Genomic DNA, 72,089 nt, shown 5'->3' with positions numbered 1-72,089 from the left:
CGTCTCCCAGAGCCTGCTCAAACTCATGTTCATTGAGTCAGTGATGCCATCTAACCATTTCGTCCTCTGTCGTCCCCTTCTCCTCCTGCCCTCAATCTTTCCCAGCATCAGGGTCTTTTCCAATGAGTTGGTTCTTCGCATCAGGTGGCCAAAGTATTGGAGCTTCAGCTTTATCATCAGTCATTCTGATGAATATTCAGGATTGATTTCCTTTAGGATTACCTGGTTTGATCTCCTTGGACTGCAAGGGACTCTCAAAGGTCTTCTCCAACACCACAGTTTGAAAGCATCAATTCTTCAGCACTCAACATCCTTTATGGTCTAACTCTCACATCCATACATAACTACTGAAAGAACCATCACTTTGACTATATGGATCTTTGTCGACAAAGTAAGGTCTCTGCTTTTTAATACGCTGTCTGGGTTTGTCATAGCTTTTCCTCCAAGGAGCAAGCGTCTTTTAATTTCATGGCTGCAGTCACCATCTGTAGTGATTTTGGAGCCCCCCAAAATTAAGTCTGTTACTGTTTCCTCTTTTTCCCATCTATTTGCCATGAAGTGATGAGAACAGATGTCATGATCTTAGGTTTTTGAATGCTGAGTTTTAAACCTTCATAAATCTGCTTAATGATAATTTAATTGTCAAATCAGATGACCCCATAAATCCTGACCATGCTGCAACATTCTGCTCTTTTTAATATCTCCTCTCTTATAATTTTGTGACCCTGTATTCTTTTCATATTTTTTCTCATGCCTTTCTGAGGGACTCTGTTCTACACTCTTTACTGGTCATTTTTCTTTAGTTATCTCTTTAAAGCATATTTCCCCAAATTCAGGAGATAAGAATCTTAGTTGATATACCAAATTTAATATTAACCACAGTCATAGTTTTATAAACTCACCATGAAGTATACTTCCAAGTGTCAGTTTTGATCTCCTTACTTGATCTCCTTACCAAGTCTATATTTCTAACTGTGTGCAAGGCTAGCCCCACAGTGATACTCCGTTAGAACCTCAAACACATTAAATCAAAGCCCAGACTCACACGCTCCATTCAAAACTCTTCCTTCTTTCCTTGATTTAGTGTTCAAGAAATACTTAACGTTTCCTTTAGCTACTACAGTTAGTTAACACATCCAGCCAATTTTAACATAAAACATTCTGAGATTTGTTCCCTTCATTTCTCTCACTATTATTCATTCTCCCAGATACTTTTTCTATATTTATTGTCCAAAACCAAGTTTTTTCTAAGGTGAATTATAACCCCAGTTTCATTTATTCTCACTCCTTAATTATCATCATCTAAAACAAGATCTGATTGACATCACTAGTGCCCTTTAAAAAAAGTTTCATGTTACTGAAGACAGTGCAATTTTTTTCACAGATCTATTTTGTGTGAGTGACCTAATCAGAGCCTAACTGCAAAAGTTACCATCTCCTATGCTTCTTACCCTGCACTATAATCTCGAGCCATGCTGAACTTCATTTATGTGCTATTGTCTCTGTACATACATTCATGATCCTTTAATAATCACATCCTCCTGTCAACTCGAAGCCAACTTCTAATACCCAAATTACACACCTTCCAGATTTACATTTCAACCAAAGTTTTCCTTTGTCAAAGGAGGGCTTTGTAAGTGCACGATACAGTTACCTCAGCTGACCTTTATTGGAATTTTGCATGGGCTGATGATCCCATATAAGATTGCTACTTTCTAAGGACATATGTTTTAATACAATTGCTCAGACTGTGATCTTCAGACTGAGTCATCAAATTGGTTGATTGTTACTCTAGGGCCCCCTTTGACTGTCTACATCTCTATCTCTATGGATAGGATGGAAGAATCTGCTTCTTAATGGTATCCTATACACTAGCTGTTAACTTGAAATAGCTGTTAACTTGAAATAGCATTGACTTTGGAATCAGATACATTTGTGTGAAATTATGGCTCAGTGTCTTTCAGCTGTAAGACTCCTCTCAGGGCATGAATTTTCTTTAGAATAAAAATAATAGCATCTACTATATGAGTTTGGTGGAAAAAATACATATAGTGAACTATGTCTAAAATACTACAGACATTCAGTTATTCTTTCCCTAATTTTATATCCAACACCCTACATTCTCAGAAATGCCATACTGATTTTATATCATATATTATCTACCATAATACTTCACACATCAGAGGATCTAGAAAATGTTTACTTTCAGAGAAGGCAAAAAGGAAAGAAAATCTGTTTATAGAAATATTGTACTAGGTATTTTTAGAAGGTTAATTAGAGAAATTTAGAAGATCATTTAAAATCTTCGTGAGTACTTATGAAACCTATTGGTGGTAACTACAAACAAACACGTGGAGATATGGAAGACAGGTTTTCCAAACCCCAGGAGCAGAATGATTCTATACATCCCAGAGTAGTGATGAAACTCAGAGAGATCCAGTTTCCTAAAGTGCAATGGAATTTAGAAAGGTTTGGGAAGTAGCTGGAAAACTGGACAAAGGATGACCTCACAGCTAGCTATGGAAACCGGTGACTAAAGACCAGATGGCAATGAGCATGCCCAGCAGCTGCCGTCAGGTTCAGGGTAGCAGATGTCCTTCCCCTCCTGCGATCTGCCACTCTGTGAGTCCTCTGGAATTTAATTGGAAGCCAGGCCAGGGAGTGTGTGAACCTTGAACTAAGATTAAATTCCTATCAGCTGGTAAAATTGGAAATGAAAATTAAAACTTATTTAAGTAATACAAATAAAGAAAACATTACACAGCCTAAAATTCACACCGGCAACAAAATGTAGCTTGAAATTAAAGTCAGGTTAACTTTAGGGTAGACTATATATTTATATAATTACTGTATTCATCAGATTTAGAAGGAAAAAATGACAACTTAGAGGAAATATCATAGTTGGCTGACTTAATTTAGCATTAACACTTGCTATTTTGGAATATATAGTCATTTATAAAAAATGCTCTTATCAGTGTTACTTCTTGCACTTTCTCTCTTGCCCTTACAAGAGATTGTCCTGTTTTTTATGCACCTATAGAAAAAATTTTAACATCATTCATGCAATAACACAAGTGTTTTACATCAGTGGTTTTATTGCATATGAACAAAAAATTAGGTGAAATGTAGATGCTGTATAAAGTCTAAAGAAACTCAGACTTGCAATTATAAACTTAACTTTCAAAATCATACTTTCTACTGTTACCAAGATTCCAATACTAAATCTTCAGCTTTTAGTTAAGAATACCATCCCTCTTAGGGCCTGATGTATGCCATTGATTAAATCCTAAATTATCCAAAGAAAGATGCAGAGCTCAAAGCCTGGTCAAGTCTTTCTGTAGCCTGCAGTGTTATATCTGGCCTCTGTACCTAGCCCAGGAACTGGAAGGAGTATTTATAGTCCCTGCTTAAATGGCAGACACCAAAAATTAATGTCTGCTCACTGCTTCTGTGCTAGAATTATATAATTTGGCTTCCTCCCTGCACATGAGACAAATTTTTTTGATTTTTTATTCCTTCCAAAATTGTAATTATTTTAATTTGAATCAAATAAAAATAACACTGTAGAACATGAAAATTTAAACGATGTGCTTAGTAGCACCAGAAACTATATGAATGAAAATAATCAAGGCACTCTGTCATAGAAAGGCAAAAATGAGAGTTTTATAAATGTAAATAATTTATCATGTAAAGAAGTTTTAGATCTTTTATAAAAATGACAAGTGCTTTTTGGTTGATTACAAAAACATTTGAAAATCAGGAAAATGTAACAAATTAAGAAAATTAAAATGATTTGTAATTCACCTATGAGAGACACAACCCAATATTTTGATGAGCTTCATTCCATTCCCTTTTAGGGGAGAAAAAGTATACAAGAACAAATTTATATAGTTTTTGAAATTTTTTCTTAACAATGTATCCTTAACATCTTTGAATGCAATTAAATCATCCACAGCATCATTTTTAAAGGCTGCACAAAATTCTATTGTAAAAACTTTAACACAAATTGATTAGCCCATTTCTAATAGGCTTAGTTGTTAAAAAGATTTTAATTCTGATAAATCAAGCTCTTATAAATAACCAATATATGGAATATTTATGAACATTCATAATTAATTCTTAAGGATAAACTCCTAGACCTTAATATCAGGCTATGTAGCATTCTCTTTAATCAACTTTTTGTTGTCATGGCCAGTTCAAGACCGTTCTCTATCAGTATTCATACCTTCTGCAATACTTCAGAAGGATCATGTCTCCAAACCTTCACCAACATGGAGCATTTTCCTCAGTTTATTTCTACCAATTTAAGGTACATGTCATAGCGATCTTACTTTGCATTTACTTACCAATGAATTTTAACCTTTTCAACATATTTATTAGTTGCTTGCATATATTCATTTGTGATTTTTTTTTCAATTCTTGCTCTTTTTATATTTTAAATAGGTACTTCTCTTTCATTTTGAGCAGCTCCCTTTAAGATAGCAAAGAATTAACATTTTGTGTAAAATACATTGCCAATATTATTTTTTACCAATTTATCAATATCCTTTTAAACTTTCCATTGAAGTGTAGTATAGGTGAAGAAAAGTGCAGGCAGCTTGATGACTTTTTACAAACTGTAAGCATTTGTGTAAGGAGCAGCCACATATGGAAAGAGAGCACTGGGGCACTGAGACGTTTCTGCTGATCCTAGTCCTCTTCTCCTCCTGTGGACTTAAAAAAAGGAAAACGTGAGAGCTGAGAGTTAAGTGTTATCTGGGGGAAAATGAAGACTGCAGCCTTGGGAACAACACCTCAGATAGCTCTGAGAAACTGCTCCAAAGACGCAGGTGCAGAAGGTCAGTGCATGTGAGATTTTGGTGGAGGGGGAATACATGCAATCAAGCACGTATTTTTCCAAAAGGATCTACTAGTCTCATGAAGCTTTTGCTAGTCACAAGGAACAGTCGTCGCCATTAAGGATATTAGTGCATTTCTAGATACGGGGAGGTACAAGAATTGGAGAAGGGCATGACAACCCACTCCAGTATTCTTGCCTAGAGAATCCCATGGACAGAGGAGCCTGGTGGGCTATAGTCCATGGGGTCACAGAGTCGGACACGACTGAAGCTACTTAGCACAGCACACACAGCACAAGAATATGGCCCATAAAATCAACTCCTGAAAATACTAATATCTAATATTCTGAAGACTTGTCTTGCCAGTTTTTCCCAGAGCACAGTGCCTCACCTCTGCCCTCTGCCCTGAACTCTTTTCAGGCAATGTTGAAAACCAGCATCTGCAGCACATAACTTCATCCTTAGAGAGGCAGATGGCAAGTTATGTTAGTGGCTACGTCATGTCCGACTCTTTGTGCCCCCATTGACTGTAGCACAGAAGGCTTCCCTGTCCATCACCAACTCCTGGAGTTTGCTCAAACTCAAGTCCATCAAGTCGGTAATGCCATCCAACAATCTTGTCCTTTGTCCCCCCTTTCTCCTCCTGCCCTCAATCTTTCCCAGCATCAGGGTCTTTTCCAATGAGTCAGTTCTTCACATCAGGTGGCCAAAGTATTGGAGTTTCAGCTTCAGCATCAGTCCTTCAATGAATATTCAGGACTGATTTCCTTTAGGATGGACTGGTTGGATCTCCTTGCAGTCCAAGGGACTCTCAAGAGTGTCCTCCAACACCACAGCTCTAAAGCATCAATTCTTTGGCGCTCAGCTTTCTTTATAGTCCAACTCTCACATTCATACATGACTACGGGAAAACTGTAGCTTTGACGAGATGGACCTTTGTCAGCAAAGTAATGTCTCTGCTTTTTAATATGCTGTCTAGGTTGGTCATAGCTTTTCTTCCAAGGAGCAAAAATCTTTTAATTTCATGCTGCAATCACCATCTGCAGTGATTTTGGAGCCCAAGAAAATAAAGTTAGCCACTGTTTCCACTGTTTCCCCATCTATTTGCCATAAAGTGATGGGACTGTATGCCATGATCTTCATTTTCTAAGTGTTGAGTTTTAAACCAGCTTTCTCACGTTCCTCCTTCACATTCATCAAGAGGCTCTTTAGTTCTTCTCTCTGCCATAAGAGTGGTGTCATCTGCATATCTGAGGTTATTGATATTTCTTGCGGCAATTTTGAATTCCACTATATTGCACTGTATGGCACTAATCCCATTGGTGCTAGCATGTGAGTAGTTTTCAGTTTGAGAATACTTCTAGCATTATATATTAAATAAATCATGGTCAATGAAAAATAAATAGTTGAAATATAAAGTTTAGGAAAGCTTCAGGAAAGTGAAAACAAAATCAAGTGAAGAAAAATGTGACAAAAATAAGAGATCTGGAAGATAAATCTAAGAAATACAACAAACAGAAAACAGAAAATTAAGATAGATGTAGCTATTTTTAAAGTAAAATAAGCAAAACTTTCCCAGTTCAAGAAGAAATAAGCTTTCAGATAGAATGGGATTAGTTCTCAAAAGAAAGACAAATGAAAGAAGACCAATAGCTAAACAGAGAAACATGAAACTTAAGTATGTCAAGAATAATATTATCCCTGGGAGTAGGTGGATAGAAGAAATGGGTGAGGGGGTCAGAATGCACAAACTTGCAATTATAAAATAAATAAGTTATGGGGATATAACACATTGTATGTGCTGTGTGTATGCTAGGTTTAATCACTCAGTCATGTCTGACTCTTTGCAACCCCATGGACTGTAGCCCTCCAGGCTCCTCTGTCCATGGGGATTCTCCAGGCAAGAATACTGGAGTGGGTTGCCATGCCCTCCTCAAAACATATAGCATAGTGACTATAATTAATAATATTGTATTGTATATTTGAAAATTTCTGAGAATAGATCTTGAAAGTCTCACAAGAAAAAAATTTTGACTATGTGTAGTGATAGATGTTAACTAAATTTATCATGGTGATCATTTTACAGTAAACACAACATCAAATCATGTTATAACGAGAAACTAATATAATGCTGTATGTCAATTACATCTCAACCTTTAAAAAGAATAAAATCATCCAGAAAGAGAGGGAAAAAAGTTTTAAGTTCAAAGTAATGAGAATCCTATTGATATCTGTTTCCAACTGACATACTATAGGTAGAACATAATGCACCAATGCCCTCAAAAATGTAGAAAAAATTACATTAGTTCACAATTTTATCTATCTACATCATTATTAAATCTGTTGGTAAGATAGAGATATTGTTAGACATGCAAAGCATTAGAATATTTATCTCCAACATATATTCTCTCCATAATTCACTGAAGGATTTATTCTAGGGAACAAAATGGAAGTATAAACATAAAATAGGAAACAAATTATCTAATCGAAGAACTCAATAAAGGGAAGTCTCAGCATTCAAGTGTTCAGTAGGTCTAAAGAGCAACTAGGTAAGACTTCAGGAAAGTAAAAAGCAATACAAGATAATCAGAGTCCAAAGATAAAGCAACTACTCAAACCAAAAAAGAAATATAATGACCTTCAATTAAGGGCATGCAACACAAACTCCAGGAGATGGTGAAGGACAGGGACACCACGCATGTTGCAGTCCATGGGGTTGCAAAGAGTCAGACATGACGTGGTGTCTGAACAACAGCAATAACAACATAGTCCAAGCAGTACAAACGCCAAAGCAGGAAGGTGGCTCCCACAGTTTCTACCTTTGGAATTCATGTTTAGGAAAAGCTAAAAAGACTCAAATATGGTTACAGAATATACTGCGATGTTTACCTAATTGGCAATATGCATGTAAAGAAACAGGGACACCTGCTGGGAGATGGAAAGAGGAGGAAAGGGAAAGACAAAAGAGAAATTATGGTCAAAATTGAGAAAATAAAAGACACTGGATAATGAATAGAAGTTTGAATACATAATTTGTGTAGAAATATAGACTCACTACTGCTCAGCAGTACAAAATCATGTAGTTTTTTATAAAATTTATCTAATAGTTCTAACAAAGCTCCTGTTAAACTCAGTGCTAGTTTTAAAATGTTTCTTTTAAATAATTCAGTTTATTGAAGGTAAATGCCCTGTCTGTAAGATTTCTTCCCTCTCATTTACTTTCCCTCCCTCTAAGCCTAGCTTGATGTGGAATCTCGGAGGAGAAGGTGGCGTCAGCTCCTGGGTCACCGGGCCTCCCCAGGGCTGCTCCCTACTCGTCTGGGCACTCACGGACTTCCCCTGTTAGCTTCTGCAGTGAAGAACTGCGCTTTGTTCTCTTGGCTCTGTCAGGCCTGATGAGCTTTCCTTTCTGACTTGACTGCGCCCTGGCTCTCTCTGGCTGCCCGCTCCTTCCTGTCTCAGCAAAGACCCCCTCCAGCACCTTCCTTAGTTCACATGCACACCTCCCTGCTGTGGCCCCAGAAGCAGGCAGCTGGTTTTCATCTCAGCTACTTCCCGGTCCCCGGGAGATCAGAGGGACTTACGAATCGATTCTATATCACAAAGCCATAAATCACGTTCTTTCTGTCTGTAACCACACGAAGCCTCCACATGTATCCTTCAGGTCTGTGCACGAATACATTTCTGCAGACCTCACTCCCTGGCTTTCCCTCAACCACACAGGTCTCCACCCACCCCAGGGCCAGGAGCTGGGGGAACGCATGTAAACAGGTGTTTCTACTGCCTCTCTCCGCTTCGCTTTCCCACAGTCCACTGACTACAAACAGCTTTCATCTACTCCCCTTCTTGTCTGGCATGCATTCGTCTACAACATATTCTCCATATTCCATTTGACTTCCACCCCTTGGCTGATGATGATGGAACTCTTATAGGAGGGGGAAAGGGAATAAAAAGATATTATTTTAATGGTTTCAAAATAGCTGACTACCTACATAAATTTAACCAATAGAGATAATAAAAAGATTGTTAAGTGTACCTATATTTGAGAAGAAAAAGAGCATGTGCCAAAAGAACTGAAACAAAATGCTTAAAAGCATTGTTCTGGGTAAGAGAATTATAGGTGAGAAGGGAAGGGCATAGACTATTGTTTTTTATTGTGAATCCTTGTGTACTGCATAACACACCATTTCACAATCCAAGTTTTTATGTCTTTACCCCAATTATGCCATGAATTCATCAGGAATAGTTTCCAGCAGTTCAGCCTTCTTGCCATTGATTCTTAAAGTCAGCTTCTTTGGGCGGAGCAGGCTGGCACTTCAATTGAACGCAGAGACACATTTCTTTCTTTTATGATGACTTTCCTTCATATATTTTGGGAATCTACCTCTAATGTTAGAGGAATTAATATGCTCAGAATCTTCAAGAATCTTGCCTATAATTTTTTTAACATTATAAATCCTTCCAGCTTTACCAAGGTAATATTTGCGGAGCAGATGTTGCAGGACTTTAAGAAAATAATCTTTCTAATCGTGGTGTCTCCATCTATAAATGGGAATAATGGGGCAGGTTCAATAAGAGGAACTGGAGATACAAAGATACATCAAAGCTAAATTCTTCCATCTAAATTTTTTTTGTGCATGACTAATTATTTAATATTTTTGAAAAAAAAAATTTAACCAATATGTCTAAGGCATTTTTTCATTAAGTTCTCCTGGTAAATAAGGAAAATTTTTAAATCACATTCAGGTATTCCTTATTTCAGAATGTATTCCTCTTATCATATTGTGCATTTTTATTTTGTGCACTTGTTTTGTTTTCTCATTCAGAAATACAATACTAAATTCAGTCTTTTCTATCCAGAATAATCTCCCTATCATTATCCTTCTTTTATCACATCCTATTTCAGGACATTTATTAAGTTTATCAATAATTTATTTAATCTTGCATAATATTTATTCTGTTTTTTAGTGTTTAACACAGATTTTAATTCTATTTTTAATTTCCCACTAAAAACTGCAAAGTTTTCTCATCTCCCCAGCTTCCTTTTTAACTTCTATCTTTTGTGTTAAATGGATACTTCCTCACTCTTTTCATAAAGTCTGATTCTTTAAAAAGTTTTTACTAACTCAATGTAGAAAGTTTTAAAAATGTATTTCAATTTTTCCTATAATAAATCTTTTCCAAGTATATATTTTTTCCACATCTTCTAAATTATATTCCTTTTTAATGTTGAAAAGTATTTCCATACCCTCAGTTTGTTGAGGTGTTTCTTTCCTCTGTTGACTCATCCTAGAATATAGAGTGATTTATCCAGACCAGATGTCAGCCATAAACAGGACAGAGGGCTCTTAGAACCGTACAGTGACCACCTGGCTGCTACTAGAACCCTATTTCCAGGTATAAAGTTTCAGCTGGAGGCTGGTTGATAACGTTTCACTTCCCCAGGTCAGCAAGACTGGGAGCTTCAGAAAGAAGTCAGAGCCTTTGAAGGGCGGCTTGGTCTCTGCAAGCCTGTCTCTCCTCAGTGGAACTGCAGCACTCATTTCTAACTTTGGTTTCCAACTTCTCTGCTGTCCAGCATTTTCTGTCAGTTCTGAGGTGTGACTCTACAGGTTCCCCTTTCTGGTTTTGACACTAGTCATGTTAAAATGGAGGTGCATCACCCTGCTGGACTCTGTGGCGGACCTCTGACCTCTTCTTTTTCATGCGGTGCCAAAAACATAGTTCTATCCTCAGTCTTTGACCTCCCCTGGGCTCTTATTTTAGGAGACTTTTCTCTCTTTCAAACAAGAAAAAAATAAATCACATTTCCATTAAAAAGTTCATAGAGTATTATAAAATTTTACAGAAGATACAATTTATTTTTTCTCTACATATTTTGTGAAATTTACATTTTCCTGCTTCCAAAATTAGATAGTCTGTAGGAAAAAAAAATAGAGAGCCTAGAAATTTTATTACAGTATTCTAAATATTCAAGTACCAATGAAGTGCGTATGTCCATCACCCGGTCGTGTCTGACTCTTTGTCACCCCATGGACTATAGCTCACCAGGCTTCTATGTCCATGGGATTCTCCAGGCAAGAATGCTGGAGTAGGTTGCCATTTCCTTCTCCAGGGGATCTTCCCAACGCAGAGATCAAACCTGGCTCTCCCGCATTGCAGACAGATTTTTCATTGTCTGAGACAACAAGGAGGCCCCGGGTACCAATAAAGAGTTAATATATAAGGGATGCATGAAACATTTGCCTTTGGCTCATAAGTTCTACAATTTACTTACTAATCTTGGTCCTTCCTGGTTTTGTTTGCACTGAGACCTTTTCCTGCTGCTTTCCTTGCCTGCCTCTGTATCACGGGGTGAGGCGGGTAAAGGAGTATGGGGAGCTGAGTCCTGCCAGCTTCATTTCCAGACTTCCATGTCTCTTGGCTTCTGGCTCTTTGTGATTCAGGAAAGCACAAGCAGGTCACTTGAAAGAGGAAAGAAACAGAGAGGCAGCCCACCATACTCCTTCCTCTGGGCCACAGGCGGCATTCCCAATTAATTTTTCTCTCTCTCTTCAACTCTGATAGATCTATTGTGATTGCATTTTATCACAGGTAACCCTGTGCCCTGAGCTTTGATAAAACTACCTCTGTTCTGTGTCCCTCCAGCCTAGGAATGATGGCTTCTTGTAGCTGTTAAATCTGAGTTGCCTTGCCAACCCGATGGCGTCTTAATTCTTTTGTCACATATGTAACCAATTACCTTCATTAAATCCTTTCTGCTTCACTTAGTGTTTTCCAATTAATATCCTGAAAACCATGCCATTACATTAATATATATAACTACTAATATCTCAAATTTTTACCCATTATAAGTTGATTAGCTTTAGTGCTATGTTCTCAGTGGTTCATTAATGCTATTGACCGTGTTGATTATAATATGAAAATAAATACATATTTTAACTCCCTTTCTTAGATTCTTCCTCAAAGCCAAAAAAAAAAGTTGTTTTACCTACACAGGAGTTAAATTTCAAAGATCAATACAATACCAATACAAAGTCAAAAAATACTTCTTGACTTTTGCTTAGGGCTTCCCTGGTGGCTCAGTGGTAAAGAATCCACCAGCCAATAGGAAATATGGGTTCAATCCCTGGGTAAGGAAGATCCTCCGGAAAAAGGAATGGCAACCCATTCCAGTATTCTTGCCTGGTAAAGTCCATGGATGGAGGAACCTGGGAGGCCATAGTCTGTGGCGTCACAAAGAGTCGGACATGACTGAGCACGCACACACATAGTTTTCTTTCTATTTCCTTTTATTTATCTGCGTGTCAAAACCTAAGAAACTAAGCATCCAGACCCGAGTGAGTTATTTATAGACTCTTACGTGACAATTACATGCCAATTAACTAACTGTTGGATTCTTACATTTGAAATAATTTTAAAATATTAAGTGATATGGTGCTACTTTCTGAGCAATAAAATATTTTCATATAATCTGCAAAAATTCCATTTTTTCATAAAACTGAAACATTCTCAATTTTCTGAAAAAGAGATTTTATTGCCATGTTAAGCAAGGGTATCAATTTCCACTTCACAGTTGGATAATGATTAGTTATATACTTTAAGCATTGTATATTACCAAAATCATGTGCTCTGGTTAAACAGAAATAGCAATTCATAGCAATTAAGCCCAGTAAGAAATTTCCCTTAGAGTCACTTAAAAACTGAATCAAAGCCAATAGGTCTTGCCTTCTAACTACAGAATGGCCCATTTACAACTTCTGCTAATGCAGTAAGACTTTGAATGGGCCAAAGTCTTCTGGAGTTTTTGCCAAAGGACTTGGAAATTTCCTGTAATTATTACATCTGGATATTTTGCTATAATGATGTATGTGGAATGTATTAGAGAAATATATGGGTAAATTGATATGATAATTGCTACAGCTTTGTTACAGTTTATCATTTTATTGCTGTTTATGAGTTCAGCTACTAATGGCTTTGATGATTTTCTTTGAACAGGGCTTAAAGTTTTTCCACTCTGCTTACCTACACATCATGCTTATCCAGGGGTATCAACCTTTTCATACCCTTGTGTCTTTGTCTCTAGCTAGAACTCCGTAGACACAATGAATCAACACCCTTACACAGTAAAAAAAATAATGTATTTACCTTGCCTGATCCACTTTTCACTTGTGCAGAAGCATAAACTTTGTCTAGATAATAAACACCAGGAGATTCCCAGCAATGATTTTGCTCACTGCCCTACTGGATTACTCAATATGCTATTCTGTATGAATTTTATCCCCCCGGTAATCCACTAAAGAACTCTTGAGAAAGCAGCCAACCTAGGTTACCTCATTTCATTCCCATGCTGGGGTAAAATTTGCTTTCCTATACAGTAAAACAGCTGATTAGGAAATATTTTAACACAAAAATCACCAAGAAGTAACTAGAAATAACGAGCAAACCTCTGTAAGGATGGTTTACGCAAAGCAGGGAATTGAAGTTATATGGATGGAAATGTGACAGGTCAGTGTTAAGAGCTCTAAAAGTTGGAAAGAATGAATGAAGAAGACACCGTGCAAGGCAGAGGTGAGACCCCCTGTGCTAATTACTAATTACCTTTCAGCTCCAAACCACCTTTTTCATCTCTGTGTTCTGACATTGAATCTGAGAGGGTTACCCACATTTCTGCTTTGCTACTTTGGCTTCCCTGGTGGCTCAGAACGTAAAGGATCTGCCTGCAAAGCAGGAGACCAGGTTTGATCCCCGGGTCAGGAAGATCCCCTGGAGAAGGAAATGACAACCCACTCCAGTATTCTTGCCTGGGAAATTCCATGGACAGCAGAGCCTGGTGGGCTACCTATAGTCCATGGGATCTCGAAGAGTCAGACTGTGACTGACAGGCCGGGTGCCTGACATACATATTCACAGTTTGAATCCATGTTACACTTCACTAATGGGGGGCGCTGAAGGAAACTGGGAGCCTGCCGGAGGGAGAAAGTACTTGCATCTTCCTGATTGCTTTCTGTGGGCATTCTGCCTTCCTCTTGCTTTGTAACTATCGTCCTAGCAATTCTTTTTTTTTTTTTACCTCAGCAAGGGCAGTTCTGACCCATAGAAAATACTGAATCCAGGTTTCAGTTTTTCCAAAACTTGCAGAACAAGCTTCATCACGTTCTGCTCCTCAGAGACACTAACACCAGCTAGCTTCCAAGGTCTGGTTCCCAAGTTTCTAAGTTTCAGTAATTCCAGCCTCTTCCAGGAGGGTGGTAGGTATTTCTTGGAACTGCTACCTCCATTAGAGCTTATAGCTCCTTTTCATCCTCTCAATTATTTAACTAACAATTTTATGATTCATACAGAATTCTCTCTGTTCAAATACATAGTGTCATTTTTGTTTCCCCACTGGAGCATGGCTGATACTAGATCATGAATTGTTCTTAACACAGTTGTAAACCTCACCCTACCAATATGAAAAGGGGAAAAAAGACCCAAGACAGTGGCAGTAAAAACACATGGAAGACAAGAGTTGCCATAAAAAGCCAGAACAATATTTTTTTTTTAAAAAAAATCAGTGAAGGTCCAAGAATTAAAATGAACTTGAGCTTGAGGAGAGTTAATAGCAAAAATTATGGCTTCTGGTGCATCAGAGTGACCCCATCTCCTCTCTCACCTATGTTCCAACCCTACTATGAATTTCAGAAAGATCTGCAAAGACCAAGAGTACAAGGACTCATGAGCTACTTAGCACTAATGATGGAGCATAGTAAAGTGAATATTTGTTATATGTCCCTTTATTAAGTTTATTTCTATAAACCAGCCAATATTCTTTTTCTGAAAGGTGGCTAAGATTGCCTTTCCATTAATATGCTAATATTAATACAAATTCTGGGAGTGCAAACCACATAAAGTTAGCCTTCACTAATTTGATGACTCAAATTAGTCATCAAGAGATATAATTAAAGAGTATGGCTGATTCAGAATCTAAATGACAGAGATTTATACATTGGTCCATCCTAGAACATGTGTACAGTAAAAAGCTTTACAAAGAAATCAAAGAACTGAAAGAAAATGTAATTGAACACATATATTATTGGTAATGGAAAAGGTCTTTTGAGATGAAATAATGTCAGAGATCATTAAAAGCAAATTTTATAGACTTAACATTAAAATTGGAAACATCAGTACCTTAAAAATTACCATGAATAGAAAGTAAAAGACAAACTGAAAATATTAATGATATAAGCCTTAGTATATTTATAAGTAAGCAATCATAAGTCAATATAAAATGATAAATGCACTAATAGAATAAGAAACTAATAGAATAAGAATAAGAAAATTAATATATAATTCACAAAAAGAAATACAACTAGTCAAAAATATATCCAACAATAAAAATGTATTAAATGCAATAATAATTTTCATGTTTCAAACTAACAGAGTTTAGAGAAATGGTACCTTACGCACTATGATGGATTGTGGGACAGGATACTGTTTACATATTGTCATCAAACAACATGACAAGTGATACTTTTTTTTTAATTCCAAAGTATTTATACCTTTTAACTTACTAATTTTCTTCCTACAATTGAATCCAACAGAAATGATCAGAAAAGTAGGCAAAATCTATGTTGGAACTATTTACGATTCTAAAACAACTCAAATATTTGCACTAAAGGATTATGTTGTTATAATATTACAAACAAACAATATTAAAATATTTGTTGATATTAGAAAAAAATCCATATTTTGTGGGAAACTTGTGACTTTGAAAATTTATGCTTCCCACACACTTAATGTGACTCTCATGCACTGTTTCTCATTATGGCCAGTGTTGAAATGATGGTTATTGGTAACAGAGAAAAAAAGAATTGCTAAGACAGAATGAGCAGTTCCCATATGCCCTTCAGGAAGCTTCCCTTAATGCTGACATCTGATATAATCATAGTAAATCCAGCAAAACTAAAAAGTTAGCATTAATAAAGTATTATTAATAACATATTTTTTAAAAGAAAGAATATCTGTGCTTTTCTATTTCTTCCAAGATTACATTTTTGGTTGGTTTTTTTTTTCCATTCTCCTTGCCTTCCAAACCTGTTAAAATGTGGCATTAAAATCACTGTGTCCCTCAGTTTGCTCAGTTCCTTCTTAGACTGCAATACTTTTGGTAGTTGTTAATAATTTGCTTTTCAGGTTTTTGCAGAGTTAGAGAGGAAAAGGGAATAAAGAAAGCTATCAATTAAAATATTTCACAAAATTAAATTCTCTATTTATAAGTTTCATTTTTAGTATGCAGCATTTAGGGAGTACCTACAAATTACCTTACTCCTGATAAGTTTTTCATTTCTTCTCTCTGAATTAAACCCTGATTCTGCACTCTAGTTCTTTTTTTTTTAATTAAAATGATCAAGGAAATATAAGGAAATAATGTGCATTATTTAGAGAAGTACCATCATACTGTCTGCTCTTCATATAAAGTTATATATATCCTATTAACATTTTCCCAAATATATGAGGGTTTTCTTTGAAAATGGAATTATTCCTTTATAATTTTCTTTATGATAGAGTCCTTGAAACGTTAGAATAAAATTTCTCAGACTTTTTTTGAAGCCAAACGAAGAAAATTCTTAAAAACATTTCTATCTCAGCATTCTTCTTTAAAGGAAAAAAATAATAAATATTTGAAAGTCCTATGTAACAGTCAACTTGAAATATTTAAGTTGTAGGCAATAATACAAGGAAGGCATTTTTCCCACAACATTTCCTGAACATATTAAACACAGTCAGGCACAGATGTGTACAGTTTCTCAGAAGAATCTACAATATCAAGACATTATTTAACTAGAGTGAAAAAATACTTCTCATATTCCACACTGTTAAAACAGAGTCACCAGTGTTTAAAATTGTTCTAAAAATGGTCAAAGATGAATGGGAGCCTTATCAAGTCAATGTCATGCTATTCCACCATGAATTCCTTTAGTCCTCTGGGTTTTATACATTATGGTATGCTGTAAAGAACATATTAGAAAATGGTTACACTATTGAACAGTTACTGATGGCTGCATTAAACTTAATAAATGGTAGTTGAGAGATTTTCTAGTGTAAATGCAGCTTACTAAACTGTAAGGGAAGTATGATTTAGCTAGTTATATTTGAGATGTTTTTAATCTAACAGACGAATTAATATAAGAAATAGCTGATAACTTTGAAAGAATCACAATAAAATATATATGCAAAGCTTTCTTTTAGTTGATTTTGGAATTGGAACAGAGTAACTAGAGAACATCAGTATAATAGCTGAAAACAAATACTACCAATTACTTTTAATTTTATGTAAGTCGTAAAGCATGCATACTCAAGAAAAAGGTATCTCTGAATATGTACCTTCTTAATTACAAATTCACTTATGGCTTTCTCCTTTCACTTGCGGAGACAAATTGGAGCTAACGATTTTAAAATAAAAGTTTATTGCACTGATAAGTTCAATTTCACACTTTTCTTAAAAAATCAAATATTTTCTATTAAGTTGCAATTTATATTTTGCACAATTTATATTTATAGGCACAACTTCCTTATCATTTCTTTACTAACATAGAGTATAGGTAGACCATATTTAAACTAAATGGCATCATATAAGTATTATATGAGTTTTACCTGGTCTATCAGGAAAATCATGCTTTTATCAGAATGGAAAACAATTGTTTTATTCTAATTCCCATGTTTCCTTCATATGACAATAACTAACAACCTTTTAAAAATACAGAAATTACCCTACTTAAATGCTATAAACTTGAAATTCTCCAAGAGTATGACTGCGTAATGAGAGTCTAGAGCTATGTAGAAGCATATACTGCCTATCTCAGTATATAGCAAATGAACCATTAGCTTTAACATTTCCTAAAATGTTTCTGAAACCAGTTCTTTTTTTTACAGAGTGAGAAATATTAAACTTGGACTTTGAGACTTTATTGTGATTTCTTTTGCTCTGAGTTTCTAGTCAAGACCTTAGAAAATATACCTTTCTAGAACATTCTCAGTGTGGTAGCTCTCTTGTCGAGGAGGATGGGTGAATCGAGCTTTCAGACACAGATTCCACTCACTTCAGTGCCAAGCCCCAAAAGCAACCAGGTTCTATATATAAGGAGAGATTATGCTCCTCCACAGACAGTGCTATCTGCTTAGTTTTTCTTGAATATGAAATAACTGATCTTGGAAACTTCTTTATTGTCTTTGTTTATGAAATGAGGCAGAAAATGGAAACCTCTTTTTAACAAAAAGGCTTCATTAAGATTGCTCTTTAAGGAAAGAAATTAACCTAGATTTTCCTCACTCCTGGCAGCAGAATTGCTTCCCTATTAGTCAGGAAGGATCCTCCCTGTTCATTTCGCCACCTAAAAACAAAAATGCTTTAATTTTCACTGAACCTACACTCTGAATAATAATTATATATAATTTACTATCTGTGGTTATATATAAAGTGACTATAAAGAATGAACAAAATATAATTGTGATATTAGGATTTAGCTGCTTCTCACATAGGACCCAGGGCATTTTTAAGCTTTCACCATTCTGCTCTGGTTCTTTTTCTGCTTATCTCATAATATAGCTATCGCATTCAGCTGGTACTGACAAGTATGTTTCTTATTCTAGATTCCTTAGTCAGACAATTTAATCTGAGCCCTCTGTGTCTATGGTCTGACTGTGCTCGATATTTTTATTAATGCACTGGTTCAGCATTTGACAGCCAAACATCTTGGGAAACAGGTGTTAAAATACTTACTGCAAAAGAGAATCTACCCCCAATAGGAACAGAAACGGAAAATAGATGAAATATTAGATTAAAAAAGAACACAAGTATATTTCTTTTGCTATAGTAAATATCAATAATAGTCCTCACCCAACACCCAGGATAGCATCCAAAAGTTTTAGATTACGGAGGTGAATTACTTCATGTCTAGGTCCCTTTGGTTTGTACTGCCCTTAGATTCACTAGAAATGACAACTGAGAGCTTTTGAAACTAGAAAATAGGTACACTTTCTATATTTGTCTCTAGTCCACCTTATCTCTTCTACTCTTTCAGGAGCATGGATCTTAGTAATAACCAGTGGATCTCTGTTTTGTCAATGTAGTTTAGTCACTCAGTCATGTCCAACTCTTTGGGACCCCATAAATTGCAGCACACCAGGCTTCCCTGTCCTCCACTGTCTCCCAGAGTTTGCTCACACTCATGTCCATCGAGTCCGTGATGCCATCCAATCATCTCATCCTCTGTCACCCCTTCTCCTCCTGCCCTCAGTCTTTCCCAGCATGAGGGTCTTATCCAATAAGTTATATCTTCACATCAGGTGACCAAAGTATTAGAGCTTCAGCTTCAGCATCAGTCCTTCCAATGAATATTCAGGGTTGATTCCCTTTAGGATCGAATGGTTTGATCTCCTTGAGGTCCAAGGGACTCTCAAGAGTCTCCTCCCATACCACGATTTGAAAGCATCAGTTCTTTGGTGCTCAGCTTTCTTTATGGTCCAATTCTCACATCCATACATGACTACTGGAAAAGCCATAGCTTTGACCATACAAAACTTTGTTAGCAAAACTCTGTCTTTGCTTTTTAACAGGCTGTCTAGGACTGTCATAGTTTTCCTTCCAAGGAGAAAATGTCTTTTAACTGCATGGCTGCAGTCACTGTCCACAGTGATGTTGGAGCCCAAGAAAATAAAATCTGGCAGTGTTTCCACTTTTCTCCATTTATTTGCCATGAAGTGATGGGACCCAATGCCATGATCTTAGTTTTTTGAATGCTGAGTTGTAAGCCAGCTTTTTCACTCTCCTCTTTCACTCTCATTAAGAGGCTCTTTAGTGTTTCTTCACTTTATGCCATTAGAGGCATTATCTGCATATCTGAGATAGTTGATATTTCTCCCTGTAATCTTGATTCTAGCTTGTGAGTCATCCAGCCTAGCACTTTACACGATGTACTCGCATAGAAGTTAAATAAGCAGGGTAACAACATACAGCCTTGATGTACTCCTTTTCCAATTTGGAACCAGTCCATCATTCCATGTCCAGTTCTAACTGTTGCCTCCTGACCTGCATACAAATTTCTCAGGAGACAGGCAAGGTGATCTGATATTCCCATCTCTTGAAGAATTCTCCAGTTTTCTGTGATCCACACAGTCAAAGGCTTAAGTGTAGTCAATGAAGCAGAAGTAGATGTTTGTCTGCAACGCCCTAGCTTTCTCTGTGATCCAACAAATGTTGGCAATATGATCTCTGGTTCTTCTGTCTTTTCTAAATCCAGCTTGTATATCTGGAATTTCTTGGTTCATGTACTGCTGAAGCCTAGCTTGAGGGAAATGAGCACAATTGTATGTTAGTTTGAACTTTCTTTGTCTTGCCCTTCTTCAGGACTGGGATGAAAACTGACCTTTTCCAGTCCTGTGGCCACTGCTGAGTTTTCCAAATTTGCTGATATATTGAGTGCAGTACTTTAGCAGCATCATGTTTTAGGATTTGAGATAGCTTAGCTGGAATTCTCTCACCTCCACTACCTTTGGCCATAGTAATGTTTCCTAAGGCCCACTTGGCTTCACACTCCAGGATGCCTGGCTCTAGGTGAGTATACATGAGCATCGCTGTTGTTGCTTAGTCACTCAGTCGTGTCTGACTCTTTGCAACGCCACTGACTGTAGCCCACCAGGCTGCTCTGTTCAAGGGCGTTCCCAAGCAAGAAAATTAGAGTGGGTTGCTATTTTCTTCTCCTGGCAGATCATCCCGGACAAGGGATCAAAACCACCTCTCCTTTTTCCCCTGCACTGGCAGGCAGATTCTTCACTGCTGACCCATGAGGGCGGTACCACATATGTGTAAATATATACATATTCTTTGTCTACTTGACCTGAAAAAGACTCAGAGGGAAAAACCTCCTACTTTATTTGCCTGTAACTTCTTCCCTTTCATTTTTTGTACTTTTAATAGTTTTTGCTCCACACATTTTGGAACTATGTAGTCTGAAATGTTAATGTCTGTGATCAGTATATCTTTATCGTCAGTCGGTCAGTTCAGTCACTCAGTCGTGTCCGACTCTTTGCGACCCCATGAGTCGCAGTACGTCAGGCCTCCCTGTCCGTCACCAACTCCCAGAATTTACTCAAACCCATGTCCATTGACTCAGTGATGCCATCCAGCCACCTCATCCTCTGTCGCCCCCTTCTCCTCCTGCCCCCAATCCCTCTTAATATCAAGGTCTCTTAAAATGATTCAGCTCTTCCCACAAGGTGGCCAAAGTACTGGAGTTTCAGCTTCAACATCAGTCCTTCCAATGAACACCCAGGACTGATATCCTTTAGGATGGACGGGTTGGATCTCCTTGCAGTCCAAGGGACTCTCAAGAGTCTTCTCCAACAACACAGTGCAAAAGCATCAATTCTTCCGCACTAGCTTTCTTCACAGTCCAACTCTCACATCCATACATGACTACTGGGAAAACCATAGCCTTGACTAGACAGAACTTTGTTGGCAATGTAATGTCTCTACTTTTTAATATGCTGTCTAGGTTGGTCATAACTTTCCTTCCAAGGAGTTAGCATCTTTTAATTTCATGGCTTCAATCACCATCTGCAGTGATTTTGGAGCCCAAAAAAATTAAGTCCACCACTGTTTCCACTGTTTCCCATCTATTTCCCATGAAGTGATGGGACCAGATGTCATGATCTTAGTTTTCTGAATGTTGAGCTTTAAGCCAACTTTTTCACTCTCCTCTTACACTTTCATCAAGAGGCTTTTTAGTTCCTCTTCACTTTCTGCCATAATGGTGGTGTCATCTGCATACCTGAGATTATTGATATTTCTCCCAGCAATCTTGATTCCAGTTTGTGCTTCTTCCAGCCCAGCGTTTCTCATGATGTACTCTGCATAGAAGTTAAATAAGCAGGATGACAATATACAGCCTTGACGTACTCCTTTTCCTATTTGGAACCAGTGTGTTGTTCCATGTCCAGGTCTAACTGTTGCTTCCTGACCTGCATACAGGTTTCTCAAGAGGCAAGTCAGGTGGTCTGGTACTCCCATCTCTTTCAGAATTTTTCACAGTTTATTGTGATCCACACAGTCAAAAGCTTTGGCATAGTCAATAAAGCAGAAATAGATGTTTTTCTGGAACTCTCTTGCTTTTTTGATGATCCAGTTGGCAATTTGATCTCTGGTTCCTCTGCCTTTCCTAAAACCAGCTTGAAAAGCGCAATGGCTGTGAAGGACCGTGCAGAAGCGTGGCTGAGAGGAGCAACCCCACGTCCAAGGAGCGGCGCCTGCGCGAGCATGTGAGGGCCGAGAGGAGATACTCCGTGTTCAAGGTCAGGAGGGGCGGCCCTGAGAAGATACCCTCGTCCGAGGTGAGAGAAACCTATTAAGACAGTAGGTGTTGTGAGAGGGCATCAGAGGGCAGACACACTAAAACCATAATCACAGAAAATGAGCCAATCTGCTCACAGGACCACAGCTTGTCTAACTAATGAAACTAAGCCATGCCACGTGGGGCCACCCAAGACAGTGGGGTCAGGGTGGAGAGGTCTGACAGAATGTGGTCCACTGGAGAAGGGAATGGCAAACCACTTCAGGATTCTTGCCTTGAGAACCCCATGAACAGTATGAATCTTTATTGTAGATTGGACATTTTTAAATATATGTAGTTCTCCTGATGTTCTTAATCCCTTTCCCCTGAATTATTATATGTTCTGTTATTATTATTGCTGCCTTTAATTTCCTTCTGCTTTCAATGACTGGGTAATATTTTCAATATTCACTTCAATTTTCTTTTAGGGTGACATTTCATTTTTATTTCATTATAGCATATAATTGAATTATTGTATAACATTTATAAGAATCTGTACTCAATCATATTTATTGTAAAACTGTACAAGTTAACTTACTTGTGATTTTATTTTTTATTTCCTCAGCAATTTTTATGCTTTTTTATTTTTATCTTCATGTATTATACATGGTTGTTGAACTCACGCTGTTTTTTAATGTTATGTGTTATATTTTAACAATAATAATTTTAATAATAATAATTCTATTAATAATAATCTTCATATTTTAAAATATGAACATGTATTTTTCTAATATTATTCAGAAGGAAGCATAACTACTCACTGCTCATTTTGAAATAAAACTTTATTTTATCCCTAATCACCTCCTTAATATCTCTTTTTTGTTGTTGTTTTCTTGGAATGATTCAAGAACTTATCTTGGATTTTATTACTACTTTACACTATTTATCTTTACTTTTATGAGCTATTTGACATCTGCATTATTTTAAATAATATTAAAAACTTTTATACAACAGCTTTAAGTTTCACTGCTCTCATCCCTGATTTCTTTCTACTAAGCACACCCGACCCAATCTTGAGAGCTTTGTTCCCTCAGTTAGCAAATTTTTTCAGGGATTCTCTTTTTTTTTTTCTCCAGGGTGACTATGAGAGTGACATGCTTTGTCATTTCACAAATTTCTGCAAATATCTGTCAGTTGTCCTCATACATGAAATATAGGTAATCTTCTTCAAAGATTTTTCCCTTCAAAACTTGAGAGATATTTTTTCCAAGTAATTATATTAGCCTGATACTAATTAACTTTTTTCTTGCAGAGACAATCATTGTATTGTTTCAGTGGTGTAGGATTTTTCTCTGTATTCTTTACCATCCATCTCTCAAGTTTGTTCATACACATGTATTTCCCACACATTTTCTGCCTTGGTGGCCCCCTTTAGTGGCCATATTATTCCACACATCAGAACTGTATTCTCCTCATCAAATCATGACTAGCTTTTAAAATGGTTTAACAGGTGCTTCCTCCGACAAGCCTTCTCCTACTGCTTTGACCTGTACTAAGGCTTCCCGTGCTTGGATCACAGCTCTGTTAATTCTTAGTTGTGTGACTTTGGCCACATGCTTAAACTCTGTGCTGTAATTTCCTCATATGTAAAATAGCATTCTGGAAATGTTTGAAAGATTAAATGAGATGATAGAAGCAAAGTACCTTATTTAATACCATATGGTGAACACAGTGATCATTTTCCTATAAGGGGCAATTGTATGATAATTGTTATTACTAATGCTATTCATTGTAATAATAACGTCTAGCTATTAAGTGGCAGAGAATTAAGCAAGTCTTGCAAATGCTTGCTTTGTTTAAATAAAATTTATCTTAGTAACACTACCAAGGTAATATTAATGTGGAAGTTCAGCTAGGTTGAATTAATAGTTAACAGACTTGGTGCTTTGTGATGTAATGGTATTTTGTTTTGTTTTGTTTCAAATAGGAGTCTAATGATTGTGTATAATAACATACGGTGACAACACATTTAAGCCAATGTGAACATGTATACAGTGACGTGAACAGCATGGTATTTCAGCTGAAGAGAGGAGGTAATAGCTGTAAGGATGCCTCATCTTCCTGTTCATGAATCATTAGCAGAGAAGGGTGCTTCATGTTTCCACAATAAAGCATAACTTGTCTACATTACTTCTCTTCTGGCAAAATTCCACCAGACAAATCTGTTTGCTATTCCAAAATGATATGGATATTTTCCCAGGACTGATTTCAGAGAAGTGAATTGAGCATATTTTCAGGTTTTAAAGGATCATTTTCTCCAGTTTGTCATGACCAAATTTTAAGGATACTGTTATAAAAGTCTTTAGGGAAAAAAATTCTTCTCTGAGAATCTCAGTTTTAAATTACTTCATCTAAAAGAAATTCCACCACCATATGTTTGCTTGGCCTAGATTTCACTCAATAAGGCTTTCTTCCTCATACATTCTTCATAGAGAAACAAAATTAAGAGTAGTGTAAGTGCCAGCCATTAAACATCTATGGCCTCTGTCAATTTTTAATCAGGTCTTGTCAGCAACATTTAACGGACTCTTGCACTAAACTTAAAAATTGTAGTGAGAGCAATATGACTAGAATTTATGAGTGTAAGGGATTCTTAGTCCCTGCTTTTCTTTCTGTAAAAATATTGTCTTCTTCTTCCCTTGCATAAATTCAAAGTTCATTTCATGTTCACAAACTTAGCTTATTTAAAATGCATATGATGTCCTCATCTTTCTCATTTTAAAATTACCTTTGATATTTTGTTTCCTTCTTACATTCTTGTGACGGTTAGACATCGTTGTGAAAATTTAAAGTATTTAATAAAATAATATGTGTAACATCATAGTTTTCAACTCATAATATACATTCAACATTGAGTAAATGTGAAAAAGAGGGGACAGAGGGAAAGTATATAAAACTATGGCACTGAACGAATGAATTGATGCAAAATGATTACTTCTACTTAAAAACTAAATGTTGAGGGGAATTTTTTTTTTTTTTTTTTTTTTTTTTTTAGGCAGATGAAGTCTTGTTTTTTATTGAATGAGTGATCTATGCAATTGTTGAGGCCACTATGTACAGAGAAGAGGGGGAGAACTTTATTTTTTGGTCTCTTCCTCCTTGGACAGTCTTGATGATTTCCTCCTTCTTGGCCTGCAGCCGCTCCTCAGGGCGCTTGCCGGCTTCCTTGGTCTTCGACCTGCGGGCCTCAGCCTGGTCCGCCAGAAGCTTCTTGCGAGCCTTGTCTGCCTTCAGCGTGTGGGTGTGTTCCATGAGAATCCGCTTGTTTTTGAACATGTTACCCTTCACCTTCAGGTACAGGCTCTGATACATGTGGTGGTCAGTCGTCTTGGATTCACGGTTTCCCGTGCGCAGCCGGCGCAGAACTCTCGTCCTCCTCATCCAGGTTACCTTCTCAGGCATTCGAGCACCGGCAGTACCCTTTCGCTTACCTATACCCATATGCCTGCCCTTCCACCGAGCCAAGGTATTTTTGCGGCATCGAGCCCGGGAAAGGACAGCCACAGGCTTCCGGATGATCAGCCCGTCTTTGATCAGCTTCCGGATCTGCTGGCGGGAGTTGGCATTGGCGAGTTCATTAGTCTCACTGGGGTCCAGCTAGACCTTCTTTTTGCCACAGCGAAGGACACGGGAAGCAAGCCTCCTCTGAAGCCTGAGCATACTCATGGGCGAAAGGCGTTGGGGAAATTTTAAGTGTAAAGATTTTTAACAGTAGAGTTGCCATACATAAACTAATGTAAATTGTTTAAGGTGGTTATTATTAAAATGTTTTTAAAATAACTTTGAAAACTTAAACACTATCACCATTAAAAATTTTATTTATGGATGAAGGTGGTCAAGATGGCAGAGCAGGACACAGAGCTCATCTACTTCCATGAACACATCAAAAACACATCTACATGTGGAGCAATTCTCACTGAAAATTGACTGGAGACCGGATGAAAGAGGTTTCTACAACAAAGACTGTATGAAAAATCCAAGGTGAATTGGGTAGGAAGGGAAGGGAAACAAACAGGTCAGGACCTGTACCTCTGGGAGAGGACACAGGAGAGGAGAGGGAATACAGGACTCACAGATTCTACCTAGGGAGTGAATGGTTCCATCCACGTGTTGGGTGCCCGAGCTCTGGGGTCCAGCACTGAGAGCACATGTCCTCTTAGCTGGTTTGAAAACCAGTGGGCCTACAGAAGGACTGTAATAAAACCTAGACTCTGTGTGTGAAGAGGATGCACAGACTTGTTTATTCCCAAAACATGGCAGAGAAAACAGACTGAAACTGCCCAGGCTTCTAGCTGGTTTCCTGAAACCTACGGAATAAGAGACTATTTGCAAATAATATGCCCAATATCCAAAATATATAAACAGCTCATACAACCCAATATCAAGAAAACAACAGCTTGATTAGAAAATGGGCAGAGGGTTGGAGTAGATCTTTTCTAGAGGAGACACACAGATGGTCAATAAGCACATGAAAAAAATGCTGTACATCACTAATCATCAGAGAAAAGCATCAATTCTTTGGTGCTCAGCTTTTTTTATAGTCCAACTCTCACCTTTAAAAATTGCAGATCACTGTATTGTACCTGTAACTTATATAATGGATTTCCCAGGTGGCTCAGTGGTAAAGAATCTGCCTGCAATGCAGGAGACCTGGGTTCAATCCCTGGGTCAGGAAGACCCCCTGAAGAAGGAAATGGCAACCCACTCCAGGATTCTTGCCTGGGAAATCCCATGGACAGACAAGCCTGGTGGGCTGCCATCCATGGGATGACAAAAAAATTAGACACTACTTAGTAACTAAACAACAACTTATATAATATTTTTCAGTAACTATACTCCAACAAAATAAAAATTAAAATGGAGCTTAGATTTTTTAAATAAAACAAATGAATGAATATGGCAAAACAGAAACAAACTTACAGGTATAGAGAACAGACTGGTGATTACTATCTGTGGAAAGGATAGAGAGAGGCAGAATAGGGATAGGGAGCTGAGAGATACAAACTACTCTGTATAAAATGGATAGGCAGGGAGGTGAGGGAGGAGACATAATTATGGCTGATTTTCACTGATGTATAGCAGAAACCACCACAGCATTGTAAAGCAGTTATGCTCTAATAAAACATTAAAAAATAAGATAAAATTTAAAAAATGGATATGATACAGCACAGGAAATATAGCCAATATTCTACAATAATTTTAAATGGAGTATAATCTGGAAAAATACTTAAGTACTGTTATATAACTGAAACTATAATATTGTAAATCAACTATACTTAAAACAAAATTTGAAAAAAATGTAATACTTAAATATACTTTTTGGAGAAAATGCATACCCATAAAAGAAAAAAAAAGAAAATTATATTTATGATAGTCTAATACAGTTACTAGTGGACTGTAGTATAAATACTTCTATGTGTTTGCACAGAAGTTTTAGAATGAGAGGCTATTTTAGCTTGTCATGGCCATAATGATTGTCACATTAAATTTTATTATTTATCCGAAGTCAAATACTCATTGACAGAGTTAGAACTAGAACTGAGGTCTTTTCTCTACTGATCCAAAGCCCTCCTCTATGACCCTGTCAGATCCTACCAACAAAAGATCTTATCAGTGTCTCCAGGGGATGTTAAGCTCCCTGCATAATTCTATGGCATGTTCTACGCTCACTCTTCTGATGTTGAAATTCAAGCATATAAGTTTCAAGTCAAAGAACACTAATTGTTCCCAATCAACACAGAAAAATGTTCAGGAAGAAATAAATTGAAACTGCAGTAATGAATTGTATTTTAGAACTTTTATTTCAGTGTAATAGTTAAACTAAAAATTATTAAGTACCTTTGCACCAGTCAACTTTAAGTGTTTTGCATCAGTGCATGCTGTACTGTTCACATTGTTGCTGCTCACTTGCCCAGTCATGTCCAACTCTTTGTGACCCCATGGACTGCAGCACACCAAGCCTCCCTGCCCCTCACCATCTCCCAGAGTCTGCCCAGGTTCATACCCATTACTATTCATAGCTAACTATAAAACAGATACTCTTATGACCCCATTTTACAGATATGAAAACTGGAACAAAGATGATATGCTAAGTAGCAGAGCTAGTGTTTGAATGCAAGCAAGTCTACATCAGAAACACACTCAGTCACTCCTACAAATCTCTAATATGTAGTCCACAATCAATGAATGTGAATCAATGTATCAAATCAAGGTTGGAGTTGGGAGCATCATCATACAAAATAACCTCTGAATCTTTCTTCCTCTCTGGAGTACAATTATGCTCTCTGGCACCTGTTAATGGCTAGGACTTTCTTGGACTTCTCAATTTTCCTTACACAATCCCAGGCCATTAGTATGGAGAACATTTGCTCCCCTGGTGGCTCAGTGTTGGAGAGTCTGCCTGCCAATGCAGGAGACAGGCGTTCGGTCCCTGATCTGGGAGGATCCCACATGCTATGGAGCAACTAAGCCTGTGCACCACAACTATTGTGATTGTGCTCTGGAGCCCGTGAGCCACAACTACTGAGCCCATGAGCAGCAACTACTGAAGCCTGTGTGCCTTAGGACCTGGGCTCCACAACAAGAGAGGCCACTGCCATGAGAAGCCCGCGCGCCGCAACTAGAGAGTAGCTGACCCAGCAACAGAGACCCAGCACAGCAAGAACAAATAAATAAAATAAAACAGATCTCTCAAAAAAATATGGAGGACTTTTCAACACAGAATCATCAACTAGAGAATTGTGGCTAACAATGACTGTGTGCCATCTTGACAGAACAACTAATCAGCTGCTAAGAGTCAAGATCCTTCTGATTTTAAGCTCCCCTTTTATTATTAATAAGGTCAACAGCAGCTTCCCTGGGATATTCTTTTACATGCTTATAAAGACTCCATGCTTTCACAATTTTCTACTTCATTTTCCCCAGAATAATTTGCTCTTATAACATCAAAAAGCCAGTAATTAGAAGCTGCCATACCTTGATACACTGGCATATCCTACAGACATTCTGAAGTTGTGCAAATGACCCTGGTGCATTTTGGAGTATTTTAAGAAAGTCTCCTGGATAATTTTACAAAACATTCCTGGATTCTTTGAACTCTCTTAACTCAAGAGTCATGTTTCATGTACACTATTCAAAGCTGAGGATTAAACACAGAGCAAAAAAACCTGATATTTTGTTAAAGAGAACCTGAAACATACGGTGCTATTTTTACTTTTAAAGAAACCAGGGATCAAAAGCTTACCTTTCAACTGGCTTAATTACTGCTAAATCCACCTAAAAGACAAATGTAGGGGGCAAGATTTATTTAATGGCCCATACACATACTATACTAATGCCAAAATAGCAATAATTTGCTAGAGATTTTTTTTTTTTGGCCTCTGTTCTAAACATTCTTAGTTGAAAAGAATCTTCCCATGCTCTTTAACAAGAATTGAGCAGAAAGAAGCCAATTTTTGCCTGCTATCCTCAAAGGAATTCTTTCTAATTGCATTTTTAAATTAACTACTAATGAAATGTGAAAATGAAAGCAGAGCCTTGGAAACAGAAGAAAAATAAAAACTGGGAGGATTTGCCTAAAGGAATAGAGAAACTATGAAAAGTAAGTGCACTCCTGAGAATTATATGAATAAAATATTACATAGTACAATATGAAACAAGTTTATGACAAAACTAAGTAATATCCAGTGGAATTTGGACCACCACAAAGAAAGAAATGTATTTTTTACAAAGAATTTTTTTTACACTTTCATTGTTCCTTCATTTATAAAGCAACAAAAAGAAATCATCATAAGCATTGCATAGTGATTCAAGATGACCTGGGGAGCTGTTGAGCTTGTGCGGGATCTAGGACAACAGACAATTGTTAAGGAAGATCCACTGAGAGAGTTATAGGGAAAGACAGCAAATAAGGTGTATGAAAATGGCTCAGAGACAACATGGCAATTTACAGCAAATTACAACTCCCAAAAGTCAAGTATGGAAAAATTAGATGACTTCTGAGGGACTTCTCAGAACATTTCTCCAAAACCTTTAAGTTTAAAGAAATTATTTAATAAGGAAGTTGTCAGTGTCTACATTTGGTCTAAAACACTCTTTTATGATATCAACTCTAAAATGCTATTGTACATTGAAAAATTCCCTCTTCATTACTTAACTGATTATGCTTTTTGTTCAGTATGCTTTACAATAGAACCCTAACAATTATCACTCTTTTCAGACCCTTGGAAAAAAAAATTCAGTAGTAATATATTAATGAAAAATATCACATCTAGTTTAAAACAATTCTTATACAAAGATTGGTTTTCTCCATATTTCTGAAAAACTAAACTAGTGTACATCGTCATGAGTAAAGACTGGTTTTTGAGAACCAATTTAAAAAATTTTATAACACCCTCTCTAAATAAAAGAAACAAATATTTATTGATTCAAGTATAAAAAAATAGAGTTTGTCTTTTCTACCAGTATGACACTGTCAGTTTTTTCAGTTAAGGGCTCAGTTGCATTTGACTCTTTGCATACCAGGCTTTGCTATCCATCACCAACTGCTGGAGCTTGCTCAAACTCATGTCCACTGAGTCGGTGATGCCATCCAACAATCTCATCCTCTGTCATCCCTTCTCCTCCTGCCTTCAATCTTTCCCAGCATCGGGGTCTTTACCAATGAGTCAGCTCTTCATATCAGGTGGCCAAGTATTGGAGCTTCTGCTTCAGTGGTCCCTCCAATGAATATTCAGGAATGATCTCCGTTAGGATGGACTGGTTTGATCTTCTTGCAGTCCAAGGGACTCTCAAGAGTCTTCTCCAACACCACAGTTCAAAAGCATCAATTCTTTGGCATTCAGCTTTCTTCATGTTTCAACTGTCATATCCATACATGACTACTGGAAAAACCATTGCTTTGACTAGATGGACATTTGTCAGCAAAATGTCTCGCTTTTAATATATCGAGGTTTGACAGAAAACAGCAAAATTCTGTAAAGCAATTATCCTTCAATGAAAAATAAATTAATTTTTAAAAATTACCTCAAAAAATATTGAAAAAAAAAAAACATTGCTGTCTAGGTTGGTCATAGCTTTTCTTACAAGGGGCAAGCGTCTTTTAATTTCATGGCTGCAGCCACCATCTGCAGTGCTTTTGGAGCCCAAGAAATTAAAGTTTGTCACTGTTTTCATTGCTTCCCTATCTATTTGCCATGAAGTGATGGGATTGGATACCATGATTTTAGTCTTTTGAATGTTGAGTTTTAAGCCAGTTTTTTCATTCTCCTCTTTCACTTTCATCAATAGGCTCTTCAGTTCTTCTTCACTTTCTGCCATAAGTGTGGTGTCATCTGCATATCTGAGGTTATTGATATTTCAGGAAAAGGAGTACATCAAGGCTGTATATTGTCACCCTGCTTATTTAACTTATATGCAGAGTACATCATGAGAAATGCTGGGCTGGAAGAAGCACAAGCTGGAATCAAGATTGCCGGGAGAAATATCAATAACCTCAGATATGCAGATGACACCACCCTTATGGCAGAAAGTGAAGAGGAACTAAAAAGCCTCTTGATAAAAGTGAAAGAGGAGAGTGAAAAAGTTGGCTTTAAAGCTCAACATTCAGAAAACTAAGATCATGGCATCTGGTCCCAGCACCTCATGGGAAATAGATGGGGAGACAGTGGAAACAGTGTCAGACTTCATTTTTTTTGGGCTCCAAAATCACTGCAGATGGTGACTGCAGCCATGAAATTAAAAGACGCTTACTCCTTGGAAGGAAAGTTATGACCAACCTAGACAGCATATTAAAAAGCAGAGACATTACTTTGCCAACAAAGGTCTGTCTGGTCAAGGCTATGGTTTTTCCAGTGGTCATGTATGGATGTGAGAGTTGGACTATAAAGAAAGCTGAGTTTCTAAAAATTGATGCTTTTGAACTATGGTGTTGGAGAAGACTCTTGAGAGTCCCTTGGACTGCAAGGAGATCCAACCAGTCCATCCTGAAGGAGATCAGTCCTGGGTATTCATTGGAAGGACTCATGCTGAAGCTGAAACTCCAGTACTTTGGCCACCTCATGCAAAGAGCTGACTCATTTGAAAAGACCCTGATGCTGGGAGGGATTGGGGGCAGGAGGAGAAGGGAATGACAGAGGATGAGATGGCTGGATGGCACCACCGACTTGATGGACATGGGTTTGAGTAAACTCCGGGAGTTGGTGATGGACAGGGAGGCCTGGCGTGCTGGGGTCTCAGTCGGACACAACTGAGAAACTGAACTGAACTGATGAACATTCTTTGGCATTGCCTTTCTTTGGGATTGGAATGAAAACTGACCTTTTCCAGTCCTGTGGCCACACCTGATTTTTCCAAATTTTCTGACATATTGAGTGCAGCACTTTCACAGCATCGTCTTTTAGGATTTGAAATAGCTCACCTGGAATACCATCACCTCCACTAGCTTTGTTCATAGTGATGCTTCCTAAGACCTACTTAACCTCACACTTCAGAATGTCTGGCTCTAGGAGGGTGATCACACCATCATGGTTATCTGGGTCATGAAGATCTTTTTGTATAGTTCTTCTGTGTATTCTTGCCACCTCTTCTTATTATCTTCTGCTTCTGTTAGGTCCATACCGTTTCTTTTATTGTGCCCATCTTTGCATGAAATATTCTCTTGGTATCTCTAATTTTCATGAATAGATCTCTAATCTTTTCCATTCTACTATTTTCCTCTATTTATTTTCACTGATCATTTAGCAAGGCTTTCTTATCTCTCCTTGTTATTCTTTGGAATTCTGCATTCAGATGGGTATATCTTTCCTTTTCTCCTTTGCCTCTTGTTTCTCTTCTTTTCTCAGCTATTTGTAAGAGCTCCTTGGACAATCATTTTGCCTTTTTGCATTTCTTTTCCTTGCAGATGGTTTTATTATCATAGCCTGCTGTACAACATCATGAAACTCCATCCATAGTTCTTCAGGCACTCTATCAGGTTTAATGCCTTGAATCTATTTATCACTTCCACTGTACAATCATACAGGATTTGATTTAGGTCATAACTGAAGGTCTAGTAGTTCTCCCTACTTTCTTTAAGTCTGAATTTTGCAATAGAGAGTTCTTCCTGATCTGAGCCACAGTTAGCTCCTGGTCTTGTTTTTGTTGACTGTATAGAGCTTCTCCATCTTTGACTTCAAAGAATATAATCAATCTGATTTTGGTATTCACCATCTAGTGATGTCCATGTGTAGAGTCATCTTATGTTATTGGAAGAGGGTATTTTCTATAACCAGTGCATGATACTGTATGACTCATTTAACCCAATTTCTTATCTGTAAATAAGAAGTGGTCATATCTATTTTATTTGTTCATTAGAACTAAGTGTGGGAGAATGTGTAAAATGCTTCACACTCAAAAAAATTTTTTTTAAATTCTTCACACACATTAAGATTCAGTAAGATTTTGTCTCCTGTCTTATTCTGAATAAAGAATGCATTCTTCCTAAGTACTCTTTATTAACAATGGAGATTATAGGAAGAGGTTTTAAATTAAAGATAATAAAAAGGGTAAAAATTCAATAAATAATAAATAAGTGATCTCCGTGCTATATTAAAGACACATTCGTGCTGAATATGGTGTAAAAGTATATGTTTCAAATTTAGGAATTAATGATTCTAATTTATGTGATTGTGTAGTTAGAAAAAACATACAATCTGAGTTTTACATTGCTACATACTGGTCTTTAATGCTAACTTTGAACTACAGTCAATGTTAATAACCAGAAAATGGTTTAGTAGTTTCCTCTGATGAAGTATTTAAAAGAAATGGTAAAATAATTTAAACTGATTAACCATCTACTCCAATAAATTTCCTCTCATAAACACCTATTTTCTAGAAGACTTTAGACCAAGATGGCCAAGAGACCAAAAGATCCCCCCCAACCCCAAATTCACATGAAGATCAACAAAAAACTTTACCAACACAATAGAACAAAAACCTGAGAAAAACCACACATAAAGAGAACTTAGCTTCATTCCTAGCTGCATCATCCCATCTTCCAAACTGCTCAGAGCCAAGAGAGATATCCCCAGCTAGAACGAGCTGTTCTTCCTTGAAAAGGGAGAACAAGTCAGGTAATTCATCAGCTTCCCCAGTCTTCCAGGGCAGGAAGGTCCCACTTGGATATTACCTCATCCAGACCAGCAAAGCCAAGACACACAGGAATCATAGAAACAAGGAAGAAAAGCAGAGACTACCTGTAAAAGTCACACAGCAGAACAGTCACACTACCCATTAACAGGGAACTGCTCGAACAGATAAACCCAGCAGTTTTCACCACTGAAGCAGCAACCAAAGGCTAGCAAAGCTGCCAGGGACCTTCTGCAGATTCACTAGCTTTCACCCCACAGGTAGTCATGTTTGATTACAGCAGCTGCTGGAGCCCATCTCTACTACTCACTCCCACTTGGGAGCCCAAGGCACCTGCATGAGATCAATGTCAGATGAGACACTAAAGAAGAAATGATCAGTAAACTTTAAGACATAGCAATAGAAACTATCCAAGATGAAATGGAGAGAGAAAAAGACTGAAAAAATAAAGAAAAGAATAATGACCTGCTGGCCAACTTCAAGTGACCTATCAGTATCAGTTCAGTCGCTCAGTCATGTCCAACTCTTTGAGACCCCATGGACTGCAACACGCCAGGCCTCCCTGTCCATCACCAATTCCCAGAGCTTGCTCAAACTCATGTCCATTGAGTCGGTAATGCCATCCAATCATCTCATCCTCTGCTGTCCCCTTTTCCTACCGTCTTCAACCTTTCCCAGCATCAGGGTCTTTTTCCAATGAACCAGTTCTTCACATGAGGTGGCCAAAATGACCTAACGTACATGTAATTCAAGTCCCCAAAAGAAAGTGGTAGGGTGGAAACAGGAAAAATAGTAATGGCCAACTTACTTTTTGAAATTAAATGAAAGCATAAACCACAGCTCTTAAGAAGTCAAATAAATCTCAAGTACCAAATGTGAAGAAAATTATACAAAGGCATATCAAAATCAAATTGCTTAAAAATACATGTAAAGATAAATCTTAAAAGCAGCCAGAGGGCAGAAAAAACCACATCATTTACAGAGAAACAAATAATTGAAGATTTCATGTCAGATCACAGCAAGGCAGAAATAGGAAAGCAATGTCTTCCACATACTGAAAGAAAAAGAAAATATCAACCAAAATTCTATATTTGGTAAAAATAATTTCCAAAAAATATAAAGTAAAAACATTCCCAGATGTACAAAAGCTTAGTGGTGGACTTGAACCATAAAATGACATATAATTTACACAATAAATAATGTATTGTATATATTTTATAACTTAATTTTAATATATATTGAAATTTATATCTATATAAAGTCCTTCAGGCATCAAGAAAATTTTAGGTAGATGGAGGTTTGATTGCTGAGGAATGTATAACAGAAGAAATGGTAAAAATTGAGCAAAATGTAAAAGGCTTTTAAATTTATTTTTATTGCCTTTTAAAAAATAATTAAAAATTTTAAAGGAAAGTAATAATATATTTAGTGGTTTAGAACCATATGGAGAAGGAAAATATACAGTATTAAAAAACTGCAAAAAGTTGGGTTTGATTTTCTAGTCTCCTGAATAACCTGATTTACCTTCTGAATTTTTGAAGGTGCCTTCTGAATTTACCTTCTCTGCCATATTTGCCCCATTCTTCAGTTCAAAAATATATGAATATATACATTCATACAAAATTATTTTTACATATATTTTATTGAAAATCTAGGTGTGAGTGGGTTTTGAGATGTGTAATCCAACAGGATAGTCACAAACAACAACAACAAAAAATACTTTGCTTTTCTTTTATAATTTTATTGAGGTGTAACTGCCACACAAAAACTGCACATATATAAAGTGTACAGTTTTGTGAGTTTTGATATGTGTATATGCCCACAAAAGCATCCTAACAATACAGATAAGTAACACATTCGGAGAATGAATCAAGTTTATGTAGGAGTCTAGAAGGCATCCATAGAAACGAATCTGGAAATGAGCAGAAAATGGAAGGGAGAATTAAAAACCCTTAAATTTTCCCAGGTATTAAGGGGACTTTGGACCCCAACTGACCAATAGATTATTTGAAATAGACTTTGATTGTTTCCTGTGTTTTTTCCTTTCAATAACTAGCAGAATTTTCCTCCAGCTGTCAAATATTGTGAAGGGTCTGAGAGTTTACACTGTTTAGAAGCTAAATGTTTCATGAATGCTCAGCCAAAGACACAAGCCTCCTGGGTCAGTGACAAAGATTTGGTTACTCAAGACACTGCAAGCAGCATGAGCATTAGCATATTTTATAGCAGTTTCTAGAGTCCCAGTTTCCAGAGGGCCACACAAAGGTTGAATAAAAACTGCACGCATGGTGGGTTACAATACAGGAAAGAAACCTGAGCTAACGGAATTCAAATCTTTTGTTATGAACAGTAAGTCAGCCTGCCTTCTGTGTCAGAGAGAGACATTATCTGTCTTTCAAGGCTGTTCCTATACAAACGTCCATGTAAAGACGGTGAGCAAAAATGGCAGTCAGTGCCCCTGCTCACAAGATCTTCAGAAACATGAGACAACCATATTATTTCCCAACAATAATCACTCCTCATTTCTAGATCATCGTGACATCTGGTGAAATTTTTCATGAGTGAGCCATTCGATCACCCACTCTGATTAATCTGACCACAGAGACTGGAACCAGATCCATCTTAATTTGTTTCCATACAACATCTCATTAGAGCTCCTGTTGCAGGATGAGAGAAATTGGTGGTACTGACCTCAATCAGGCTCCTTGGGTCCTGCAACCAAACAGCTTAACAAATGCCACAGATTTTTAGGGTCTATCTTACAAAGTGTATGCGTCAGTTGGGCTGCCAAAACAAAGTACAGGCATAACTCTGAGATATTGTAGGTTCAGTTCCAGACCACCACAATAAAGCAAATGTTGCAATAAAGTGAGTCACAGGAATCTTTTGGTTTCCCAGTGCTTATGAAAGTTGTGTTCTATGCTGCAGTCTTTTAAGTGTGTGATAGCAGTACGTCTAAAAGAAATGTACATACCTTAATTTTAAAATGCTCTGTTGGTAAAACTAGACTTAGGGCTTCCTTGGTAGTTCAGCTGGTAAACAATCTGCCTGCAATGCAGGAGACCCCAGTTCAATTTTTGGGTTGGGAGGATCCGCTGGAGAAAGGATAGGCTACCCGCTCCAGTATTCTGGGGCTTCCCTGGTGGCTCAGCTGGTAAAGAATCCGCCTGCAATGCAGGAGACCTGGGTTCTATCCCTGGGTTGAGAAGATCCCCTGGAGAAAGGAATGGTTACCCATTCCAGTATTCTGGTCTGGAGAACCCCATAGACTATTCCATGGAGTTGCAAAGAGTCAGACATGACTGAGCAACTTTCACTTGACTGGTAAAAAATGCTAAAGCAATTGTAACAGTAACATCAAAGATCACTGATCAATCACAGATCACCATAACAAATACACTAATAATGAAAAAGTTGAACTATTGTGAGAATTATCAAAATGTCACACAGAGACGTGAAGTGAGAAAATGCTACTGGGAAAATGGTGTTGACAGATTTGGTCAATATGGGTTGCCACAAACTTTCCATCTGTAAAAAACATTTCTGCAGAGTGCAATACAATGAAGTATGTCTTTTTACCACAGACCTCATGCTTAAGCAACAGAAATTTATTTTCTCACATTTCCGGAGGCTAGATGTCCAAGATCCAGGTGTCAGTAGGTTTGGTTTCTTCTGAGGCTTCTCTGCTAGGCTGGCAGATGGCCAACTTTTCACATGGCCTTTCTTCTGTGTATTTTCATCCCTGGTGTCTGTCCCTCTTCTTAAAAAGACACCAGTAATATTGGATTAGAGCCCCATCTAATTTTAACCCAAATCAGCTCTTTAAAATTTTATTTCCAAATACAGTCACATCCTGCAACACTGGGGGTTAGGAACTAGGTTGGGGGAGGTGGTGGGAACACAATTCAGCCCATGACAGAAAATAAGGTAGATTTCCCCTTAATTTTAGGTATTGATCTTTCCACTTGTTCAGAGGCTTTAATCCAGATACAGTAGGATGATTAGTGAGTGACCTAATAGGGGTCATTAGTAATAGTGACCACAGACTCTGTGCTGGTGCATAAGGATAATTTTATCATCTATAGCAAGTCTGGTCAATGAGGTGACACTGATATAAATGCCTTCCAGGGCTTCGGTTAAAGTCAGGGACAAATTTCTCCACATTTCTTTTTCTTTTTCCCCCCAGCATTATTAAGATATAATTGACATATAATACTGTGTAGGTTTAAGGTGCAGAACTGGTTGATTTGATACACTTACAAATTATAAAATGACTGCCACCATAGTGTTAGCTAACGTCTTCATCATGTCACATAATTACCATTTCTTTTTGTGATGAGAACTGTAAAGATTTACTGTCTAACAACTTTTATATATATAGTACATTATTGCTAAGTATAATCACCATGCCATACATGAGCTCCCCAGAAATTATTCATCTTATAGTTGGAAGTTTTTACTCTTTGACCCCATTTCCCCCACAACCCAGGCTCTGGTAACCACCATTCTACTCTCTGATCTAAAGACAAGAAATAACAAGTGTTGGCAAGGATGTAGAGGAAAGGGAATCCTTAAGTACTATCGGTCAGAATGTAAAATGGAACAGTCACTATGGACAACAGTATGGAAGTTCCTTGAAAAAGTAAAGCTAAAACTACCATGGGATCCAGCAATTCATCCATGGGTATATATACAAAGAAAATGAATTTGAAGAGATATCTGTACTTCTATGTTTACTGCAGCATTATTCACAATAGGCAAAATATTGAACAACGTAAGTGCTCATCAATGGATGAATGGATAAAAGAAAATTTAGAGATGACAAAGAAGGAAATCCTGCCATTTGTGGCAACATGGATGGGCCTGGATTTTGAGGGCATTATGCTAAGTGAAGTGAGTCAGAAAGAGAAAGGCAGATACTATCTGATCAGTCATGTGTGGAATCTCAGTACTTTTTCTAAGTAGATGACTCACATCACAAGGATAACTGCCAACAGGGTACATGTAGACAATGAGGCAGTTATCTCTCCAGGAAGTTCCACAGAGAAAGTGACAGGAGAGACCACCACAGCCACCAGAGGACCACCTGATCTACTGATGTTTCTTTAAACACTAGAAGGCCTCAGATGATAACCTCAAAGGTAAGAGTAGCTGTATTTGCAGGAAGAAGGCAAATTAACGCCTGACTTCCACCCCAGAAGGTCAGTTTTAGATACACATGATGCCCTGGAAAGGAAATGTTGTTTACAGTTGTTGGCCCTATATTAGTTTGTGAAGCACAGATGGATAGTGCCAAGGTGGCCTCGTATCTAGATGATGGACCTTAGGGTTCACAGTTCAGTTCCATAACCAAGTCCAGACATTTATTTTGTAGTTGTTGTGTAAAGGCAGCCAATCAGTTGTTTTACCCTTTTCCCCAAGGTGAGGGAATCTGTGTGCCTCATAGAACTGACAGAGCAACGGTACAGGAGTGGGGCCTGGACAGACTCTCACGGGTGGCGATAGGCATTTTGCATGGAAGGTACAACACTGGACCATCCCCTGTGTTTCTAATAAGCTTCTTAGTAAGATTCAGGTCAGTTCAGTTCAGTCGCTCAGTCGTGTCCGACTCTTTGCCACCCTATGAATCGCAGCATGCCACACCTCCCTGTCCATCACCAACTCCCGGAGTTTACTCAAACTCATCCCATTGACTCAGTGATGCCATCCAGCCATCTCATCCTCTGTCGTCCCCTTCTCCTCCTGCCCCCAATCCCTCCCAGCATCAGGGACTTTTCCAATGAGTCAGCTCTTTGCATCAGGTGGGCAAAGTATTGGAGTTTCAGCTTCAGCATCAGTCCTTCCAATGAACACCCAGGACTAATGTCCTTTAGGATCTCCTTGCAGTCCAAGGGACTCTCAAGACTCTTTAAGAGGAGTTAATCTCAAGGTCAAATTATACTGAGAGCTGTCTGGCAGAGGATGGCAGATCCACAAACAAGTTAAATATTATTTCATCCATTTAGGAGAACAATACCAGGTCATTTCTCCTTTATGAGAAAGACTCCAGGGATGATTCTAAAAGAAATGATTATTAGTGTCTAGCCTCTCCTGCCTCATGTAGAGTCTGAGAACTTCCATTTCCAGATGCCAAAATAACTCTTCTGCCTCTACTGCTACAAAATCAGTGTGTTTCAATCCAGTAGTTCTAAGTTTACCTTCTCCCGATCATGCCTAGGCTTTTCATCTGTAAGAGTTAGGCCAAAGAGGGACAAGAGCACTCCTAAAGAATTTACAGAGACCCATTATGTCCCTGCTTTGGCCCTCATGAGACTGTGGAGGAGAACTCGGCCAGCAGGTATACTCAACCGAGCAGTCATTCCCATTATGACCAAGGACCATGTCAGTTCCACAGGAGAATGTAGATGGCTGAACCAGCATTAGGTTTGAACATCCTAGCCCCTCTTTTGGCTAAGCTATACCTGGAAAATGTACAGATCAGACCAACCTGGGGTTGCAATTAAGGTAAAGAAAGGAGCATCATGTCCAGAAAAGGCCAGGATGGAATCCCAAGTTTTCAAAATTGGCTTTAGAACCACCACCCTCTCCTGGATCATATCTCAGCCTTAGTTTCCTAAGACTGCCATAACTAATGATCACAAACTTGGTGGTGGAAAATAGCAAAAATTTATTCTCTCTCAGTTCTGGAGAGTAACTGTCTAAAATCAAGGTATCAGCAAGGTATGTTCCCTCTGAAAAATCTAGGAAAGAATCCTTCCTTGCCTCTTCTAAGTTCTGTTGGCTCCTGGTATTACTTGGCTTATGATACACAACTGCAATTTCTGCATCCAAATTCACCTGGCCCTCCTCAGTGTGAAACTCACTATGTTCTCTGTATCTAGATCTCCTAATAAAAACACCAGTCATTGAATTTAGTACCCACTCTAAATATAGGATGATTTTATCTTAAGATTCAAAATTATGTGTGCGAAGACTCATTTTTTCCTAATAAGTTCACATCCTAAGATTCCAGATAGACATGATTGTTTAGGAACAACTGAGTGTCCCCTAGAGGAGGGCATGGCAACCCACTCCAGTATTCTTGCCTGGAGAATGCCATCCCATAGAGGAGCCTGGTAGGCTGCAGTCCACGTGGTCACAAAGAGTCAGACACGACTGAAGCAACTCAGCATGCCCAGGAAACATGCAAGAAGAAATAACACCTTTCTAGGGACAGCCACATTCAGCAACAAAACAGTTGCAGATGGACCAGTGTGGACCAGGAGGAGGTAAGAGGTAAATAATCAGAATAGTTTTCCAGCCAGTGTTTTGACAATATAAGAGGTAAAATGCATCGCAGGCAGCTCAGTGGTAAAGAATCTGCCTGCCAATGCAAGAGATGAGGGCTCAATCCCCGGTCAGGAAGATCCCCTGGAGAAGGAAATGGCAACCCACTCCAGCATCCTTGCCTGGGAAATTCCATGGACAGGGAGCCTGGCTAGCTATTGTTCATGGGGTTGCAGAGAGTCAGACACAACTTAGGGACTAAAACACACATACAAAAAAGGTAAAAATCAAAATAGGTTTTGAACCAGTGTTTGAAGAAGTAAATTAAATAATACCATTCTAGCTAGGCACACACATTTAGGGGAATCTCTATTAATTGAGGGCCATATTGAGTCAGCAACTTTATTTCAAGAGTCTTTGTAAGGATGGGGTTTCTCCTGTGGGGGTAATTATCACTTTATAATAAAAAGCTGCGAGGCCACTGGGGCCAGTTAGGTCATGCTCTTGGCTACCCCATTTTCACTTGACAAAGGGGTGCATTGGGCCCTTCCCACACTGTAAGTTAGAGTCTGATTTCTTCAACCCAAAATGAGACTATCAGACCAGAGAGTGACAAGGACTTTCACTAAGACCACTGGAGCAAGCCGACTGCTGCATTTTGAAAGGTTGTCTGGTAGCTGTGTCATGGAGATGACATATATAAAACCCAAAGGATGCCTCTGAAGGAAGGCTGGCTCCCACTGCCAGAGGCAAAGCATCAAAATAATCAGTCACAGAAACATTTAGCTCAAAAGGATCACTAGGTTATAGAGCCCCGAAGTTATTATTAGCATTTCTCCACACACAGCTGCTGCTGATTGGCATACTTTTCTCTGGCACTCATGACACAAGAGATGCACAAGGCATATGGTACATTAATCACTACTATACATTCAGATCAGAATCTGCAACAGTGGAACACTGAGTTGGCTAATAAAACAAGTCCCATGAGATTACATTAGCTTTCTATCACTACCATGGAACAAGTCCCATGAGGTTATACTATCTTCCTATCACTACTGTGGAACTTGCCCAGATCCCATCAATTCGAGTTGGATGCCCCTACCAACATGAGGGCTCCCCTGGTGGCTCAGATGGTAAAGAAGCTGCCTGCAATCCGGGAGACCTGGGTTCAATCCCTGGGTCAGGAAGTTCCCTGGGAGAAGGGAATGGCAACCTACTCCAGTATTCTTGCCTGGAGAACTCCATGGACAGAGGAGCCTGGCGAGCTACAGTCCATGGGGTCACAAAGAGTTGGACACGACTGAGAAACTACACTTTCACTTTCACCAACATGAGAGGCTTCCCAGGTGGCCCAGTGATTAAAGTATCCACTTGCCAAGGCAAGAGATGTAGAAGACCCGGTTTTGATCTCTGAGCTGGGAAGATCCTCTGGAGGAGGAAATGGCAGCCCACTCCAATATTCTTGTGGGGAAAATCCCATGGACAGAGGAGCCTAGTGGGCTACAATCCATGAGGTCACAGAGAGTCGGACACAACTGAGCAAATGAGCCACACACACACCCAACCCCCCAATATGGGACAGAGTAGAGTAAGCTTTGATTGCCCATCTCCAACAAACCTATCAGAGCTTGAGTCCCTCCCATACTCAGAAAAGGGCTCCAGAGACTGGCGTCAGCCTGGCGGGGACTTACTTCCTATTTCGTAGGTGGCCATCTCTGTGTCCTCACACGCAAAAAGCAGCCAGGGAGCACTTTTTCCTTCCGTATAAAAGGGTTTCTTTTGTAAGTACACTAATCCCCACCTCCAAATATCATCACTGGGGACTAAATTTCAACATATGAATTTTAGGGGGACACAAACATACAATCTATGGCATGCAGTAAGTGCCCTGCATATACGTAGCTTCCTTAAGCCCCAGTTCCCACAGGGTGATGAAAGTAGGGCTAGGTGACACCTGTATATGGACTGCATTATAGGAAAGAAGCTTCTGGTTCAGGAAAACTGAACCTTTTATAATGAGCAAGAGGGAGACTTTTACTGCCTTTTATTCAAGAGGGAGACACTATGTCTATCTTCCAATGCACACAAGACATGCAGAGAATACAGGAGACGCATAGAGTTGGGTTGACACCAATACCCACTTATGCTTTATTTCTTCATAATCTGTCTTTTTTATTACTTTTATTTATGAAATATATATATATTCATAAGTCTTCTTGGGAAAGGGCACTCATCAAAGGCCAAATGATAAATTCTCTCCGGTGTGTCTAGAGTATGCTAAGGATGTGTATATTAGGTGAAAAAACGAATGTGTGAAACAGATTAGCATGCAAACAACAGGCATTCTGACCAGGTGAGGGAGGGAAGATATGGTCCCAAATGTGGCAGGAGTGACAGAATTTAAGACATGACATATAGGGTGGGAAAAGAAATCTAGCAAACATATGAGGAAAAATAACATGGGCTTATCATTAGTATTATGAAAGACCAATGGATTGGTTTTCTTTTAATAAACAAAGCTTGTTTTCTAAAGCTAAGTGACACTTGATCTCTGATTTTGGTTGTAATAAGATACTTTATAAAATATTTCAGCAACTTAATTCCAGCTTGAGTTTCATATTACTATTTTAAAATCTAATACATCTGCTGAAACAAATAAAAATGAGATACCAAAATATCCTTTCTTGTTCCACTGATATTTTATTTTTTAAACACACATACATATACATTCACATTATAATATGCACATTTTAGCACAATTTACAATACTCAGAAATAACAGAAATTAATTTAAATTTTATTCATGTAAATTCATATTAAAATATTAAGAAATATTAATGACACAGTGAAAGAGGCTCTATCTTTTTTTTCTTTGATGCTTCTTTCCAACCTTAAAAAGTAGACAAGGTAAATACAATTTTTCTGAGATAATGAAACTGAGGTCCAGAGTTGTTAACCAGATGTAATTTTCCTGAGAGTTAATCCAATGTTCCAATCACTGTATCATGATTTTGGAAAATCAGTTTATAATATCACTAGTTTCTGGGTATAAGTTACTAAACATTAACATGTACATCAAATGATTATATCAATGATCATATATAGATACGCCATTATGCATTAGTCCCATGACACTGGTGTCAAATATACAGGGTCTGTTAAAAATCTGCTTTACATTAGTGATTCCTGGACCATGAAAATAGACACAGAAATATATTTCAAGGAATGAACACTTCACAGCAATTTCACCAGACCACATATGAAACATTTTTTGTCATTAAACATTTCAGTCAGTTCAGTTCAGTCGCTCAGTCGAGTCCAACTCTTTGCAACCCCATGGACTGCAGCATGCCAGGCCTCCCTGTCCATCACCAACTCCCAGAATTTACTCAAACTCATGCCTATTGAGTTGGTCATGCCATCCAACCATCTAATTCTGTCGTCCCCTTCTCCTCCTGTCTTCAACCTTTCCCAGCATCAGGGTCTTTTCCAATGAGTCAGTTCTTTCCATCAGGTAGCCAAAGTATTGGAGTTTCAGCTTCAACACCAGTCCTTCCAATGAATATTCAGGATTTCCTTTAGGATGGACTGGTTGAATCTCCTTGCAGTCCAAGGGACTCTCAAGAGTCTTCTCCAACAAATTCAAAAGCCAATTCTTCAGCACTTAGCCTTCTTTATGGCCCAACTCTCACATCCATACATGCATGAGTACTGGAAAAACCATAGCTTTGACTAGATGGACCTTTGTTGGCAAAGTAATGTCTCTGCTTTTTAATATGCTGTCTAGGTCGATCTTTTCTTCCAAGGAGTAAGCGTCTTTTAATGTCATGGCTGCAGTCACCATCTGCAGTGATTTGGGAGCCTCCAAAAATAAAGTCTCTCACTGTTTCCCCATCTATTTGCCATGAAATGATGGGACCAGATGCCATGATCTTCATTTTCTGAATGTTGAACTTTAAACCAACTTTTTCATTCTCTTTCCATCAAGAAGCTCTTTAGTTCTTCTTCACTTTCTGCCATAAGTGTGGTGTCACCTGCATATCTGAGGTTACTGATACTTCTGCTGGCAATCTTGATTCTAGCTTGTGCTTCTTCCAGCCCAGCGTTTCTCATGAGGTACTCTGAATATAAGTTAAATAAGCAGGGTGACAATATACGGACTTGATGTACTCCGTTTCCTATTTGGAAACAGTATGTTGTTCCATGTCCAGTTCTAACTGTTGCTTCCTGACCGGCATACAGGTTTCTCAAGAGGTACGTCAGGTGGTCTGGTACTCCCATCTCTTTCAGAATTTTGAACAGTTTGTGGTGATCCACACAGTTCAAGGCTTCGGTATAGTCAATAAAGCAGAAACAGAAATAGTTAAACATTGACTTTTATATTATGTGAACTAGTAAACATCTTTGCCATAAATTATGAAGTACAATTTTCTCAATAATTTCAAAATTAATGTTTTCTATATATTTTTCAGATTTTGTAAAACACCCAAACATTAAATCTAAGCCTGTAATCTGATTTTCCTTAATTTCATGCTCAAAACATGTACTTTGAATTATTTCACTACCCATGTTTCTCAAGACTGTTTTCTGTCAACTCTGCTTGTTTGAATAAAAATCTAAAGAAACATGAGAAATGTTAAGCTGAATTCAGCTTTAGTTTTTAAAATTCAGTTCACTATTGTCTTAGAGAGATCATTATGTCTTCTAAATTCATTGCTGATACTGACATTACCATAATTTTTTAAAGCATAATTTTGGACATGTTACTGTCCTACTCTTAAAACTTTGGTCTACATTCATACACAAACACACATAAAAATATGCATACTTATATGCATCCCACATGTATGCCAGGTAAAGAGTTTTCAATGGCCAGGAACTGCTCATTAATTCTTATTTAGATAGGGAAGTACTTGTCTCCAAAGTCTGTTTCACACTCTTGTCCTCTGTGTACATATTTTCTTTTCTTGGATTACATCCTGTCATATCCTTTGAACACCAGATTTTGTCCTCCACCAAAACTATTGACTGGAAATGACCTCTATTTTTCTCAATATAAACCTTATATGATTCATCATCAACAATTAATGCTGGAAAGGCTGTGAAGAGAAGGGAAAACTTCTGCACTCTTGGTGGGAATGTAAATTGATACAACCACTATGGAGTGCAGCATTCAGTTCAGTTCAGTTCAGTCTGTCAGTTGTATCCAACCCTTTGTGACCCCATGGACTGCAGCACGCCAGGTTTCCCTGTCCATCACCAACTCCTTGAGTTTACTTAAACTCACGTCCATCGAGTCTGTGATACCATCCAGCCATCTCATCCTCTGTCATCCCCTTTTCCTCCTGCCTTCAATCTTTCCTGGCATCAGGGTCTTTTCCAACGAGTCAGTTCTTTGCATCAGGTGGCCAAAATTGGAGTTTCAGCTTCACCATCAGTCCTTCCAATGAATATTCAGGACTGATTTCCTTTAGGATGGACTGGTTGGATCCCTTGCAGTTCAAGGGACTCTGAAGAGTCTTCTCCAGCACCACAGTTCAAAAGCATCAATTCTTCAGCACTCAGCTTTCTTTATAGTCCAACTCTCACATCCATACACGACTACTGGAAAAACCATAGCTTTGACTAGACAGACCTTTGTTGGAGAACAGAATGGGGGATGCTTAGAAAACTATGCAGCTATCATATGACCCTGCAATCCCACTCGGGCATATAATATATGTGAGAAAAACATGGTCTGAAAGGATACTGCACCCCGATGTTCATCGCAGCACTGTCTACAATAGCCAAGACAAGGAAGCAACCTAAGTGTCCATCAACAGAAGAAAGGATAAAGATGTGGCACATATATACCATGGAATATTACTCGACCATAAAAAGAATGAAACGATGCCATGGACTTAGAGATTGTAAAAAGAAGTGAAGTCAGTCAGAGAGAGAAGGAGAAACATTGCAGGACATCCTTTACACGCAGAATCTAATCAGAAATTATACAGACAAACATACTTACAAAATAGAGACAGACTCACAGACCTAGACAATAACCTATGATTGCCAGAGGGAGGATGAGGGGAAGAGATAGGGAGTTTTGGATCGACCAGTACACACTGCTATATTTAAAACAGATAACCCACAAGGACCGACTGTATAGCACAGGGAACTCAATGTTCTGTGGCAGCCCAGATGGGAAGGAAGTTTAGGGGAGAACAGATACATGTACATGTATGGCTGAGGCCCTTTGTTGTCTGCATGAAACGATCAACAACACTGCTAATCAGCTATACTCCAATACAAAATAAAAACTTAAAACACAAGATTAAAACTAAAACATTTTGTAAAATGTACTGTGTACTGGCCCAGTTGATCGCCCCTTTCTCCTTGAAAGTTTCTCTTGTCTTCTGAGGCAGCTCACTCCACTCCTGTTCCCATCATATCGACTGTTTTATCCTAGTCTCCTTTGCTGGTTTCTTCCCGTCTTAGTGCTGAGGTGTTCTGGGGCTCAGTCTGAAGCTCTTCTCTATTTGACCTCACTCCTCGGTGATATCTCCCAGCCTCACGGCTTTGCACACCCCACACACATTGACAACTTCTACATTCATGCCCCACGTCTGGATTTATTCCCTAAATGTCAGAATTTCACATGTAACTGTCTACTTCATCCTTCTCTTTGGTTATTTGACACCTTCAACTTAAATATCAAATAGATTTCTCAAACTTAATATGTCCTAAATTGAAATCTTTATCATCCCATTAATAACTCTTCCCCTAACGTTTTTCTCAACCTAGTAAATAGAAAATCCACCTTTCAAATTTCTCAAGCCATGGTCCTTAAGGTCATTCTAGCCTCCTCTCTTTCTCTCACACTCTACATCTATTTCACTGACATATTTTATCTGTATCTTCCTCTGTTAACAGCTAGTTCCAAGACACCATTCTCTCTGTCTCCATCACCCAGAGTAGTAAATATCCTTCTAAATGATCTCCCTGCTCATTTCCCTCCTTCAATAGCTCCTTCTCCCATTTATAGCAAAAGTTATAATTCTCAAAACTGTCTCTCAGTCACTGTATGATTTGACCCCTTGCTTCTATGCCTACATGCACTTTCATCCCACTGTTATCAGCCTGAGATATCCCTGAGTAATTAAGCTGAACTTTAAACAGAGGAATGGAAATTTCAATAACCAGTTAGGGAGTCATGGGTGCAGAGGGTCTGCTGTTTTAAATAGGCATTCTCACTGATAGGAGTATTTGATCAGAGATCCAAGAGAGATGTGGCAGTAAGAAATGTGGCCCTCTGGGAGAAGACTGTTTCTTCCAAGTGAACAGTTAAGTGCAAAGGCCCTGGGGCAGCAACATGCTTGGTAAGTTGGAGGAACATAAAGAAGCTGAAGACTGAAAGCTCAACCAAGGTAAAGTGACTGTATTTAGCAGCCCAGGTAAAATGTTTTGGAGGCCCTATCTGCTTTGGTGTTCAAAAGAGGAAACATGAAGAAAAAAATCACTGCACTAACAAATGTTTATTATGTAACTCTTGTAGCCAAAGCACTTGCCTAGATACAAGACATATCATTAGACCAAAGTGGTGTTTCCTTCACAGGACACAAAATCTGCTTTGTAGAGAAGACAAATATTAAACAACAGGATTCGGCAAATGTTTTGAGGTTGTGCAGCAACAAAGATTTCAAAAGGAGACTTGAACCTGCATAATGGTGTAAATAAACTCAGACACGTAGATGACAATACCCCAATGGCAGAAAGTGAAGAAGAACCAAACAGCTTCTTGATGAAAGTGAAAGAAGAGAGTGAAAAGGCTGGTTTAAAACTCAACATTCAGAAAACGAAGATCATGGCATCTGGTCCCATCACTTCATGGCAAATAGATGGGGAAACAATGGAAAAGGTGACAGACTTTATTTTCTTTGGCTCCAAAATCACTGTGGACAGTGATTGCAGCCTTGAAATTAAGACTCCTTGGAAGAAAAGTATGACCAACCTAGAAAGCATATTAAAAAGCAGAGACATTACTTTGCCAACAAAGGTCCATCTAGTCAAGGCTATGGTTTTTCCAGTGGTCATGTATGGATGTGCTGCTGCTAAGTTGCTTCAGTCGTGTCCGACTCTGTGCGACCCCATAGATGGCAGCCCACCAGGCTCCCCCATCCCTGGGATTCTCCAGGCAAAAACACTGGAGTAGGTTGCCATTTCCTTCTCCAATGCATGAAAATGAAAAGTGAAAGTGAAGTTGTTCAGTTGTGTCCAACTGTTAGCGATCCCTTGGACTGCAGCCTACCAGGCTCCTCCGTCCATGGGATTTTCCAGGCAAGAGCACTGGAGTGGGTGCCATTGCCTTCTCCATGTATGGATGTGAGAGTTGGACTATAAGAAGGCGAAGTGCTGAAGAATTGATGCTTTTGAACTGTGGTGCTGGAGAAGACTCTTGAGAGTCCCTTGGACTGCAAGGGGATAAAACCAGTCAATGTTAAAGGAAATCAATCCTGAATATTCATTGGAAGGACTGACGCTGAAGCTGAAACTCCAATTTTGGCCTCCTGATGAGAAGAACTGACTCACTGGAAAAGACCCTGATGCTGGGAAAGATTGAAGGCAGGAGGAGAAGGGGACAAAAGAGGATGAGATAGTTGGATGGCATCACCGATTCAATGGACATGAGTTTGAACAAGCTCCGGAGTTGGTGATGGACAGGGAAGCCTGGTGTGCTGTATTCCACAGGGTTGCAAAGAGTGGAACCCAACTAAGTGACAGAACAACAAATGGTGTAAAAAGTTAATAAACAGAAATCTCAGTCAAATAGGGTTGGGAGAATTTTCATGCCCTATAAGAATAACAGAGTCAACAGGAAAGAAAAAGACCCCGCTTCTTTCCTGGAAAGAACACAATGAAATGCCGTATTCTGTTTACTAGATAGCCCTCCCAGCTTCCTTCTCCTCTCTATAAGTGTTCTCCTCCTGCCATGTGGGCATTTGCACGTGGCTCACCATGGCCAGGATGATAGACAGTGGTGTGTACGTGCATGTCCGTTCAGTCTTGCCCCACTCTTTGCGACCCCAGGGACTGTAGCCCACTAGGCTCCTTTGTCCATGGGATTTCCTCCACAAGAATACTGGAATAGGTTGCCATTTCCTTCTCCAAGGGATCTTCCTGACCCAGGGATCGAAACTGAGTCTCTTGTGTTGGCAGGTGGATTCTTTAACACTTGAATTGCCTGGGAAGCCCCATAGACAGTTAGGTTTGGGATAGTACCCTATCTCTGCTCCTTAATCTCTGAAGCTTCAATTTCCTCTTCTGAAAGAAGTGGATAATGACTGAACATTCTTATAAGGTTCTTGTGAGGCTTCTGTTGAAGAAGTTCACATGATACAGTTATAGAAAGCATTTAATATTTATATATTAATAGTAGCCAATATGTGAAGAGAGACTTTAAACATCTTAAAGACTCCTAAGAATATACCTATCTCAGAGGAGGGAGCTCCCATAATGGAACTTACTGTCAAAAAATTATATAATAACCTAGTGAAGCAATGTTTGCCTAAAGCTTTGTTTCATTGCTAATGTAACAGAATAAAAACTAAGTAATAATGGATCTTCTGATGTATTTGCTTGCAAAATCCTTATTGCAGTATTTTCCTTTCATCTCATATAAAAATGGATGGGAAATGTTTTATTATATGCTCTGGAATTTCTTTGGACAATTCAAGTGGGATAAATTTCAGTGCTGAGAAACAGATTTGTGATAGCCAGCCTTATCCATCATTATGCACCACAAACTTCACACTCAAAAGTATCAATAGCACGATAATATGTTCCATTTTATAGAATTATGTGCAATAGCCTTTAATCTTTTATATTTTAAAACTTTATTCAGTCAGAGAAGAGCACCATCATATTAGGAAATATTTACCAAGATAAAAACATCAACGTCGTGAGCACAGAAAGCTGACTCTTTCAGAAAGATAATCATCTACTTCTGAAGCAAAATACTGAAATCAGGCACTATTGTAAATAGTACTGAAATGAATAATGGGATAGTGTGTCTTTTTCAAGTTTGGGTTCCTCAGTTATATGCCTAGGAGTGTGATTGCTGGGTCATATGGTGCTTTTATTCCTAGTTTTTTAAGGAATCTCCATACCATCTTCCATAGTGGCTATATCAGTTTACATTCCCACCAACAGTGCAAGAGCATTCCCTTTTTTCCACACCCTCTCCAGCATTTATTGTTTGTAGACTTCTTGATGAAGACCATTCTGACCAGTGTGAGGTGATATCTCATTGTGGTTTTGATTTGCATTTCTCTAATAATGAGACATGTTGAGCATCTTTTCATGTGTTTGTTAGCCATCTGAATGTCTTCTTTGGAGAAATGTCTGTTTAGGTCTTTTTTCCACTTTTTAATGGGTTGTTTTTCTGGCATTGAGTTGTATGAGCTACTTGTATATTTTGGAAATTAATCCTTTGTCAGTTGTTTCATTGCTATTATTTTCTCCCATTTTGAGGGTTGTCTTTTCACCTTGCTTATAGTTTCCTTTGCTGTGCAAAAGCTTTTAAGTTTAATGAGGTCCCACTTGCTTACTTTTGTTTTTATTTTTGTTACTCTAGGAGGTGGGTCATAGAGGATCTTGCTTTATGTCACTGAGTGTTCTGCCTATGTTTTCCTCTAAGAATTTTATAGTTTCTGGTCTTACATTGAGGTCTTTAATCTATTTTGAGTTTATCCTTGCACATGGTGTTAGCAAGTGTTCTAATTTCATTCTTTTACATCTAGCTGTCCAGTTTTCCCAAGACCATATACTGAAGAGGGTGTCTTTGCACCATTGTATATTCTTGCCTCCTTTATCAAAAATAAGGTACCCCAGGTGCATGGGTTTATTTCTGGGCTTTCTATCTTGATCCATTGGTCTACATTTCTGTTTTTGTGCCAGTACCATACTGTCTTGATGACTGCGGCTTTGTAGTATCATTTGAAGCCAGGAAGCTTGATTCCTCCAGCTCCATTCTTCTTTCTCAAGACTGCTTTGTCTATTTAAGGTCTTTTGTGTTTCATATGAATTGTGAAATTTTTTGTTCTAGTTCTATGAAAAATGCCATTGGTGATTTGACAGGAATCACATTGAACCTGTAGACCGCATTTGGTAGCATAGTCATTTTCACAATATTGATTCTTCCTACCCAAGAACATGGACTATACCTCAATCTGTTTATGTCATCTTTGATTTCTTTCATTAATGTCTGGTAATTTTCTGTGTACAGTTCTTTTGTCTCCTTAGGTAAGTTTATTTCTAGATATTTAATTCTTTTTGTTGCAGTGAATAGGATTGATTCCTTAATTTCTCTTTCTGATTTTTCATTGTTAGTATACAGTAATGCAAGTGATTTCTGTGTTTTCATTTTGTATCCTGAAACTTTGCTAAATTCACTAATTAGCTCTAGTAATTTTCTGATACTATCTTTAGGGTTTCCATGTACAGTATCATGTCATCTGCAAACAGTGAGAGCTTTACTTCTTCTTTTCCTATCTGGATTCCTTTTATTTCTTTTTCTTCTCTGATTGGTGTAGCTAGGACTCCCAGAACTATGTTGAATAACAGTGGGGAAAGTGGACACCCTTGTCTTGTTCCTGATCTTAGGGGGAATGCTTTCAGGTTTTCACCATTGAGAATAATGTTTGCTGTGGGCTTATATATGGCCTTTTCTGTGTTGAGGTAGGTTCCAACTATGCCTATTTTTTGAAGAGTTTTAATCAAAAATGGGTGCTGAATTTTGTCAAAGGCTTTTTCTGCATCTACTGAGATGCTCATATAGTTTTTATCTTTTATTAATATGGTGTATTGCATTGACTGATTTGCATATATTGAAGAACCCCTGCATCCCTGGAATAAATCCAACTTGATCATGGTGTATGAGCTTTCTGATGTGTTGCTGAACACTGTTTGCTAAAGTTTTGTTGAGGATTTTTGCATCTGTGTACATCAGAGATACTGGCTTGTAGTTTTCTTTTTGTGTGTTGTCTTTGTCTGGTTTTGGTATCAGAGTGACGGTGACCTTGTAGAATGAGTCTGAAAGTGTTCCTTACTCTGAAACAGTACATTTTATTTATTAGACAAAGAAAGACCAGAACTGACTATACTACACTGAGAAGCCCTTTTCACCTTTGGGTTCAATGAATTCACATATATGTTTAAACACACTTCAAATATTTGCTACATTTTGTTTTTAGATCATAAACTAATCTTTATATTTTCTTGATGTATTTATAATATCAAAACATACTTACTATATATTATAGACATTCTTATACATATTTACACAAATACAAATAGAGGAAGCAAGTTAGAGGCAGACAGACATAGATACTAATGATATACTTTCTAAGACTTATTAGTTACTTTCTAATCTGACACATTTAAAAATTTATCAGTGTAAAAATACAGCAGGTTTGTCCTGCATATTTGAAGAATTGAGTGTTTAAGTAATCAATATATTTTTAAATGATATTCTCTAACATTACAGCATTTTAGTGTACTACTCTTTAATCAATGGCATGCAATTCATCAGTGTTTAATTTGGTAAAAGTAGAAATGACTGATGAATATTTTTAACCTGGGTGGGGGATAAAGTAGAGAAAAATATATGAAGATGGCATACACTGTGATTTTTTAGAAAAGGTACTCTAGGTCTCTTCCTACTCCCCTTTTCTTTAAAAGTTCTCATACATCAAGTGGTTACTCGGTCACTTGGAAAGAGTTAAGCAAGAGTTAAGAGTTAATAAATCAAACTATCTGTCAAAATCTAGAATATATAGTGTTCATAAATATTCAGATACATTTATATTAATTCACTCATCAGTCTCTAGTCCAATAAAAGCTCAGATTATCTGTTTTTCATGGCTGGAACTACCCTCCCCTTTTTTGTCTACTGTATCTGAAGGAATAAACATCCTGCATTGGAAATAGAGCAGCAAAATAAACAGAAATAGTGATATAATTTGCTTTCTGTTCTCAATATCAATGCTTACTAAGGAAAGCTTCATTAGCAGAAGGAAACCTTTTTTAAAAAAATTTTTTTAATTCTATCTTGGTATGAGGCTGAGTAAGAAAAGTGGATATAGTGGATCAAAAGAATACAAAGTCAAGTTTTTAAGTGTGATTGTATAGTATGTCAGTTTCCCCTAAGCTTAGGAAAAAGAGTACTTAAACTTGGAGTATAGGTTAATACAAGGCATTAGAATCAATGTCCGGATTATAAGGGTTGTTGAACAGCAGATCAAGGAACAGAGGAAATCATGGAAATGTTCTATCCTAATAAAATCAGACAAAGGCTCAAGTGCAAATTAAGTCAAGCCTGTGAACCATACATGCACTTCGTATCTGTGACCTTCTCTTACTGTCGCCAAACCCACCTGTATTTCTCCATGACTTCCCCATGAGATGTCACTGAGCAATGTACACCTAATCCACACTGATGGAATCCATGTCCTCTGATCCACGTATTGTCTTCTCCAACTAAATGTGACACCTTGTGAGCCACTCCCTAAGGATACTCTCCAATACAGTTCAGTTCAGTTGCTCAGTCGTGTCCAACTCTTTGCAACCCCATGAATCACAGCACACCAGGCCTCCCAGTCCATCAGCAACTCACGGAGTTTACTCAAACGCATGTCCATCAAGTCGGTGATGCCATCCAGCCATCTCATCCTCTGTCATCCCTTCTCCTCCTGCCCCCAACCCCTCCCAGCATCAGGGACTTTTCAAATGAGTCAGCTCTTCGCATGAAGTGGCCAAAGAATTGGAGTTTCAGCTTCAGCATCAGTCCTTCCATTGAACAGCCAGGACTGATCTCCTTTAGGATGGACTGGTTGGATCTCCTTGCAGTCCAAGGGACTCTCAAGAGTCTTCTCCAACACCACAGTTCAAAAACATCAATCCTTCGGCACTCAGCTTTCTTTATATTCCAACTCTCACATCCATACGTGACCACTGGAAAAACCATAGCCTTGACTAGATGGACCTTTGTTGGCAAAGTAATGTCTCTGCTTTTTAATATGCTATCTAGGTTGGTCATAACTTTCCTTCCAAGGAGTAAGCGTCTTTAAATTTCATGGCTGCAATCACCATCTGCAGTGATTTTGAAGCCCAAAAAAATTAAGTCTGCCACTGTTTCCACTATTTCCCCATCTAATTGCCATGAAGTGATGGGACCAGATGCCATGATCTTAGTTTTCTGAATGATGAGCTTTAAGCCAACTTTTTCACTCTCCTATTTCACTTTCATCAAGAGGCTTTTTAGTTCCTCTTCACTTTCTGCCATAAGGGTGGTGTCATCTGCATATCTGAGGCTATTGATATTTCTCTCAGCAATCTTGTTTCCAGCTTGTGCTTCTTTCAGCCCAGCGTTTCTCATGATGTACTCTGCATATAAGTTAATTCAGTCAGTTCAGTTTAGTCACTCAGTCGTGTCCGACTCTTTGCAGCACCATGAATCATAGCATGCCAGGCCTCTCTGTCCATCACCAACTCCCGGAGTTTACTCAAACTCATGCTCATCAAGTCGGTGATGCCATCCAGTCATCTCATCCTCTGTCGTCCCTTCCTTCTCCTGCCCCAAATCCCTCCCGGCATCAGAGTCTTTTCCAATGAGTCAACTCTTCGCATGAGGTGGCCAAAGTACTGGAGTTTCAGCTTAAACATCAGTCCTTCCGATGAACACCCAGGACTGGTCTCCTTTAGGATGGACTGGTTGGATATCCTTGCAGTCCAAGGGACTCTCAAGAGTCTTCTCTAATACCACAGTTCAAAAGCATCAATTTTTCAACACTTGGCTTTCTTCACAGTCCAACTCTCACATCCATACGTGACCACTGGAAAAACCATAGCCTTGACCAGACAGACCTTTGTTCGCAAAGCAATGTCTCTGCTTTTTAATATGCTATCTAGGTTGGTCATAACTTTCCTTCCAAGGAGTAAGCGTCTTTTAATTTCATGGCTGCAGTTACCATCTGCAGTGATTTTGGAGCCCAAAAAAATAAAGTCTGACACTGTTTCCACTGTCTCCCCATCTATTTCCCATGAGGTGCTGGGACCAGATGCCATGATCTTAGTTTTCTGAATGTTGAGCTTTAAGCCAACTTTGTCACTCTCCTCTTTCACTTTCATCAAGAGGCTTTTTAGTTCCTCTTCACTTTCTGCCATAAGGGTGGTGTCATCTGCATATCTGAGGTTATTGATATTTCTCCCGGCAATCTTGATTCCAGCTTGTGCTTCTTCCAGCCCAGCATTTCTCATGATGTACTCTGCATATAAGTTAAATAAGCAGGGTGACAATATACAGCCTTGACGTACTCCTTTTCCTATTTAGAACCAGTCTGTTGTTCCATGTCCCATTCTAACTGTTGCTTCCTGACCTGCATACAGATTCCTCAAGAGGCAGGTCAGGTGGTCTGGTATTCCCATCTCCTTCAGAATTTTCCACAGTTTATTGTGATCCACACAGTCAAAGGCTTTTGCATAGTCAATAAAGCAGAAATAGATGTTTTTATGGAACTCTCTTGCTGTTTTGATGATCCAGTGGATATTGACAATTTGATCTCTTGTTCCTCTGCCTTTTCTAAAACCAGCTTGAACATCTGGAAGTTCTCAGTTCACATATTGCTGAAGCCTGGCTTGGAGAATTCTGAGCATTACTTTACTAGAGTGTGAGATGAGTACAATTGTGCAGTAGTTTGAGCATTCTTTAGGATTGCCTTTCTTAGGGATTGGAATGAAAACAGACCTTTTCCAGTCCTATGGCCATTGCTGAGTTTTCCAATTTGTGGGAATATTGAGTGCAGCACTTTCACAGCATCATCTTTCAGGATTTGAAATAGCTCAACTGGAATTCCATCACCTCCACTAGCTTTGTTCATAGTGATGCTTTCTAAGGCCCATTTGACTTCACATTCCAGGATGTCTGGCTCTAGGTGAGTGATCACACCATTGTGATTATCTGGGTCGTGCAGGTCCTTTTTGTACAGATCTTCTGTGTATTCTTGCCACTCTTCTTAATATCTTCTGCTTCTGTTAGGTCCATACAATTTCTGTCCTTTATTGAGCCCATTTTTGCATGAAATGTTCCCTTGGTATCTCTAATTTTCTTGAAGAGATCTCTAGTCTTTCCCATTCTGTTCTTATCCTCTACTTCTTTGCATTGATTGCTGAGGAAGGCTTTCTTATCTCTCCTGGCTATTCTTTGGAATTCTGCATTCAAATGGGAATATCTTTCCTTTTCTCCTTTGCTTTTTGCTTCTCTTCTTTTCACAGCTATTTGTAAGACCTCCTCAGACAACCATTTTGCCTTTTTGCATTTCTTTTCCATGGGGATGGTCTTGATCCCTGTCTCCTGTAAAATGTCACGAACCTCTGTCCATAGTTCATCAGGCTCTCTGTCTATCAGATCTAGTCCCTTGAATCTATTTCTCACTTCCACTGTAGAGCCATAAGGGATTTGATTTAGGTCATACCTGAATGGTCTAGTGGTTTTCCCTTCTCTCTTCAGTTTAAGTCTGAATTTGGCAGTAAGGAGTTCACGATCTGAGCCACAGTCAGCTCCAGGTCTTGTTTTTGCTGACTGTATAGAGCTTCTCCATCTTTGGCTGCAAAGAATATAATCAATCTGATTTCAGTGTTGACCATCTGGTGATGGCCATGTGTAGAGTCTTCTCTTTTGTTGTTGGAAGAGGGTGTTTGCTATGACCAGTGCATTTTCTTGGCAAAACTCTATTAGCCTTTGCCCTGCTTCATTCCATACTCCAAGGTCAAATGTGCCTGTTACTCCAGGTATTTCTTGCCTTCTTACTTTTGCATTCCAGTGCCCTATAATGAAATGGACATCTTTTTTGGGTGTTAGTTCTAAAACGTCTTGTAGGTCTTCATAGAACTGTTCAACTTCAGCTTCTTCAGCGTTATTGGTTGGGGCATAGGCTTGGATTACCATGATATTGAATGGTTTGCCTTGGAAATGAACAGAGATCATTCTGTCATTTTTGAGATCACATCCAAGTACTGCATTTCAGACTCTTTTGTTGACTGTGATGGCTACTCCATTTCTTCTAAGGGATTCCTGCCCACAGTAGTAGATATAATGGTCACCTGAGTTAAATTCACCCATCCCAGTCCATTTTAGTTCACCGATTCCTAGAATGTCGACATTCACTCTTGCCATCTCCTGTTTGACCACTTCCAATTTGCTTTGATTTATGGACCTAACATTCTAGGTTCCTATGCAATATTGCTCTTTACAGCATCAGACCTTGCTTCTATCACCAGTCACATCCACAAGTGAGAATTGTTTTGCTTTGACTCCATCCCTTCAGTCTTTCTGGAGTTATTTCTTCACTGATCTCCAGTAGCACATTGGGCACCTACCGACCTGGGGAGTTACTCTTTCAGTATCCTATCATTTTGCCTTTTCATACTGTTCATGGGGTTCTCAACGGAAGAATACTGAAGTGGTTTGCCATTCCCTTCTCCAGTGGGCCACATTCTGTCAGACCTCTCCACCATGACCCATCTGTCTTGGGTGGCCCCACACGGCATGGTTTAGTTTCATTGAGTTAGACACGACTGTGGTCCTCTGATCAGATTGGCTAGTTTTCTGTGATCATGGTGTCAGTGTGTCTGCCCTCTGATGCCCTCTCGCAACACCTACCGTCTTACTTGGGTTTCTCTTACCTTGGACATGGGGTATCTCTTCACGGCTGCTCCAGCAAAGCGCAGCCGCTGCTCCTTACCTTGGACGAGGGGTATCTTCTCACAGCCTCCCCTCCTGACCTTGAACATGGAGTAGCTCCTCTCCACCCTCCTGCGCCCGCGCAGCTGCCACTCCTTGGAGGTAGGGTTGCTCCTCTCAGTAATTAAGAGTGGACTAATTAAAAAGACTGCGCCAGAAAACTATACCAATGTTTGCTGACTGCTTCACTTATTTTTTGAACTGTTGAACTATAAAAAGAAACAAAAATAAAACTTTTGATTTTGGGTAAGTGTTCAAGTTTCATTTTAGATACTTTGACTTTCATAAAAATTCTGTTGTTTGATTTAAACTACTCCTAAACTGTCTCCTGAGAAACCTGTATGTGTATCAAGAAGCAACAATTAGAACCTTGTATGGAACAAATGATTGGTTCAGGACTGAGAAAGGAGTTCGACAGGGCTGTGTGCTGCCACCCTGTTTGCTTGATCTATACAGTGAGCACATCATGAGAAATGCCAGGCTGGATGAGTTACAAGCTGGAATCAAAACAGGCGGGAGAAACCAACAACCCCAGATATTGATGATACCACCCTCACAGCAGAAAGCAAAGAGGAACTAAAGAGCCTCTTGATGAGCGTGAAGGAGGAGAGTGAAAGAGCCAGCCTAAAGCCAAATATTAGCAAGACTAAGATCATGGCATCCAGCCCTATTACTTCATGGCATATAGAAGGGGAAAAGGTGGAAGTAGTGACAAATTTCCTCTCCTTGAGCTCCAAAATCTCTGCGGATGATGAGTGCAACCATGAAATAAGAAGACAATTGATTCTTGGTAGCATAGCTATGACAAACCTAGACAGTGTGTTGAAAAGCAGAGACATTACCGGACTGACAGGTCCATATAGTCCAGGCTGTGGTCTTCCCAGTGGTCATGTACAGTTGAGAGAGTTGGACTGTAAAGAAGGTGGAGTGCCAAAGAATGATGCCTTCTGACTGTGGTGTTGGAGAAGACTCCTGAGAGGCCCTTGGACAGCAAGGAGATCAAACCAGTCAATCTTACAGGAAATCAACCCTGAAAACTCGCTGGAAGGACTGATGCTGAAGCTGAAGCTCCAGTATTTTGGTCATCTTATGCGAACAGCCAACTCATTGGAGAAGTCCCTGATGCTGGGGAAAATTGAGTGCAGAAGGAGAAGGTGGCATCAGATGATGAGATGGCTGGATGGCATCACCAATGCAATGGACATGAACTTGGGCAAACTTCGGGAGATGGTGAAGAACAAGGAGGCCTGGCGTGCTGCAGTCCACGGGGTCGCAGAGTTAGACACGACAGGGCGACTGAACAACTAAAAACTCAGTTCTGAATTCTATGTTGTGAGTTTCCAAAACAACAAACTGTATTAATAGTAAGATGTCTCCTACCAATTGACTAAATAGTAGCCTAAATTAAATATTCTTTATGAATATGCAGGGACTACAACAGGATTTGAGATTTTATAAAACACGGGTGTTTAAATAGAAGAAATAAGCAAAATATTTGGCCAGATTTTAAGTATTTTGTTTTATAGGGTGACATTATTTTTAGAATATTATGTTTTCATTTGTGAAATTAGAAAATGGCCAAAAATGATCCAGTTTTTATAATTTGAAAAGGGAAATCTGAAGACATGCCTAAGGGATTATTACCTAATGAGCACCTTTAGGGAAAAAAAAATTAGAGAGAAAAGTAATATTTCAAAGGCTGAAGGTCCCTATAGAAGACACATGAGACTTTAACTTGTCTCATTTTATCTTCAAAGGAAGTTGGTCCATAAACAATCCTAGCACCTTGGATTCAAAGTGGACTTGCACATGCGTGTCAGAGTTTTGGGCCAGCCCTATTTACTGGAACTTTAGGCCCTGCCTAGATTAAAAATCTCAGTGAAGATTCTACTACACAAACATGGGTATTGGCTTCCAAATGTTTCTAGCTTACAAGAAGTTGCATACCACCTAACATTTACATAAAAAATTCATGCATAAACAAAGAGGTAATCATCAAAGTCCTTTTAGATAGCATTTTTAAAAACCTTATAGGAGAGAAATCAAAACTGATCTCTGATTCTGATCTTAGCTTCTGCCTCTCTTTTCTTCCCCCTTGGTATCTGTCTCTCACTGTATCAGCTCTTCTCTACCCACAATTCCAGCACAGAGGAGCTGGCTCCTGGGGCAACCAGAGCAGTGCCCAGCCCGGAATATCAGCCTGTTGGCGATGTCCAGCTTATAGGACTACTGGACCTGGGGACTTGGTTGCACAATGGCCACTTCAGATCGCCCATCTCTGAGAGCTGGTGGTTCCAACTGTTGTTTCCACCTTCCTTTGGGGATTTAGACATCTGTGCTTCTCATCTATTTCCCTAAGTTCTACTTCTGACAGAGATTTTTCACCAAAGCTTAAATTTCCCTACCACTAATAGCAGTGGTGACCTACCACTTTCCAGGAATGGATCTAAGCCCTTTACGTGGCTGTCACTCAACTCCTTTAGCTCTCAACAGCCATATCTGCGAAATACTGTCATACTGTTGGAGTGATACCTTGTAGACCTCATAATTCTCAAATTTTCTGAAATTATGTTATGAAAATATTAATTCTATGCTCAAGATTGTTAAAGCTTAATGATGAGTAATGGGATTTCATTATACTGTTCTATTTTTTATGCAATTAGAATTTGCCATAATAAAAAATTCTTTAAAAATGCTTCATTATCTAAGGAATAATATACCAGCTGATCTTCACTAAAACACATAAATTAACAGTAATTTGGAAATTATCTTCATCTTTATATTTATCTTTCAAATGGAATAGATATGTAAAAACAACTATGATGGTAATTGAATTTGTCCATCTGTTCCACATTTTGTAAAAGCAAAATCTGTATGTAATAAAATCAAACAAGATTATTCTTCTTCACTTAAAAACAGCCCTAAATTTTGTCTTTAGTAGTTGCAGTTTCCCCTGAGGGACAAGCATTCATTTAATTCTTGTGGGAGCCCATCCTGATGTAACTAAACGCTGTGTTTTATTTACAGTTTCGCCAGACTTTGCCCAAATTCCTTTCTTTAAGGGATGCACTTATTGGACAAGAAGTTCTATGTTCCAACAGATACTGTCACCCTGGGTTTGGCTGAATAGAGAGTCTGAATCACTAAGAACTGGAATATCAACTTTCTAAACCACACCATTTCTGCTAGGGTATGCAATGTTCACCAAAAAGTTTGAGCAAGTAAACTGAATTGAAAAAACCAATTTCCTACATTATTAAGGTTCCACAAACAATGCAATGCTCTCTTTTGAAGATCAGCATTATCAACGATAACAATTATCCCACATAAACATTATTCATTCAAATAAGGAAAGCGGAAATGTTTAAAATATAAAGAACTAGCAAAATTCAACCAGATGTTTTATCATGGGTGATTTCATTATTTGTTTTCTTTTTTCTTTTGTAGTCCAAAGTCCCTTAACCAATGCAAGAGAAAATATATGTTCTAAGTTTTAATATGTTTTCTTTAAACTTTCATTTAGCTATTAAACTCAAGCCTATATAAATTTACAAAAGAATGAGAATTCTTGCTAGTCTTCAGAGTATCTTTCTTCTGGAATGTCAATTCCCCTGCACTAGTTAAGAGTTTAATGTGAGGCAAGCAACATTAATTGGTGATGGGCTTTCTCTGAAATGGACAATTAAAGAGGTATTGCTTTATTATGTCTTAAAAGTATTTGGAATCTCAGTTTAGTATTTATAGCTTATTTATGATTTAGAAATAGTTGTTCATTAGATTCCATGTACATGATTTTGGTATTTCAAGATCTATTAGCTCAAAAACCCACCTAGAAACACAAAACTGAACAAAACAGAACAAGAACTTCTCCACTGCATACCACTTGGTTGGCAGAAGTTCCCTCCGACATGTAACTGTAAAACACACATCTTTGGACATTAAAAAAAAAGAACTGGTCAGGACAACTTTATTGTAGAAGCAAATAAATGGCTTTAAGAACAGCTATTGCTGCTGTGTGCTGTGGAGGAGGTAAATATTTGATTACATGACACAGAAAATAGTAAGCAAATAGAGTTGTTTTAAAAATGGCTAATGGAGGCATAATGTTCTTCCAAGTGTCATCCTCAAAAACTTTCATCCAACCAAATGAGAGAACAGAAATAATCACTAGTTAAACCTTGAGGAAAGAAGACAGATATGAGCAGATTTTTAATGGAGAAGAGCTTTGGCGGAATGGTGTTTACCGAGATTCTAGACACCAAAGCATTTTATTTTATTTTACTTTATTTATTTTGCATCTTCAGATCTAGATGCTTTAAAATATGGCCATTCTGAAGGAACGGGTCAAATTACCAGCTTTAAACAAAGAGAAGGATGGAAGAGGTGATCCCAAGTACAGAATTCAAAACTGGACACAGAAGTTCAATTCAGCTTCTAGTGACATTTAAGAACAGAGTCTATAAAATGTAGACCAAGATTAATGCTTGGGAGAAATCTGCAAGATGCTGTTAACGTTATAATTTTACAGTCTTGTTCATTTCTCTCTTAACAGCTAGCATCAATGTACTTACAACTGTGACTGGCCTGTGTTTTGGTTATTTTCAGTAATCAGCATTCCCAGCCGTCATGCTCTCCATTTTAATTTATTCTGCTTGCTCTCCCAGAGGCTGATCGCTATGCAGGATAGCTGCAGCCTCCTCTGCCTTCTGGCTGGTTTGGCCAATAGAAGGCACCAGCACTTTGGGAGGGTCTTAAAGAAAGATGAGTTCAGGGCATTGCGTATTTTCCCAGGTCCTTGCTGGAGGCTGGGAGTTGGTGCCATCGCTTCTGAATGTCACAGCCTCTGTCAGGCTGTCCTCTCCATATAGCTATTCTCTCTGCTTTCACTAAAGTGTCCCCTCCCCTCACCCCTTCTTTCCCAACTTCCTCGAAATACATCTAAAAGTGATACCACTGCCACAGTGGAACTGAGTGGAACTGAAAACCTGAAATCCATAATAAAAGATTTTTTAAATGCAGAGAAGTTGATTCATACCATATGTCCATTTCAATAGCCTAGTTGGCTAGTGCAAAGCTTGATAAGTCTTGGAGAAAGACTGAGCCTTATCACAAACTTAATTTGCAGTTCTGGATAAGGAAAAATCACTGTGGTCCCCAGTAGCTAGTATAAAGCTATTGATTTAACCTATTATTTTGAAAATCTAACAAAGATAATTAGAAGCAGTTGGCTTCTCAGAGACAAAGTGTATCTTTACCATTCTGTTTTCAGCCCTCTCTCATCACATAGTCCCTACAGTCTTTATATGCTGTGGAATGTTATACTGGATTATTATATTGACAATCCACACGTATTAAATGCATTTTGGGATTAGAAATAAAGAATCCTATATGCCTTAATAAGATCCATGCACACCAGCGGGTAGAAGATAAACTAGAGAAGTTTCAGGGGTCTATGCCTAGGCAATGTCAGGATATTACTTAGAAAGTGACAGAAACTAGCTATATCTTCTATCACTTACCACAAAGAGAGAAGCACACTGCTTGTTGGGTCTTTTCTGGATTCTGGACCAAAGTACACCAGGTTTGAGTTGTCAATTCAGAGTGGGTTCCACATCCTAAAAGGCTTCATAGCAGCTCCATTTAGCCTTCACTCACAGGGTAGTTTTGAAAACTAAATACAATAATCTGGGTGAATTACCTAGTATGATAACCTGGCACATAGTAACTCCTTATTAAATGACTTCTTGAAAAGAAGACCCCTGACAGATGCATTAGACGTAGGAAGAGTTGAGGGCAGGGAAAGACGTCATGGTGTTTACAAACATAGATTTTTTCATAACTCTATTTACCCAATGCCCTCAGTTTACTGAATTCTAAGTAGACTTATCTATAAGTTGCATTTTAAAGAATTATTTCAAATGCCAGATGTTTAGCTTCAAATTAAAAAAAAAATGAGTTAGAATAGTCAAGAAATTAATTGTCTGTCACCATGCATGCAAAAATCAAACTCTTCTAGTACAAACATTTTCATTCAATATACAAGCTTCCAACTAAGTGCCTTTCTTCTACAGTTTTCAACTCAGATGGTTTATTCCACTCTTCCTGTTGTTACATATTATCTATAGGAGCAACGCTTAGATGAAATACAAAATTTATTTATCAAATTGCTATCACTGCTTATTTTATAAGTTACTATACATCTTCACCTTTCTTTTCTACAATATTAGGTAGAAGAACTTGATTATAAAAAGCTAGACTATTTTAACAGTTCGTGTTTACACAATTTTTAACAGTAAAACAATTACCACTCTTTATTTCTTGGTGGAGTCAACAGTCATATAAGTGGAGAATCGCTTCAAGATTGATGTCATCTGCCCCTGCCATGCCCCGTGCAATTCTTTATAGCTTCACAGCAAAAACACTGTGAAAAAAAAAAAAAAAGAACACTTAGGGTGTGTAGATATTATGCTTCTGCCAGTATTGTCATTGAATATATTCATGACCTCGGGCAAGTCACTTCATCTCATTTTACGTCCATAGCATGAGGATGGAAGGGACTCATGCATACCTCTTTCTAAAACTCTGCATCACGTACGGACCTTTATCCTTTGTACAGGAGGTATACACCACACCTACACTCAGGCCACAGACACTGACTTGACTTTTGTTGACCAAAGAAGATATAAGACAATTTCAAACATGAAAGGAAATAAATAAATAAGTCTGTTCTTTAAAATGCACTGAATGGCTTATTAAGAACATTCTTATTGTTTTAGCAACAATAATGAAATAAGAGACTCTAAGTGGAAAGCAAAGTCTTAGTCCATTCAGGTTGCCATAACAAACATACTATACATGGAATGACTTACGAACAACACAAGTTTATTTCTTGCAGTCCTGGAGGCCGAAAGTCTGGGATCAGGGAGCCAGCATGGTCAGGTTGTGGTGGGAGACGTCTTCTGGGCTGTAGACAGCCATCTTTGCCTGGTATCCTCACATGGCAGAGCAGAGAAAGCGAGCAAATGCTCGGACAAGGGTGTTAATCCCACTCATGAGGGCTCTATCCTCGTGACCTCGTCTAATCCTAATTGCCTCCATAGGCCCTACCTCTTAATACCATGACATAAGGAGAGAGGGTAGGGTTTCAACATGAGTTTGGAGTACACAAACAGCTTGTAATAGAAAGCACTATTTTCCAAAAGGCTATCTTGCAAATAGTTTTAGCACTGCCTGTTGAATGTTTGCATACAACTTGGATCTTATCTTTTTTTGGCCAGACTGCAAATGTAGAAAACCCTAGAAAAGTAATGGTGATAAAGCAAGAAACCTCCATAAAGAAGTTTAATAAAAGAAAATATAGTTATTCTTTAAAAAACAAGCTTCTCACAATGGTTGCTTTGAACCAACTGCAATTAATGTTCCTACACAGTGTAAACATCCACCTTTAATAAAACTGGCAGTGTTTAAAATCCCAGAAAACTCATCAAGCAGTATAAAAGCATCTCTGCTCCGTGTATAAAATGTTTTGTCCCTGTTGAGACTGAGCTAATGACACTGTCAACAGCACAGAGGTGGCAGAGAGACACTTCCATGGGCATTAATAACCAAAGAGGGAAAGAAGAGACAGCTTTGCAACTACTGCTTCTCTAAAGCCAAGAAAATGTAATTTCACCTGAGAATAAAGCTTAGATTTATTACATGTCCATGTCCATCTAAGGCCCTTATTAGGGAAAGTGGCTCAGACATAAGTGTTGTTATAAAGTGTTCTAGGACAATAAATAATGTCAATCAGTGACTGATGGGATGTGATGCATTCAAGGTTAAAGGGGAAAAAACTGCAAGTTTTGGGGGTTTGCATTTATTTTTAGAGAAGTGAAGTGAAGTCGCTCAGTGGTGTCGGACTCTTAGCCACCCCATGGACTGTAGCCCACAAGACTCCTCCGTCCATGGGATTTTCCAGGCAAGAGTACTGGAGTGGGGTGCCATTTCCTTCTCCAGAGGGCCCAGGGATCAAACCCGGGTCTCCTGCATTGTAGGCAGATGCTTTACCGTCTGAGCCACAAGGGAAGCCCTGTAACATGCTAGGAACATTTTTAGAGAAGACGAGCATTAAACAGTAGCCTTTCTGCAGTATTATGAGAACTGGTTCCCTCTTCCTGCCCCCCTCATTTTCCACACAAACAACTCTGAATCCTTAAGAAGATACTTCAGTATTCTCAGCTCTAAGTAAAAAGATAGCTTTCAAAATTTCTTGTAAAAAATCAAAAATAAAAAATCCTGTGGATGCAGGGAATAGCCTGAGAAAAAATCTCTAGGAATTAGCAAGTGAATGAAAGCAAGGTTCACAGTGCTATGTGCTATGAGCTGTACACATACAAGATTTCTCATTAAAGCAAAAAAGAGGTCAAATATAAAAATATTAGATAAATTGGTTGTTTTTTAAATACACGCAGCGAAGTATGTTTTTTTCAGTTTCTTCTTTGAGTGATTTATATGCATAGGCATCCGGTCCCATCACTTCATGGCAAATAGATGGGGAAACAGTGGAAACAATGCTGACTTTATTTTTCTGGGCTCCAAAATCACTGCAGATAGTGATTCCAGCCATGAAATTAAAAGACACTTACTCCTTGGAAAGAAAGTTAAACCAACCTAGACAGCACATTGAAAAGCAGAGACATTACTTTGTCAACAAAGGTCCGGCTAGTCAAGTCTATGGTTTTTCCAGTGGTCATGTATGTATGCGAGAGTTGGACTACAAAGAAAACTGAGCACCGAAGAATTGATGCTTTTGAACTGTGGTGTTGGAGAAGACTCTTGAGAGTCCCTTGGACTGAAAGGAGATCAAAACAGTCCATCCTAAAGCAGATCAGTCCTGGGTGTTCATTGGAAGGACTGTTGCTGAAGCTGAAACTCCAATACTCTGGCCACCTGATGCGAAGAGCTGACTCATTGGAAAAGACCCTGATGCTGGGAAAGACTGAGGGCAGGAGGAGAAGGGGATGACACAGGATAAGGTGGTTGGATGGCATCACCAACTCAATTGACATGGGTTTGGGTGGACTCCAGGAGTTAGTGATGGACAGGGAGGCCTGGCGTGCTGAGATTCATGGGGTTGCAAAGAGTCGGACACGACTGAGTGACTGAACTGAACTGATATTTTAAAGTGATTTTAATAGATATAGAAAACACAAATATTTGGCTAGATATAGAGAATTATCCAGCAATTACTGCTGACTAAAACTGGAATAGAGCCTGGGTAGCTCAGTTGGTAGAGCATCAGACTTTTAATCTGAGGGTTCAGGGTTTAAGTCCCTATCCATACACTATGGTTCTGTGTTTTAGGACTTCCCTGGTGGTTCAGTGGTAAAGAATTCACCTGCCAGTTCAGGAGACTTGGGTTCGACCCCTGGATCTGGAAGAACCCCTGGAGAAGGAAATGACAGGCTACAGTCCATGTGGTCACAAAGAGTCAGACACGACTTAGTAACTAAACAATACTGGAATAGCTTCTTTTATGAGGTACCCTCATGAGACTTAACAACTAAAGAACAAGAAAAAGAACCCATTGGACTCATATTGAATATATTTGACCAATGTTGGTAATAGTGCAGTGGGTGGGAGATTAAAAAAATAAGTAACCTTTAAAGAGCATTCTATTCACAGCAGCACTTCACAGGAGAAAAATGGTGGAAACAATCCACGTGACCATCAACTGATGAATAAACAAAAAAATGTGGTATAGCCGTAGAGTCAAACATTTTTCAACTATAAAAAGAAATGAAGCATTGACACATGTTACAATAGGGATGAACCTTAAAAAGTTTCATTTAAACAGTTAAATGAAAGAAGCCAGACCCAAAAGGACACCTATTATATGGTTCCATATGTATGAAATATACAGAATAGGTAAATCCATAGAGGCAGAAAGCAAATTGATGGTTCCAAGGTCTAGAGAGACAGGGGCTGGGACTGAACTATTAAATGCATATGGGATTTTCTTTTGGAATGATTAAAATGTTTTGGAGCTAGATAGAGGTAGTGATTACACAACATTGTGAATGGACTGAATGTGGGTAACTTGTATGTCCTAAAATTATTAATTTCATGTTATGTTAATTTTAACTGAATTTTTTTTTTTTTTTTTTTTTGGCAGGGGGAGGAAGGTCACACTGCAAAGCATGCAGAACTACCTCCCAGACCAGAAATCAAACCTGTGCCCCTAGCAGTGAAACCACTGGACCACCAGGGAAGTCCTCAATTCCTAAAACTGCAAAAAGTTATAATGATGAGGGTAGTCTGGTATCACTGGGGCAGAAATAAACAGAATAGAAAACTTAGAAAAATTCAGTTACACATGAAAAATAATCCATTTCTATGATTCTATAACAATTTGTAAATCAATTAAAATTCTGAATTAAATTTACAATTATTGTTGTCATATTATATGGAACTAACAGAAGAGATTAAGTAAATTATGTCTAAAGCTGATGTTGTTGTTTAGTTGCTAAGCCGTGTCTGACTCTTTTGTGACCCGATGACTGTGGCCGCTAGGCTCATCTGTCCAGGGGATTTTCTGGGTAAGAATATTGGAGTGAGTTGCCATTTCCTTCTCCAGGGGAACTTCCCAACCCAGGGATCGAACCTGCATCTCCTGTGTTTGCAGTTGGGTTCTTTATTACTGAGCCACCAGGGGAGACTTAAATCTAAAATTACTCCATTGATTTGAAACAGAGTAATTCACATACCCAAGGTTTTGACAAAGTACTAGTGGATGAGTACTAGGATATAGACCTATATTCCTTTCAAATTAAATTACATATTTTTATAAGTTTCTCAAATCTATTGAGGGTCAGATGAGTTGATAAGCCAGCTAATCATATCATATATAACAAAAGAGTTACAATAAATGACTTGAATAAACTGGTATCTAAAAATAATTCACTCTTTGCTTTCAAACTTGTTATGATTACTTTCAGCATCTTTAAGTCTGAGCTAAAATGTTCTTTCAACTGCCTTATTGTGGGATGACTCAGAGCCTCGCTTGGAAACTGCAGAAAAACAACTTAGAAAAGCACACTTGCCATTAAAGATCAAAGAGGTGTCTGTGATTATTTCATTTGTGCAGGCCTTTCTCTTGCCATGTCATTTACTATGCATGTGCTCTCATGGAGGTTACCTTCCAGGAGAATGCATGCTGATCTCAACATTGATCTCTGTTTATCAGAATGTTTCCCCTGGGAACCCTGTACCTCATAAGTTGGTAGGACTTCAGTGCCAGGGAAAGTTTATGATACAGGGGGATGAGTTCCTCCTTCAGAGTCCAGGACCTGAGTTTGGGTACCAGCCCCATAATTATAATCTGTGGGACCTGTATGAGTTCCTATTCCTACCATGATAATTAACAAGACTAAATTCACAAGATTGTCAAAGGGATTCAATTAGATAATACACATGAAAAAGAATTTATAAATTTTTAAATTATATATAACTATATTTATATATGTGTACTACAAATATATTTACAAAGTATGTAATGTATACATATATGTATATATGCATATGATTTGTACATATACAATATGCAATATGTATATATGTAGAGAGAGAATATATGTATATATAGTTCTGTAAACTATACATGCCTCTTTTATAGAATTGTTATATTGTTTTTGGACCATTTCATGTCCCTTATGAATGTCAAAGAATCTGGTAAGTGGTAGGCATTCATTAAAGTTTGAATGAATAAATGACTGATTCACAAGTAACATCAAAAACTATGTGAATTTTACCTTTAAAATATTCTGTATTACCTTTATTCTACATAGTCTGTCTGTTGCCTAATATTGTGTTTTCAAAAAAGGGATTTTTTAACATAATTTTTAAAATATATGTAAAGATGCTATTTACATAGCACAGAATATCAATACTCAAAATAAATGTATAAAACATGTGCAACATTTCCACATAGAAAACTATAAATCTTGCATGTAAATTTTAAAAGACCTACAAAAATGAAATGCTGTGATAATATATTGGAGGACTCAATATGATAAAGAAGTTAACTTCCCCAAATTGATTTATAAAATCAATGTAGTCCCAATCAGAATCTCAACAGGTTCTTTGTTTTCTTTTGTGGAGCTAGACAAGCTGACTCAAAAATTTATATGAAAACACAAAAGGTTAAGAACAATCAAAGCTCAAACAACTCGAGTAAAAAAATGGACCAAAGACCTCAACAGACACCTCACCAAAGAAGATATACAGATGACAAATAACCAAGAGAAAGATACTCCACATCACATGTCATTACAATAAAGCAAATTAAAACAAGATATCACTACATACAAATTAGAATGACCAAAGTCCAGAACACAGGCAACACCAAATGATGGTGAGAATGTGGACAACAGTAACTCTATGTGTTCCTAGTGGGATTGCAAAATGATACAGACACTTTGGGAGAGTTTGATGGTTTCTTGTTAAACACACTCTCTCCAAACAACTCAGTGATCATTCTCCTCAGTATTTACTGAAAGGGGTGAAAAACTTCGTGTCCACACCTAAACCTGCCCGTGGATGTTCATAGTAGCTTTATTCATAACTGCAAAACCTAAAAGCAACCTCCTTCAACAGGTGAATGAATAAATAAACTTTGGTATATCCAGACAATAGAATAGTATTCAGTGTTAAAAAAGAAATAATCTG

At 38.3% G+C, this 72,089-nt stretch overlaps 1 long non-coding RNA gene, 1 other non-coding gene and 1 pseudogene across 2 annotated transcripts; 1 reads left to right on the top strand and 2 right to left on the bottom strand.

The window, feature by feature from the left end:
• Window positions 1-25,284: 25,284 nt before the first annotated feature.
• Window positions 25,285-25,873, bottom strand: LOC110134603 (large ribosomal subunit protein eL19-like; annotated as a pseudogene).
• An 18,409-nt stretch (window positions 25,874-44,282) lies between these two features.
• On the bottom strand, window positions 44,283-64,274 carry LOC139030271 (uncharacterized). The gene is made up of 2 exons (XR_011482580.1): window positions 63,953-64,274; window positions 44,283-45,930 (listed from the first exon to the last, which is right to left on the bottom strand). It is a non-coding gene; the product is annotated as an uncharacterized lncRNA (long non-coding RNA).
• A 4,360-nt stretch (window positions 64,275-68,634) lies between these two features.
• TRNAK-UUU (transfer RNA lysine (anticodon UUU)) lies at window positions 68,635-68,707 on the top strand. Its single transcript has one exon. It is a non-coding gene; the product is annotated as a tRNA-Lys (tRNA).
• The last annotated feature ends 3,382 nt before the right edge of the window (window positions 68,708-72,089 follow it).

The sequence above is a fragment of the Odocoileus virginianus genome, chromosome 21, assembly GCF_023699985.2.
Source record: "Odocoileus virginianus isolate 20LAN1187 ecotype Illinois chromosome 21, Ovbor_1.2, whole genome shotgun sequence".
NCBI lineage: Eukaryota > Metazoa > Chordata > Mammalia > Artiodactyla > Cervidae > Odocoileus > Odocoileus virginianus.
This window is presented reverse-complemented; position numbering and strand designations above follow the sequence as displayed.